The 51,580-nt window shown below is 40.1% G+C and overlaps 2 protein-coding genes across 2 annotated transcripts; one reads left to right on the top strand and one right to left on the bottom strand.

The window, feature by feature from the left end:
• Window positions 1-6,084: 6,084 nt before the first annotated feature.
• On the top strand, window positions 6,085-8,323 carry LOC137269883 (transcription intermediary factor 1-beta-like). The gene is made up of 2 exons (XM_067803716.1): window positions 6,085-6,239; window positions 7,060-8,323. Exons 1-2 carry the CDS (start codon window positions 6,126-6,128, stop codon window positions 8,086-8,088), a joined length of 1,143 nt encoding a protein of 380 aa, XP_067659817.1. The 5' UTR covers window positions 6,085-6,125; the 3' UTR covers window positions 8,089-8,323.
• A 4,861-nt stretch (window positions 8,324-13,184) lies between these two features.
• LOC137269804 (amine oxidase [flavin-containing] B-like) lies at window positions 13,185-37,604 on the bottom strand. The gene is made up of 14 exons (XM_067803641.1): window positions 37,526-37,604; window positions 34,262-34,341; window positions 33,042-33,136; window positions 30,264-30,401; window positions 29,823-29,927; window positions 29,379-29,470; window positions 28,817-28,958; window positions 24,882-25,031; window positions 24,434-24,593; window positions 23,080-23,224; window positions 18,305-18,362; window positions 18,028-18,125; window positions 17,196-17,307; window positions 13,185-16,165 (listed from the first exon to the last, which is right to left on the bottom strand). Exons 2-14 carry the CDS (start codon window positions 34,308-34,310, stop codon window positions 15,968-15,970), a joined length of 1,542 nt encoding a protein of 513 aa, XP_067659742.1. The 5' UTR covers window positions 34,311-34,341; window positions 37,526-37,604; the 3' UTR covers window positions 13,185-15,967.
• Window positions 37,605-51,580: the final 13,976 nt, after the last annotated feature.

Here is a 51,580-nt window from a genome sequence, read left to right as displayed (position 1 = left end):
GATTACGTATAGTTATACACTTTAATCACTCCATCATAGAGAAGAAAGATCAAAATATGGAAGATGAACACTTGCGATTTGATAAAAGACCACATCTAGAAGTTATGAAGGCAATGAATTAATTTGGAAGTGTAATACTGTTTATGTAAAACATTTGCATGCATTCATGATATTTCATGTGTATATTCTTTGGTTTCAGGAGACTATACCGTTGGCACACAATGCCAGTTGACACGAGACAGGGAGATGGGTGTCTCCCATGTCACGTGTGCCAGAGTCTGCTCCCACTCCTGGACAGGATCAACAGCCAACTGAGAGAACTTGAGTCCCAGGAACCTACGCCTTATGAAGAAGAAGGCTTGCGAAATGATATGGACAGGGTCTTTGAGTCGCTGTATGCAGCCATCGACCAGCGAGAAGAACAACTGCTGGCAGCTGTTGATGACAATTCCCCACATTCTGGAAAGGGTGACGTGGACCTCGGTTCTTTACTGGCTCATCTTGAGAACACAAAGTCTTACTGTGACAAGACGTTGGTCTACACAACGAAACCCGAGCTGCTAAGTTTGACAGGGATGATTCACACACGAGCAGATGAGCTGTTAAGTCAAGAGATTGCTGATCCAGCTCCTCCGAGTAATGTCATGTTTCGGGATGATGGCCTAACTGACCTTATTGAAGAAATCGACAAATTCGGAAAAATATTCAATGAAAAGGATGTTGATGCAGCAGTAAAGGAGAAAACATTTCCAAAAGAGCATGAACTGTCCGAGAATGATATCATTTTGGAGCAGCGGCGATCGTCTCTCCAGTCCATGCCTCCAGTGCGTAGAGCATCAATGCCTCCAGATAATGCCGGAAGGGACTACAGTTCCATGCCTCCTAATGCACTGTCAAACCGAAATGTCCAGCCTGTTTCAGCTGCCCCTAGGCGAGGTAGCAGAGATGTTGGCTGTAATGGCTATCCAGTGGGAAATAGTTCTGAAGGATTTCCTCCCCCTGATCTGTACAGTAGAGACCGTCTATCAGGTCCAGACAGACGAAGCCAGGAAGTGTACCCATACCAACGAAATGATTCCACTCAAAGTCCAGATGACAGACGTCAAAGATCGAATGCATATGACCCACGGACTGGAGACACCAGCCCCATTTACCAGACTCCAGCTGACAGAAAGTATGACCCTGTAGAAAACCGGTATGACCCAAGAACCAGACACGGCGACCCCATGTACGAGAATCAGGATGACAGAAGATATGATACCAGAGGACAACCTCATGATGCACAAAGCAGACGGATTCCGGATGACGGAGGACACGACGCAAGGAGAAACTCACATGACCCACAAAGCAGACAAGCAGACCCCCTGTACCGAACTCCAGATGACGGAAGACACGACGCAAGGAGAAACTCACATGACCCACAAAGCAGACAAGCAGACCCCCTGTACCGAACTCCAGATGACGGAAGACACGACGCAAGGGGAAACTCACATGACCCACAAAGCAGACAAGCAGATCCCCTGCACCGAACTCCGGATGACGGAGGACACGACGCAAGGAGAAACTCACATGACCCACAAAGCAGACAAGCAGACCCCCTGTACCGAACTCCGGATGACGGAAGACACGACGCAAGGGGAAACTCACATGACTCACAAACCAGAGATACACCTAATGCTAGTACAGTAACCTATCCACAAGGGAACACGCCTCAAAGTGGATATACAAATAAAGGAAATGAACCAGTTGGCAAGCCACTAAGCAGGGATGAAATCATACCAGATCAAGCCCCGCAACAACGATCCGCACCAAATCAATATGGTGCAACTCCACGACAGGATCTGCCAGCAGACCATCTGGCACCCAATGAAGCTGACACGTTTCCTGGATCGTCCGCACTTGCCGTTTATGTTCACGCCCACCAGCAGAAACTGAGGGAGAACGATGATGGACCTGCCACCAAAGATGCTATGATATTCAGCATTACCCCAGAGCCAGGTAAAATATGGAACGGATTATTTTCAGCATGTTTATGGGCATCATCTTTCCTTTATTTGTTTTGAAATATGCAGGATCTGGGTAACTGTTGGTTGACAATGTGTCTTAGCAGTATGTAACATTTACTGGTCACTTTTAGTCCTAAAATGCATGCTATGTTTTTATTTGTTTTGTTTTATCTGATATGCTGTACCATTATAGATATCATTATGTAGAGGGTTGTGATTCTGATGGGTAAACTCTAACTGAATAATGCCTGTCGTAGTATCTCAATTACATTCATGTTTTTCAATTTCAGATTCTGATCGTGATGCTATACTCTCAGTTTCTCCAGGGCTGTTCCGACATGAACACTTAATCAAGTGTAAGTCACGTTGATCTTGCTTTGTGATGGCAATTTGTGAAATCATTATGCGGGTATGAACTACACTGGCGAAATGATTAACTGAATATGATAAGCTTATTTGAATCATGCTTGTCCCTCCTCGGGAGGTTACAGGTTAGAATGTGTGACCAGAACCCTTCTGGTATTAAGAGGAATGTCCTGTCTTGTTGCTGTATTTGTATGAGTATGACGTGTATTCCTTGGCCTTGAGTTGGGAACGTCCTGCTCATTCCAGGCATCACCCGAATAATATCAGGCAGCTCCTGCCTTGGAATATTGGTCACTGTACGTGAAATAAATACAGTAGCATAAAGTTTCTACCCACACATTATATACTCTTCCGAAAACGCAGGGGAACTGTACTTTCAATGTACGATTGTCGAAATTGGGAGATACATGGGATTGAATCAATGTTGATACAATCTTAATGGATGTTTAGAGAATGCATCACCACATGGATTTCATTCAAAGCAAAGCTGTTCCTTCAGTTATCCCCCTTGTTAGGTGACTGGAGTATGACATGAAAGGTTTTACCGTCAGTAGTGTGTGATTTGACCCTGAAAACCCTGACCATGCACAGATGCGAGAAAATTATCGAAAAAATGGTCTACAGTGATTTATCGACCAGCCTGAAAAAACGTCAAGATGCCCGTGGAGGAGGCTCCCGCGTTGTGCACGTGCTTCTCATGCATTGTGTTAGCGTGTGGTGATAACGGGAAATGATGCTGCATACACAAGATGAATGTCATTGTAACGTTCTTCAATGGGTTTTCTTTCTACCAGACTTCAAAGTTCAGGTTCCTACTTTTTTGAAGAGTATATAAATACATGCCTAAATATGTATTACCTAAAAACACGAGTGTTTACTCAGTAGCTTAATGTGACATGTTCATAGCAATGCCTCATGACCATGCACCAACCCATTGCTGGTGAGTTTGATTCTCTGGTTAACTGTGATTCGATCCTTTTATCATATTGGGCAAATGGAAAAGTCCTTGTGCCCTATCAAACTGACACATCGTCACATGAAGAAATGAAAATCAGTTTTAATTAGAATGAATTTGCATATCGTGATCCTAAGTTGTAACTGTACGTTTTCAGGCGTGTACATGGAGTTTGACAAGGGGACCGTATACGAGGATAATCACGTCACTCAAGATGGAAAACTGGTGAATGATCCTCCGTACATGCCATCACCAAGCACCAGCTGGAGATTCAAGAACTACAAAGGAGCTTTGTCTACTCGTCCTCTGGACGGCACAGGGATGTCCTACCTGGAGTTCTGGACTGACATCGAAATCAAGCAGGTCCACGAAGGAAGAAGCCTTATCTTTGAAGCAGCTGTTGCAGATAGAGACGTCATAGATCTACACCACAAGGCCGAGGACCAGATCCATGCTTGGGGAGTCTCACTGTCTAAATGTCCAGAACATGACGGCCTGTGCCGCAGAACCTGGGGAGCAGGACAGGAACTCACACACTACCCACACACCCTGCCCAACCAGCCCGACTCAAAGGCTCGACTCCGGTTCGGGTTCCTGATCATGCAGAAGCAGAAGAGGCTTCTGGTGATCGACTGTATGGAGGAGAAGGTTCTTCTCACTGCTGAGAACATCAAGATCTCTCGCCCTCTCTGGCCTGTGTTTGGCGTCTACAACACTGATCTGTCCCATGTGGAGACATCGTTTGTGAGCGGCACAAATTTGAAGATGGACAGGAATATCGCCTGGCTCATTCTGCAGAATATGTAGATAGTGGGACTGTGTGTTGATTTTGCATTTTTAGACATATTTCTGTAACATTTGCTATACCATAGGGTTTGTTGGTTGCAGCTGGGCTCTTTACATCTCAAGTCATGTTTCTGGTCTAGTATGTATGTAACATAGATATGAGGTAGTTCTAAGTAATGCTGCATCATATTCTGCAATCGTGATTTTATTATAATTTCGATATAAGTATTGATTTGGATAGCGATATATTTCTACTGTGCCTCTAGATATCGTCACAGGGCTGGTTGATAAACTGAAGTGAGTCTTTTTCGTTGTTATTTCGATGTATTGCATAAGCCACGACAAATCAAGTTGAATTTAAGATGTGATACAACACACAACCATGTTGTGTTGTAAATCACATCTTGATACGGGAAATATATTCTCTCATTGAGGAGGCGTTTGCAGATTGGAGCGCTATAATACAACTTCATGGATCAGTGATAGCAGCTTGTAAACAAATACAAAAATTGGAAAGATGTTAAGCCTAAATACAATTTCAACAGTTGTATGATGTTTCGAAGACGTTGTAATTCCATAAAACACATGACTTGTTTCTGGCGCACTCCTTTTGAGAACTATTGGTTGTGACGATATTTATAACCTGGCCACTCCGATGGATCAGTTCCAGCCATGAACTTCTGTGATATTGTTAGTGCTTTACGGTGAATAAAGGGAAAAAGAGGCTACCCTGGTGTTATGTTATAGTATGCTGCATGCAATGAAAGACACACGTCCATAGGATTCTAGGTAAGCATACGTTACCTAGCAACCACGGGCTGTCCTGGAAGGCGCCCAGAAGGAATGGTGGTGAGATAGGTCATGCTCAGATCCCAGGAAACCAAAGTGGAACTGATCTTGTCATACTAATACATCTATTCAAATGGGAATATCCCTTTTATTCGCAGAGTCATATGTCTTGGCTAGCGGTCGACATTAGGACCAAAATTAACGACAAATTCAGATTAATAAACCGAAACTGGAATTGAGCATTTTCCAATTTATGCTGTTATTAGTACAACTATGTTTAGGCTTTATAAGGGTGATTGTCAATGAGAAATAATCAAGGAATTTGCTATAGAGTGTATCCACATTCAAAGCCATGCTCAAAGCTCTTTGAAGTAGGTAAGCCAGAGTTTTAGAGGTATGAGATATTGTCACATGATTTCAGTGACAAATAGAAAAATCTAAATGGATAGGCAGATCCAGGAAGTTTGAGGTGAGTGGAGTAGGAGGGTGGGGTAGGGTGGGGTGGGGTGGGGTGAGGTGGGATGGGGTAGGGTGGGTGATGTCTTCAGAAAAAGTCTTCAATTTGGAGCCGCCAATACACAGTTAGCCCAGTGGTGTGCATGCACACAGTTCACTGCCAATCGTTCATCCCGTGAGTGAGTGAGTGAGTGAGTGAGTGAGTGAGTTTAGTTTTACGTCGCACTCAGCATCATTCCAGCTATATGGTCTGCAGTCTGTAAATAATCGTGTCTGTACCGGCCATTCCAGTGAACAACTGTCTGAACATCGTCTACGCAATGGGGATGCGGTGACATCCCTGCAAACAATACGTGGTAAGATAAAATTTCCTGAAGCATTCATTTTACGATATATATGCACCTGGACACTTAGCTGAAGGTATGTATAGTTTGCACGAGGACCCAATAAAAGATTCGTACAATTATCGGTTGCAATATAACGGTCTCACTGATCGACACATCGACAGCATCAATTCACGCTGACGTTGGACAATGCAAATCATTGATCTGTCATTGCACGTGTTGTCAAGCTATTGTGACAATAACCATAAATTTTACTTATGCCAATATTCAAAACGCTGACATTTACCTCACTCCCATTGGACCACACAGGTAAATCAGGATCAAGTGTATCGGAATTTACAGCAGAGCATAAAACAAGTCGTAATGCAAGCTGGTTCTGGCCAGAGATGGCGTGACTGTCTTCAAACGCTGATCGGTCAACTGATGAGAGGGAGCGTTGCCAAGAAAGAGATATCAACGATTGTTCGAGTTTTTGAAGAGCTGGTAGCCAGTTACATGTATAGGACACTAAATTTTATTCCCTCCATTCATTCTGAGGTAAGCTGCTTTTAGTCCCACTCCTACAAGAAAACTATTGCAATTGCATAATGTTGCAAGGATCGATCAATTGTTCAGTTGTTGAATATGGGAAACTATTGATTGTCTGCATTCATGTAGTTATTCATGGATATATTACCTGGTATTTTCATGCAAATAAGAAAACATTCATTCTGAGTGGTGGGTTATCGTGATAAGTACGTGCATCGTGATGATACATTAGAAGATAATGTATTTTTCAAAAGAACGCAATGAATTCGTTCTTTGAAAATGATACGCTGGGAACAGTTAGCGTTTTTCATGAGAAGCTGTGTAGTGTTACATAGAAATAGCCAAGTGAATAGGGAAGTTTCGCTGAATTTACATGGATGTAATATATAGTGATGAAAATTGACGCTTCACAAACTCAGCGAGTGCGTTGAACAGCAACTACACGGATATAACAACTAGGGCCCAGCGTGACGTCACTACACCCTCGCAAACGATTTGTGCCTAGTCGTCTTCAACAACAAAAAAACACGTATGGCGTGCGTAATAAATCATCTTTAAATATGGAAAGAATCATGGCGTTGCACAGTATATCTGTAACCTAACATACACTATGGGTATATAACCATTTGGCCTAGCGGCTAAAGCTTGCGCTCACCACACAAAAGCGCGGTCTCGATTTCCAACATGAATTGGATGTGTTCAGCCCATTTGTGGTGTCCCCTCTATAAAAAATCCCAGTTAAGCAAAGGTTCCTCAGTTCATATTGTTAACATGTGACATACTCTCCCAGTACGTGGGATTTTTAAACATGCACCTTCTGTCATTACAGCTTCACAGAATGAACCACGACGACCTGCTCGGCTGTTCCTTTTGCCAAAAAAAGTACGCCGTGAAACGTCGTGACCCCCGTCTACTGCGCTGCCTGCACGCCATCTGTGAACCCTGTTTGGAACAACACGGAGACCTCCGCGACACTGCCTGCAAGACCTGTTCCACTGAACAGATCGGCCGGGAGGGAGTTCCCGTGGATTACGTCCACCGCAATGAGCTCATCCTCTACATTGCCAAGCACGCCCCCGAGAGGTTGCAATGCACCAACAAGCTGGATGGCAACAGAGGAAAGGTCTACTGCTTTGAATGCAACCACTTCCTTTGTGACCAGTGTGAGAGTTACCACTCCCAGTTGGAGTCAACCAAGAACCATGTTTCCGTGACCCTACCAGACCTCACCTCTCACCCACTTGCAGAATGGGAGACAAAACAGAAGTGTTCTTCACACCCGGACTACCCTGTTGTATTCTACTGCCGCCAGACATCATGCCGGAAGCTTATCTGCCTGTACTGCTACACGAAAGAACATACCGGGCATGACACTGAGGACCTTGACGATGCATATGACGAAGAGAAAGAGCGTCTGAAGAGCACCTCCAACCGCCTTGATTCCAAGATCACATCCGTTAAAGCAGTGGAACCGACTTCAAGAAAAGCCATCGAGCAGAGGCAGAGGATTCGGGACACCTTCGAGAAACTCCGAACGGCTGTCAGCGATCGTCAACGACATCAACAGCAACTTCTGAACTACCACTACGGCGCATTCCGTCAGACATCTAACGAGGACGTGATGCTTCTGAGAGAGCAGATAACACGGATCATGGAATACTACTATGAGTCCATGTCCTTTTACCATGATCCAGAGTATGAGGCCTTGGAGGCTGTAACTCCAGTGGAGACAGGACCGGCTGAAGCCAAGTCTCCAGACTCTGACTTGGTGTTTGTGCAGGTAGGGCTGGCAAACCTTCTGCAAGATATCGGAACATTTGGAAAGGTGAATAAACTTCCTCAGGAATCAAACTGTTAAGGTGGACATAAAATAACCCTACTTCTCAGTTTAAAGAATCTCCTGTTACTTGATCAATCTCATCTCTCCTCTTGATCAGATACACTTATTTAGCCGGTTTGCGGATTGGGACACTCCTGAACTTGAACTGTTCAAGGTTTAGGTCTTATGATAAAGGAGAATGTTCGTGTTGATAAGAATATTTTCATACTACGAGATTGTGTACATACAGTAATAAAGTAGTTGTCTGCTTCAAGCAGTTGCATTTTTGTTGCGGTGAATGGTGCAGTGCTCAGCTGCAGGTCACAAGCAGTTGAAGATATGCATTGGGTGTGGATAGTCCTTGGATGAGTGACCGTGTTTGGCAGCTTCAGTCCTGAAAGAGTCTATGACTTCAGCCCTGTCTCGCATCGGAGCACTATCAATGTGGTCTCAGCTTAGCCAGATGAGTTCAAGATTGCCCCTGTCCACCAAGGAGTAAACTGGGGACATAGTTTCATACGATGGTTATCTGAATTTAAAACTTGAGCATCTAACGGACGACCGGTTGAATTCTCCACAGGGAGTGCCCTGTACTCGTTGACCATGGACAAATGAGCAACACATACAACAAACAAAAAAATGCGGGAACACCTTAAATGTGACAGGCTTACGTAAAGCTTAATCGTGGTGAGGTAATGTATACTGTAAGAGAAATGCAACTATTTTGTGCTTAATGGGCAATTTAAATGACATGTCAGAACATACAGTGATGCAACTAATTCAATATTCGTTGGGCTTGAGTGAAATGAAACACCAAAACCAAAACTGCGCTGGTGTTTCAACACCCTTGTTTTTCGCTATTAGTATTACATGCAGACGTCTACGCATTCAGCAAAATGATCTGGTAATATCTAGGTGGTACTGACATTGTCATACCAATAGACTTTTGTCTCAGATTCGACCCGTGAAGGTCCCGAAGTAGAATAGGCATTCAGCAACCTTTGCTTGCCATAAACGGCGACTATGTTTGTCGTAAGAGGCGAGTAACGGGATCGGGTGGTCAGACTAGCTGACTTGGTTGACATGTCATCTGTTCCAATTGTGCAGATCGATGTTCATGTTGTTGATCCAGACTCGATTATTTACAGACCGTCGCCACATAACTTGAATATTGCCGAGTGCGGCGTAAAACTCAACTCACTCACTAACCTCACAAGCACCCAACGTACGCTCCATTTACCGACGTATGGAAAAAGAAAACAACAAACGAGCAACAAAATCAGGTTATCATATTGTGCTCATGATGAGAAGGGACCCATACATGCGAAATGACATCACACGGTGGTGTGTGGTCTGTGATGGGTCTATCCTCCCAACCAGCCACATACACAGACAGCAAAATTGTTACGGTTCAACACAGATTTGAAATCACAGGTTCCCATTTCAACCATTTTATTGGGTAAGAATTAAAAACATGTTATGTCAAAAGTCAACAATAACAAATTATAACCATCTGCATCATACGAGGACAACATATAAAATATATTATTAGCAATATACTAGTAGATATATATAAGTAACACCTCTGAATAAAAAGGTCTTCGTGATAAACAAAAAACAATGGCACATTTGATTTTAAAGGCAAATGGCAATCATTTTCCCCAATAGGATAACGACATGTAGTTAATGTATATGAGTATTGCGCATTAACGTCTGATGGCGTTGTCTACAAGAGTGAGTGAGTGAGTTTTGGATGAAAACTAAATCAGTATCATTATTCTTGTACCATTGCTTGAGGGGTGTTCCCCATGTGACAGCTGTTCCTCGGCAACCCATGTATTTTGGTAAAAGGTTCACTCACATAGTCAAAAGCACTCATGATGTCAGTCACCGGAATACCACCGAGGGTCCTATCAAGCAATAACCTTTAAGGGGGAGCTGACAGTGTAATTGAGTATACTCTCTATTAACACATTATGCATAGAAACGATATATTTATACATACACATGTACACGTACTGGAAAGAAATGTATATGTATTGTGTACACGTACTGGAAAGAAATGTATATGTATTGTGAAACAGTAATATATATATATATATATATATATATATATATATATATATATATATATCAGTTACCACCACCACCCTCGAATGGGTCACGAATGTTGTATTTCTGTGACTGCTGTTATTTCCCTTACATTTATCGAAAGAGTCCGGCAGCTATGTATGCATCTTATGTTCATCGACGGTTTGGTTTCAGGATGCAGACTTTCGTTTTCTGAAACCAGGGATACTCTATAACAGGGATTGGTCACTCGCTTGCTTTCCTTACCATTTGTACTAATTAACGTGTGCCTCGTCATGCTCCACTGCACACGTCGACTTGGTTTGTTCTCAGCGCAAATCGGCTGCGCTTAACAGTATTTCAACCAGTTTATTGTCGGAAACTATCGGCATCTCCCGGAGTAATACTCGGTAAATTGGAGTAGGCTCCCCTGAATGTTGTCACAACAAGCTGGTTACACTTCCTGTCGCCGAATGATGCATGTGTGGATTAATGAGAGGACTTGAGAATGTGTTTACACATTGCCTTGTTCAAAGACTCTCTGTTTATGTGACAATTTTGATACAGCGTTCGAAACGATCGCCAGCCCAGAGGCCCAGCGTCGGTTGTTAATGTATCAGGCCAACAGTTTCAGTTATCTGCAGGCCTTTGTGGTCTTCTGTCAATTAGATCTCATTTCTTTTCAACTAGCATCTTGCCCATAATTTGTATTAATGTTCAGGAATTATCCCTGATCCTTCATGTTAGGATAACTTCCAGCTTCACTTCATAGTATTATATATTCAGTGCCGCATAGGAATGTCAGCAGTCTATAACTAATGTAAACTTCTCTGTGCACCATACACTTCACTAATGGATTTTGTAGGGACTGTGAAACTCTCTACAATGAAGACTATTTTGTTTTTATTGGTTTGATTTCAACAAAATGGCTATGCAGACTTTAAAGACTGCAAGTGGCAGCAAGCCCTGATGGCCAAATGGCAAACTAAAGAACAGCAAACACTGTTATTATATGTATTTGAAATGATCTGTTACACAATTAAAATGCCTCATTATGTTTCAGTGGTTTTCTGTTTGTGTGGAATGCTTAGGCTGCATAAAAATATGTTTCTCAGGCACATTCTTTTCAAAAGTGACGAGTAAGACTTTGATTTTTAATTTTTGATAGAACAAATGTGACAAGGGAGGAACACATTTTTATTTCTTTTTCCTTCAGGAATACAGTTTGGAAAGTTAAGCACATGTTAATGAGTTGTAGATTCAGTCAGTCTCATTCTTACAGACACTCAGTCTATAATGGACAAATGGACGGTCGTGGCAAGAGGGCAGTTAATGAAGATGACCAGATGTCTTCCTGCATGTGCGCAATTGCATGGATACTGACAGAATGTCAACTGACACAGTCACTCCCACCTAAAAAAAACAGAAAGTTTAAAACCATCACAAAGCGTTAAAACGTCCTTTGCAGTTTTGTCAAATATCAACAATAGTTTCAGAACTAAAACATTTTAGCATCAAAGGCATCCATGGCAGATTAGAGCAGATCAGATATGTCATACCTCACACTTTCACCAGATAGAATATTCCCCTCAATACTTAGAGGTGTATTTGAAAGAAATGAATTTTAGGACGACTAAACACATTCAAACATTGGCTTGTAGTAATGAGTGATCAGATCAGATCAACGATATGTCATATTTTTCACACACATGAAATACTTGTGAATGTATACACCCTTCCAATTATTTTTTTAATTCATAAAATCATCACTATTACTTCCAAACACCTCTCACCAGATGGAACTTTTTTCCCTAACAGAAATTAAAGGTGTGTGTGAAAGAAGTTTTTTGAGCAATAACTAGAAACACTCAAAAAAATGCTGTGTAGTATTTCAATGGCGGATCAGAACAGATCAGCGAGATGACACGTTTTTCACACACCTCAAATACATCCTAACAATATGTTTAGATTTTCAAATTATAAATATTACCTGCAAACACCTTTTGGGTCATAGTATATTCCCCTCATAGATATTTAAGGTGCATGTGAAAGAGGTTTTGGAGCAATAACTAGAAACACTCAAAGTTATACTATTTCAATGGCGGATCAGAAAAGAACCGCGAGATGGCACATTTTTCAACACCTCAAAAACACCCTACCGATTTTTTTAAATGATAAAATTAGCACTATTACCTCCAAACACCTTTCACTAGATGGTATGTTCCCCTAAAGGAAATTAAAGGTGTATGTGAATGAAGTTTTTGAAGCTGAAACAAAAACACTCAAACAACGCCGTGGAATATTTCAATGGCGGATCGGATCAGATCGGTGAGATGGCACATGTTTCACACACCTCAAGTACGTCCTAACAATTTATTTTAGATTATGAAACTATCACTATTACCTGCAAACACCTTTCGCCTGATGGTAAATTCCCCTCATAAAAATTAAAGGTGTATGTGAAAGACGGTGTTGAGCAATATCTAGACACACTTCAAACAACGGCGTGTAGTATTTCAATGGCGCATCAGATCAGATCGGCGATCTGCCACATTTTTCACACACCCCAATTAAACCCCAACATGTTTTTAAGTCACAAAACTATCACTATTGCTTGCAGACACCTCTCAACTAAAGGTATATTTCCCTGCTAAAACATAAAGGAATGTATGAAACAAGCTTTTATTGACGAAACTCAGGCTATCTTCGCTGTGTACCGATAATTGAAGCCAGAGAGTTACAAGATGCCGACTTGAAACTTTACTACAAACATATTTTCTTATACTGACACTAATTACAAATATGTGACTAGAACTGAAGTAACGGAACAGGTGACTTACCTTCTACGTGTAGGTTCCGAGTTGTCACAACACTCAGCGAATGTAATCAGCTGTTGAAAATGAACCGAGCTCAATCTTAAATACTAAGCTGCCGCCATATTGTCTCCACTGGTCACGTGACAAAGCGAGACATACGTTCAGCGGTTTTTCGAGGAGTTTCACCTCCCCTCTCTATATAGGCTCCCTGCTGAAACAAACTATCCAAGAAACTTAAACAACTATTACTTTTTGTTGTTTTTTGTGACTTACTTACTCAACTAAGCCGTCTAAGGTTTGATTATGTAAAGATGATATTTGGAAGACGCACACGAATTCATACAAGGTTCCATGTACTTCCCTGCATATATACTCAAAGGCAAATGGTGGTTTATGGTTTGTTGCATATATATTTTGTATATATTATTGTGAAATGTTCTTGAAAATTTTGGACTATAGGGTTTCAAACACAGGGTCTCTAATTATACTGAATAAATAGCTGATTGCAACACACTGACTCACACTGCCACTAAATACTCGGATAATGGCTGGTGTTAAGATAAAGTTGTCACAGATAAGTTAGTGACGTGTTTGACAGTCATTATCGAGACAACACCGGGTGTTCATATCAATGAAAAACTTGCTAAAACACTACTGCATAGCATAGCTATGCGTTAGTTATTACACAATATTCAAAGTTAACTACATGTATATTCATTATCACACAATATCAAAGTTAACCTATCATGACAGAAAAAGTACAATACAATATATGTGCATGCTATTATAATGCTAGGAGTGTGTCAACTAAGAACATTAAGCAAGTGTGATATTGATCTTATTACAAACATCCTACTTTTACTAAATGCCATAACAACAAGTCTATGATCTCATGCCAGTCATGAGAATTTGAAAACCATGTATTGGATGGCATCTGTAAGAATCAGATCAAACTGACGGCCTTAGTATTTTCACTAAGATGAGTTGGACCCCCAGAATGACAGTTCACTTTGTTTTATAACTGGATGTGTTATGCAAAAAAAATTGAAAATACTGTTATGTGCAGATGGAAAAAAAAGGCTTTTAGTAACTTTATGTATTGCCCCAAATATTGCAGTGTACTACAATAAACTCTCCTGCACTGCTACACGTATTGCATTCTGAAATAACCACTAGCCCAGCAGCCTGATGCTAGGTAAAGCTTCTCCTGGTTGCGAGGTAGCTGGACTGCACTGTTTGAAAAGTTATGAACCTGGAAGTTGTGGTGAGTCATCTGGTCCTTACAATTTGTAACATTGATGTGTAAGTTTGTACTTTATGAAAGAAATAATAAGTAACTACTTTTGAGAGTTTTGTATCTTTAGTTACTTTGCTTTGTAAATTTTCATTTGGGCTAGGAACTTTTAAAACTTCCTATCCTGGTTTACTAGTTATCCAGAAAAATGATTTCATACACTGATTGAATTATATTGTGAAAGAAATGAAATTTGTAATGTTCGTTTCTTTCAAACTGAATCACAGTACATGTGAGTAATCACTGTGCTTTTTATAGCTTCTATCAAAGTATAAATGGAAAAAAACATCCATATTTACAAATAAATTTTAATTTACAGTACAATTAGTTCATTTTTTCATACTTGATTATTGTTTAAATATTTAATACCATGGATCAAGACACTGGGTAAGCTCTCAAAATTCAGGGGAACCCACAATATTGCATCTGGTAGCTTTAATTTGACAATAAATCTGGCTACCTTTTCATTTTACAGCTTAGCTTTTTGTGAGTTCAGAGCACCAGATACTGCAGGGGTCATCAAGTTTCAACATAAACATACTAAAAAACAATGCCTAAAATGTGGGAAGGGGAAAGGGGTTGGGGGGAGTCATTGACTTTGTACATACATTTTTGAAGGGTTGGGGTGTGGGTGTCATTCACATTGTACATGCTTCTCCATAAAACTCATTATGATGGGTATATACACATAGTTATTTTAACATCGCATAAACGTAAACATTAACTGTTTTGGACTGGCATTTATTTTTTGTGAGTATATATTTCAACTTTTCCATCGCATATTTTATGCAAACTCACAGCTTATCTTTAGCACTGGAGTTATTTGGATACATTTTGCAGCTTCTGAAAACATAAGATATTGAAGGTTGTGACAATGCATGAATAAGCAGTGTTGTTTTTTTCTGCAGAGACTGCTTTCTGGCTTTTGTCAGATGAGAAAGCATTGCCAAAAGATGTCTTCACATGTGCACTGACGAATTGCTTGTTCCCCCTGCATCCTTCACACTGACATTACATCCCGGATTTTCTTCCACTTTTCCATTCAATTTCCCCTTTGCTAAATCCGAAATGACGCCACACACTGGCCGTAGCACATTAGCTTCAGACAAATTGGATTTCTGTATGTTCCCCATCCACCATTTCCAAGCAAATCAAGGGAGGTAACAATCTAACCTACGTGCATTACACTGAGGGTCTGTTCATACAGATATGTCATAAGTTAGCTTTGGCAAAAGAAAAAACATGATCAATTTTATGAAAACTTAACCAAACAATCTTTACCAGTATACTAGTATATTGTAAATATATCCATACTTATCGTACTGCAGTTTACTGGTAAATCCGTTACACCATGCAGCCCTAGTTTTAACTGCTATCAGGCCATGAATAGGTAATCAATGAATGGATGAAAACACATAGATGTGGTACACATGGAACAATTAATAACATATCTCCTGTTACTCATAACATATTTTCTCATTTGGTGTTTTCGAAGGTGATTGGGTAGCATAATCCATTACATGCAGTTTAATAACCTGCCAACACTGATACTTGTCCAAGCCCTATCACACCCTCTTCGATATGGTAGCCAAATCCTCCCTTAAGGCAATGATGCACTAAAGTGACCTTTAGCAAACCTGTCACTGTATTCAAAATCCAGTTAATGTCACAATGTCAATTCCCTGATTGTCTGTGACTGTCACATAGCTGGAATATTTCCTCAGCCTGGTATTAAACATTAAAAGCTCAGCATCTTGAGAATGGCTGCCACAACCCCAACACAGCCGACCAGCACTGCGCTGACAACCACGGCAGTCACAGATGGCATGTTCTGTTCTACCCATGATCTTGTGAGGGGCCTGGCAGGGTAGTCCTCTGATTCTGGCTCATCTTGCATAATCTCTGATTCTTTAATCTTTCCCTCAGCAAATAACACCTGCAAATAACAAACTGTTTCTTCAAGTAATCACTCAAAAAATGTAGATGTACTATTAGCATCCCTAAAAGCTTGTATTTAACCTTGACATTACACAAGTAACTAATGCCTCTATAATTGATCCACTATACAGAGATCACTGATGTCTATGCTTTTTGAGCCCCCACTTCCTATCAACACCTGTGGTCCCCACTCCATGTTAACACCTAGGACCCCTCTCCATGTCAACATCTGTGATCACCCCTCTATGTCTACACCTGGAACCCACTGTAGGACTTGCCACCTCCACATATCAACACCTGGAACCCCCTCTCCATGTATACTCTTAGGACCCCCTCTCCATGTCTACACCTGTGACCCTTATCACTATATCTACACCTGGAACCACCTCTCCATGTCAACGCTTGGGATCCCTCTCAATGTCAACAGCTGGGACCACGTCTCCATGTCAACACCTGTGATCCATCCTCCATGTCAATACATGGAACCCTCTCTCCATGACTACACCTCGGACCTCCTCTCAATATCTACACTTTGGAGCCCTCCCCAAGTCCAGATCTACACCAGTGGCAACCACATCTACACCAGTGTCAACAATATCTACACCAGTGACCCCCATCTCTACATCAGTGACCCTGTCTACACAGTAACCCTCATGTCTACACCAGTGACCCCCAGGTCTACATCATTGACCCCCATGTCTACACTGTAACACATATGTACACCAGTGGTCACCATCTCTACACCTGTGACCCCCATGTCTACACCAGTGACTCCTAAGTCTTCACCAGTGTCACCTGTTTACACAAGTGACCTGCATGTCTGCACCAGTGACCCCCATGTCTACACCAGTGGTCAACATCTCTACATCAGTGTCACCCCAAATCTACACCAGTGACACCCATGTCTACACCTGTGTAACCCATGTCTACACCAGTAGCTCCCATGTCCTCACAAGTGTCACCCGTGTCAACGCAGGTGTCACCCATTTCTACACCAGTGTCACTCCATATCAAAATGTGTCACCCACCTCTCTGGCTGCCCTCTCCCCAGCCTGGATTGCTCCATCCATGTATCCCATCCATTCTGTAGCTGTTTCTGTTCCAGCAAAATACACACGGTGGTGTGGCTTCCTGATCTCCCTGAAGAAAACATTTCTTCATATGCATAACATATGTCTCCAATGATATAACAATAATGACTCTGACAATCATCTTTAGTTGGCATGACAAAGCAATGTACACTCGCATGATCAGACTCAACAGCCAATGGGTTTATATGAGAGCAAGGCATGATGGCAAGTACCTAACGTCAAGTTGTAGAATACATTCTATACAAGCACTCAAGGGAAGCGCAAAAACAAAGCTCCCTATTCACTATTAAGCTCCACATTATGCTATGTGTCCACCCCCTTCGGAGGGGCAATGACGTAATCGCTTTGTGAAGGAAGCACTTCTGTGGTAGCTGAAACAGCATTATCTCACAAGGAATACAATCCATACTTCTAACCGTCCGTAGCATCAACGACAAAACACTGAAACAGTGTTACGAGTCTAATTCACTTCCTTCCACATTGTGCAAGAGGATGGAGTAATATGTTATCAAGTGTAATGTCATTTCACTTCCCTCCCACACTGTGTTAGTACTCTGAGGGGAGGTGTGACTACGTCATTCCTTCACCAGAATTCATGAACTAGTGTAATGTGGTACAGCTTACCTTCCATACACTGTCAGTACTCCAGTGGAAGTGTGACTGGATAGCATCCCCCTTTTTAACAAACTATTGTAATGTCATAAAGCTCACCTTCCATACTGTGTAGCACTCCGAGAATACTGAACCAGTGCAATGTGGTACAGCTTACCTTCCATACTCTGTCAGTACTCCAGGGGGAGGTGTGACTGAGTAGCACCCCCGAGAGTATTCATCCTCCATCCAGTTCTTCTCCACATATCCCACAGGCTGAAGAAGTATTGTTTTGAGTAGTAAGAAAAGTCTAAAAATGATTGATGTCAAATTGCATGAGCCAAATATGTTCTCCTCTTTATTAGAATGTACCCATGAAACATTAAAGAGCATGAATGACAAGACTAGAAATTGCATATTTCTCTAAAACTATTCACAAACATCAAACTCATTACCTCCAAAAACTTCTTGCATCTGAATACATCTGCAAATTGCTCGCACAGTTTCTGCTTTCTGAAACGAAGTATAGCATCTGTATCATATCATAATAAAATACACTGAAATACTATTCTCGCAACAACAAGGGTGAGTGTTACAGAAAGGAAACCATTACATCCACTGTACGGTTGTTACTGCCATAATATACAATGATATAGTGTCAGTATTGGACCAATACGTGTTTTCCGTAAGGCAAATTTTTACTGGGTCACATATGCGTGGTTACCATAAATACTGCACCACAATACTATAGGTATTAGTATTTGCCCAGTACTGGTAGTTCCCTTTCTGTCTGGTGAATTGCGGGAGATCATCTCAGGACCATGCCGTTTGCTTCAGTGAGGTGGCTACAAGGTAGAATTTTCCACATTTCTGACTTTAAATTGAAACTAAAAAGCAACCATATTTGTTGTGAATCACTTATAGGGACTACTTTTTCAAGTACGGTTAAGAGCTGAGCTAAATTTTGGACAATAACATGCAGTATGAATTTTGCTGGGACAAGGGCAACCTGAAACACTCAGGATGTATGTCATGTTAGATGTTACATGTTCCTGTTAGATGACAGAAAGACTGTTGAAATACATCGTTAACATAAATTCAATACATGGTCGAGATTTATAGCATTGTCATACTAGACTGAACATCAAAAGATAGAATCAAAAGAAAAAGTGTAAACATGAAAATACTCGAAGTTCAAAAAGACATATAGCAGATGAATTGAATTTTGAAACATCTGTTGGGCTAGCTCATCCAGAACAAATCAGAGTTGTTATTTACATATGTTGGGGATTCATGTAAAAAAAAAATACTGAACTAGACGACAAAGTGCATCAGTGCAAAATGGCATCACTGAAATTTCAGAATCTGTTCCTCTCCTCAGTGTCTAAAAGTTATGCTCGAGGCTGAGGAAAATGAACTCTGAATGAATGAAAGAATGATGCATCATGTTTACATCTAGCTTCATAAAATTTGCAACCATTATGGCTGTTTACTGGGCAATACTTCTTTGCCTGTTCTAGGCCAGTGAACGTCAGTGGGGAAAATAGTACAGGACCGATTCTGGAAGCCTTACACGGGCCAGATTTTCTGACTTTAGGGGGCCAATATTGGCCAAGTTACGTGATGTTAGCTTCACAGTTCACCACAACATCACTGAACTGGTTTGCCATACCAGTCTGAGATATTAGATCTCCTCATGTCAGTGAAAGTCTTGACTTACAGAGGTAAACTTAAACGTTGTCCATTACAATGGTCTTGGTGACCGTTTCTGCAAGTCAACTATTCCATGGAAGTCATTCCCAGAACCATTTCATCACTCTCTACAACTCTCTACAACCCTCTCCACTCGACTCTTTCGACTCATCATCTGTTGGTTGACACATCCCACAAGGGCTGGGGAGCACACTTCCTCGACCATTAAGCAGTTGGGTTGTTGTGTTTAGAACAGGCCCTTCACATCAACAAACTTGAGTTCAATGCCATGATATTAGCTGTCAAGCATTGGGCTAAGGAACTTCAGTCATCCAGTATACTCATCCAGTCAGACAATTTGATGGAAGTTTGGTACCTGACCCATGTGGGATCTATGGGACTGGCGAATCTGCTTCAATGGGCAGTGAGATTCTTTCGGCGCTGTCATTGTCGCCCAAGCAAGACACATTCCAGAAGCCAAGAATGTGATAGCCCCATCTTGCTTCAGCTGTCACCGAATGAGTGAAAATAATACAGCCTCAGAAATTCCACACAGTGATCTACCCATTAATATCACCCCCAGTAGACTTGTTCGCCACTCCATTCAAGCACCAGCTCCCAAAGTATTTGTATCTGATTCTGAACACCAAAGCATGCAACCTTGATGCGCTGGCAACGTCATGGGAATGGCTAAACATGTATATGTGTTCTCCCCTACAGCTCTGCTACCCAAAGTAGCACTACAAAATTTGGCCACCACCAAGAACATACTTCTATTTTTGACCAACCCCAGAAGTACTCAGTGAGAATATAAGTTGGTTTAACTTGTTTGAGTGGCATTTTAGAAGTTGAGGTGTACAAATAGGACAAATTGTATGGATATCAACTTCTTTATTGCGTGATTGCGACATTTCGGTGCAGATTCTTGTACCGTTGTCAAGCAGGAATGACAACGGTACATGAATCTGCACCGAAACGTCGCAATCACGCAATAAAGAAGTTGATATCCATACAATTTGTCCTAAAAGTTGGTTTGTTGATGGGTCAGAAGTCTGACAGAACCAAACCCAGATGACCTACTTCTTCATCCTCACTCAGATCTTCACCATGGGTTCCCCCGGACTCTATCTCTTCATGCCTGGCACAACTGGAGAAATCTCTTATAGCCAGGGGTAGAGGAGTCACAGCTAATACAGTTGCTCATTGGACAATAATCATGCGATGACAAATGTAAGAGATTTGAAGGTTATTGCAAGGCTTGAGTCTCCTACTCCCGCCTCTGCTCAGGTCATCGCTGACTTTCTACATCTGCTGCAAAAAACCTCAAAGGTACCATATTACCAACATACTTGGCTGCCATTAGTTCTGTTTTGACTTCCACTGCAGGGACAAAGTTATCCACTGTTCCCGAATTACAGTATTTACTATGTTCATACAAGCTCACTCATCAGTCCAGGAAATTTCAGGCTCCGGCCTAGGATCTTTCAGTATTCTTTCGTCACCTGGATTTTGGAGAGTTCTGCATGTGATTGTTCACCATTTAAGTTCGAATTTTGATTTTGATTTGTATTGTATTATATGCACAAATTAAAATTTAACGTGTATATTTGACTCATATACAGAGCTGGAAATAGCTGTGTACACATCCCCCGTGATCTACTGGTGATTTTCGAGAAGAATTCTGATGCAGCAATTGGAAACGTATGATACCAGAAATTGTTTTATCATCAAGAGCAATAGAATCTAGTATTGGGTAATTCTAATTGGAGGTTCATGATAGTTATTATTGGGTCATATTTCACATTACGCTAAGCTGAATATGAGTCCCTCAGAACTGTTACAAGTCCCTAACAAAAATTAATGCCACAAATATTAATCAAAGTGCTTTAGTGTTACTACAGGATGCACAGATTAGTCAGATCGGTTTGTTTTCCCTGGACAGACCGTGTAGTATCTAAATTGTAACAAACTGAGACTCTTCAATTTGAACATGTAATTCATATCCAATCACATCAGACACAGATGTTAAAAGATCATTGGAAGTGGTTGGAGTTCTTGAGAATTTCAATGTCTTCCGTTTCAAATTCACATGAAAGGTCAAGAAAACTTTAAAACTTTGTCAGAACAGATTTCATCGAGGCGACAGCTGCTTTGTCTTTTTCATACATACTGTTGCAACCTGGAAATCATCAAAGAGTTTGGGAGAATGAACAGACAGCTGATTATCTTTATGATTGATATGTATGGTCAAAGTACTATTCTTAAATTTTCCATTTAGCATCTTGTTACCATTTTCAGTACATAGTATACAAAACATTAAATCACCTTCCCTGTCATAATTTAGCCATAACCGATGAGTATTCAAACAACCTGACTGAAATGTCCTGACGGTGTGTTTTCAGACACTATTGCCCTCTTCCTGGCACAGTATTCACTCAATACCCTTATTTCAGTTTTGCAAACTAAACAGCCTTAGTATATATCTGGGCAGCATGTCGACTACTGTATTATAAAAACAACAGCACCGCTCTACTGACATTCTTTTAATTCAGAGGACCTTTGACAAGCAAATATTTTCTTTTACTAGAAAAATTAAAAAAGGTATTAGCCAGATCCATGTAATTTCAATCTAATATTTTGTGAATAAGTTCAACTATTCCAACCAAAGTTTTGTCTTGTTTCTTCATTTTGTTCAGTGACTCAAAAACAAATTACATCAAAAGAAATATGCCAACTGCAAGCCACTTACACATGTATGAACACAAATAGTAACTGATTGACGTACTTGAACTATTGACATTGAACATATTATTTCATACATGCCATCATAATGATCACTGAAATAATTTATTTATCTGATTACTTTTCCAGGAATTGAGATTCTGAACCTTAAACAATAGAATGATATTCTATTTCAGCAAAACTTTCACCATGTCTAATGTCGCTTTCACTTTCAAATTAAATGGAGATAGATTTATCAGTTGTTAAGCTACTGATTAAGGCTTCCGGCTTTTCTCTAGCTGGTTTTGAGAGCTAGATTTTATCTCCACACTGTGGATTTACAGTTACATTGTTCATTGACCAATCAGTTTGTCTGGGGAAACCTCATTTGCATATCGCTTATCTTCGATAATCTTACTACTCGGATTACGCAGAAAGTGAAAATGATAAGGCTGCAATGGTCACATGGGTAACGAGATGGGGAGCATGCTGCATGCCCCGTATGGACTGCGGTAAGTTGTCCTTTAGTGAGCGCAGCACAGTATACACTCAGTGTAGAAGCAACAGAGGGAGATGTAAGCAGTGAGATAAGGTAAGAGTATTAAATGTACAATTTATAGTTAAAATTTCCAATATTAGTACATGTGGGAATTCAAGAAGAGAATATGTTTCTAGTACTATGCACATATTGTACAATTTGATATGGCACACTGATGGCCAACATGCTGATCATGTTATCAACTGGGGGTTCTCTTGGACCAGACCCTTCTATTTGCAGGCTGTTTTGAAAGAGATGACCGACATAACATTGACCCACCTTTCGTCCTTTGTAAGTTGACCGTAGCTGCGACACTTGTCAGCCAGGATGAAGGCCATGATCGAAGGATGGGAGCCGTCTGGTTTTGTGTCATCAAAACATACCGCAGATGGCCCTGTATCACTCAGAGCTATTCCTGTCAGATCTGTAATGTCATAAGTCACTTGTGATGAAATAGCTATTCCACTTAGATCTTTAACATTATGCATCCTTAGAAATGTAGCATTGCTTTGTCATTTAGATTTGTAACATTAGACATCACACAGCTGTGTCACTTAGATCTGTAACATTATGGATGACTAGTGATGAAACACAGCTGTTCCACTCAGATATGTAACAATATACATCACTATTGATGAAACAGCTGGGTAACATCACATATACATCACTAGTGATGTAACACTAGTGTGCCACATAGATTTGTTAAGTTGGCAAAAACAGCAGTAAAATATCTCTTACAGTTTCATGTATTGCATCAAGTACTCTCTGTGAACTTTATTGTGATTGTTCCTTCGGTTCCATGTATCAAGTGAAGTTTAAACTCATTATCCCCTTCACTTCCATGTATTGTGTCCTAAGTTCTCTGGGAGAACTCATGTTCCCCTTCACTTCCATCTATTGTGTCAAGTTGTGTGGGAGAACTCATTTTCCCCTTCACTTCCATCTACTGTGTCAAGTGCTCTGTGAGAACTCATTTTCGCCTTCACTTCCATGTATTGTGTCCTAAGTGCTCTGGGAGAACTCATTTTCCCCTTCACTTCCATGTATTGTGTCCTAAGTGCTCTGGGAGAACTCATTTTCCCCTTCACTTCCATGTATTGTGTCAAGTTGTCTGGGAGAACTCATTTCCCTTTCACTTCCATGTATTGTGTCCTAAGTGCTCTGGGAGAACTCATTTTCCCCTTCACTTCCATGTATTGTGTCCTAAGTGCTCTGGGAGAACTCATTTTCCCCTTCACTTCCATGTATTGTGTCCTAAGTGCTCTGGGAGAACTCATTTTCCCCTTCACTTCCATGTATTGTGTCAAGTTGTGTGGGAGAACTCATTATCCATGGATCGAGGCAAGTGCTCTGGGAGAACTTATTTGACCTTTGTTGCCTGTTTTGAGTCAGGTAGTGTGTAAACCTGTTACTACCTCCATTCCATATATTGTATGAGGTCATCTGCTGATTAAATCTATACTCCCCCAAAGTCGCATGTATATTGTCATGCGCTTTGTGTGGACTATTTATTACCTCAGATCCATATATTGAATAAAGTTCCCTGTGTGAAGCTGTTATTTCCTATATTTCATTTATTGTATAATAGGTGTAAACCTATTATCCCTTTCAGTTCCATGTGTTAAATGCTCACCTAGCTCTCTCCAGAATGGGGTGCTGTAGAACATGTTTGCCTTGATGACGGAGCCCATGGGGACTCGCTGAATCAACTGGGCCTTGAGACCAGGTAGCGGAGGTGTGAAGCGCACTGTGGATAGCAGCGGCAGTGGCATGGCGCTGATCACATATTTACACTGAGGGGAAGAGAATACACTCTCTAGGTCACCCAAACAAGTATGGTATGTTATAATTATTTCAGTTTTGATAGGTTTTGTATCACTGTCAGGGATATGTGGCTACAGTGGCATTTTAAAAGTTTTGCCAATTTCCATGTCATTGTACGTTTATCAACATTTGTCAAGCAGTTTATGTGAGTGTTTTTGAGGCATTCTATATCAATAGTCAAGTTTGTAAAGCTATATATTTCTTGAATCATTGATTCAGGGAACATGACGCAGAAAGTTATCGTGTGAATGACTGACCTTGACGACTTTTCCATCAGCGGTGTAAACGATTGCTCCTGCATCATCCTGTGTGACACTGGTGACTGGGGACTTGAGATGAACATCAGCACCGAGCCAGTCACTCATCCTCTCAGACATCTGCTGGGTCCCACCAATAACCTTCTTCTCCTTGGAAAATACATGAATACAGCTAAGGACCACAGATCTTGGATACATTAGAACATTGTGAAGCAACACTTATATGATTATATGTGGAAATTAATCCTCAGTGGGACTAAACTTGCATCCACATTTTCAGAAACTCACAGAGGCATGCTATGTTTCCTTTCAAATTCTTTTCAGTACCTATGCACATGGGATAAACTGGTTTTAATGATAGTTTAATCTCTACAGCTTGCAATAAATTTGGTTCAGATGTATTCATTTTAGTTCAGGCACCTGTAACAAATTCTGATATTGTCTCTATGTTAACAAGGGAATAATTACCTGCGTTAGTGTGTTACCTGTATTAGTGTGTTACCTGTATTAGTGTGTTAGCTTTCAGTTTGACTTGTATAAAAAATGGAGTTCACAGACAAGTTTTGAAACTTTTGAAACAAATAAAGCGACCTTGAATCTGACAAACCCTGAGCAGTACATCCATCATCTAAAGTTGTAAGTGCCAGAAACAACCAGTCTATCACATAAAAAGCATGTCATACCATGGTTACCAAGATATGAATCTTGATGCCTGCCATCGTGTCATGTACTACCAGTTCAGCAAACAACAGACTAAGTGTGTGAATGAGTGAGTTCAGTAATATGGTGGGGGTGGTTGGGGGAGGGGGAAAGGAGACTACACAAATAGGTTTCACACATTGTACCCATGTTCTGAAATCAAACCCATGGCCAAGATTTTTTAAGCTCTCTGAGCACCAGTCGTAGTTAATGTTACTGTATGTCATTTATGACTATCTTAGCGCTAAAGTCTAGGCTTCGAAAATCTTGGCCCAGGTCTTTGGCTTGACAAGCAAATGCTTTTATCACTATGCTAAACCACGGTCCCCACAAAGAGTTGAGTCTTATGACACTGTTCCATCTGCTAACTGATCAGATCAGAATTATACTGTCAGTGTTATGGTTGTCATATTCATGATCGACCTGTGAAGGTCCCAGGGTAGAATAGGCCTTCAGCTACCCATGCCTGCCATAAAAGGCGACTATGCTTGTCGTAAGAGGCGACTAACAGGATCGGGTGGTCAGACTCGCTTACTTGGTTGACACGTCATCGGTTCCCAGTTGTGCAGATCGATGCTCATGTTGTTGATCACTGGATTGTCTGGTCCAGACTCGATTATTTATAGACCGCTGCCATACAGCTGGAATATTGCCGAGTGCGGCGTACAACTAAACTCACTCACTCACTCATATTCATGATCACAAATGCCCATGTAGGGATTGGCTAAATTAACGTATGCACTGTCTACTCTTGTCGTCCACATAGCTACTTAAATTCATACAAGTTTTCACTCAAAGCTATGATTACTTGGAGAGAAAATGTAGCTATTAAATTTCACAATGACAAAGTTTTTTTTTGTTGCTATTTATCACTTCTATAAATCAGCCTCTAAACATTAAGGCTGTTACTACATACTTGCATATTCGGTGAACTGAACTGTAGCCCTTCATGAATTCAAGTCGTTATTTGTTCACCAGAGCTGAATATGTACATTTTTTTAATGGACCATGTCTTTTATTCAAAGTGAGATATGCAAGAATGGAATATGTCCCAGCCTTGAAGTTGTGCAAGTAATGTTAGTTTGCAAAGGCTGCACATGGTACTGTGGACTACAGCTGCTAGTCTATTACATACCAAATTTGAGTGTCATGTCAGATCACTAGTTATTACTACGACAAATTAACAGTAAACATGGGGCTCCGTATTGTGCATCAATCACTTAACTACAATGTTGTTTTTGTGAATAATAATTTGTATTTGTTATCCATTATTCGTGATAGATATCATATTTGCCACATACTGTATTCACTGCAACTCCACTGAACATAATACCATGATATTCTTTCATAATTACGTCATCATAATAATGTCATGAAATCAGGGCAAGTGGAAAATTAGTCAGGACAAGTTACTTCCTTTAGGGCAAGTGGCCTTTTAAATATAAATTGAACCCCATCACTTATCATTGAACAGGTCAAAAAAATGTACAGCAGACGCTGACAAACGAATAATGAGAGATGCAAAGTTTAATATCTGGATTCATCTACTGTATGAAATGAAGCATAAATCACTAATATTCATTTCATTTAACACAACAGACTCCATCTATAATGAATGGACAGACATGCTGCGTACACAACCATTATTGCCATATTAAACTATGTAATATGCTCTGACCAATAAATGAAATATACACTTGGACTGATATATTGCAACAGCTGGCTGACCTATCAACAGCCAGTCTCTCTACATTCCTTCAGCCGTGTACTGAGGAAGTAGAGTTATATCTCCCCACTTTTTCATATCTGTTATTATTTTTTTCTCAAATTAATAAAAAATATTCAGAACTTAAATTTATGGGAATGTAAAAGTAATGTGTCCTACAAGCATTGTGCTATTACCTCAGGAGTCTTTGACTAATGTTTAATGTGTGCTACATCTTGTTGACATTAGGGTCACAGTGTCATCCATCAACAACTTTCTTATATTGTGACTACTGTGGGTGGAGGGGAGACTAAGTTACGCTCTACTGGTGCTCCATCAGTGATGAGAGAGTGTGGCAGTGAGATCTCTTGTATACACTGAGGTCACTGACAGTGGAGGGCAGACTGAGACAAAAATCAGTCTGTGCTCTATCAGTGAATAGTGAGTGAGTGAGTAAGCTTTTCAAATGTGTTATGAGTGTGTATTTTCTGTATATTTTGTTATTGATTAAGTAATAATTATGATGGATCACATTTCGTATAATAGATGGTCAGCATTTTTAAGATTTTGGCAGCTGCCTCTCTGGAAACTATTTGCCCTTAGCTTTCTATTTGTTTACTTCCAGGAGATTATTCTAGAGCTCTCCACGCTAGTAGCGACAGTCGTATGTGCTCGAACATTCGAGAAATGACTGAACATATATATATATATATATATATGAATGTGTGTGTCCCTCCAACATGGCAACTAGCCTTTTTATATATATATATAAAAAGGCTAGTTGCCATGTTGGAGGGACACACACATTCATATTCTCTGGTGTATACATCATTGCCAATGCATGAATCTGCCTGAATCTACATTAACCGCTGCCAGACCGCTAGCTGTGTTACATTCTGCATAAGTGTTTCCCCTCAACCTCGCACTAAGCCTTTGATGTGTTTGCTATATTATATTTGGTGACCCACTGCCATAGATTTTGTCTCATTTGTATTATTTTTGAAATCATTATTGTGAAACTGACTTGTGACTTTGTATAACTTGCTCTCTTTGCTAAATAATACAACATTATTTGTTGTATTAGACTGTCTGTTTTAGGCTTGTCTTTGTTTTATTTTGCTGGTTCACAGGGGGTTTCTTACTTTGTTTGTCACGGCAAATTCTTAACCGTAACAAATGCTTATAGCAATATTCCAGCAACATCACAGAAGAGGACCCCAGGAATGGGTTTCATATATTGTACCCTTGTGGGAGAATAGAACCCCAGTCTTCAGCATGATGAGTGAACGCTTTAACCATTAGGCTACCCCACCGCCCCCTCCATCAGTGATGGAAGACACCTTGTTGACACTGAGGTCTGTGGATGGTGTTCAGACTGAGATTTATCAGTGATTATAGACATCCTGTTGGCCACTGTGTGAGGAGGGGAGACAAAGACTGACACTGTACTAGTGATCCATCACTGATTAGAGGCAACCTGTTAACATCGAGGTCACTGAGGGTGGAGATAAGACTGAAATTAACATTGTACCTGTGCTCCATCAGCGATGGTCGACACCCTGTTGAAAGTCTGACCACTGTGGATATATTGAAGGAAGTACAGAAGGGACAATTCATGTGCCTCACATGAAAATAAAGCTTCGACGAATATCTTCATTTGTTGTTTCACTTCCCTGAAATATACCAAAAAGGAGAAAAAAACATGCCAAATTACATGTACCTTGAAAGTGCAAGACCCCAAAAAGAGCGAACATTATTCTTAAAAACAGTCACTCTCTAGTTCAAAAACTGTTTTGTACTGTTTAAATCGCTTGATAAAGCACCATCAAGATGAAAGATAATATATTTTATCATAACAGGAACCTGATTGTAATGATTTCCGACTGATGGAAATTTTAGTTATGTTGAAGTTTATTGCAGTTATCGTGCTACTGTAATTTACCTGTAAGCACACAGTGTAACCATTCGAGTCAGCATCCAAAGAAAGTATCAGCTCTTGGAACAAGAAGCCATGCAAAAATATAAAAAATTCCTAAACATTGTTGACTGATAAATTTCCGAATGGCCTTTACAAAAACATATAATTCCTTTACCCGATCCAGCAAATAGAGTCGATGAACTCCTGTACAGTGATTGAGTCCCACTCCTTCGCCTTGGCTGCCTTCCAGGGTGCACGTATGGGCACCTGCAACCAGCACACTACTATGTTCATTCCATGTCACTGAAAAGTTCTATTCTCACGCTCACAGATCTCAAAATGATTACAGCAAGTTACTTACGGTCTTGAGAAAACTGGGAATAATACTTCTACTTCTAACCTGCTTTAATCATTATTTGAAATTCAAAATAGGTTATTCTTGAGAAGACCAGTGCTGCGTACAGACTGCATAATTGCACGTTTCATGCTAAATGTACTTACCTTGGCACTTTATTTAGAAATGTACATGCCAACAATGGTACAAGCAGCAGCTCTGGAAGACAACTGTCCAAATCAGAAAATGTTGGGTAAACAAACAAGCCATTGTTATGCACTGTACCTGTTCGGCCATCTTGTCAATGGTCCTGATTAGATGATTGATATCCAAATAGCTAAAGGGATTTTTCATAGGTGGTGTGGTTCCCCTAAAGGCTGACCAGGAGCCCTGAAAATATTCACACATGACATGACACAAGCATGGAGGTAATATCTTTGTCATATGTCCAGTTAAGCAGTTCCATACAGTGTTTATGACTAATTCAAGCAAACTCAAAATTCCCATTTGGTCCATAACGAAGGTGAGGATGAAATATCTTGTTACTCTCATACATACATGAAGTCCAACAAATCTTGAAATTGTGTTATCTTAATAATCATGGTCATTTTGACAAACTGCTGCCTCAGTCAGTTTCATCATGTAAGACACCCATCATTAAATTTGTTTATAAATAGTGTTAGTCACAATTAATGCCAGCAAATGTATTTATGATATGACACTAACATTAATATACAGGACGCTCCTGTACTGTTCATTGATCTTGTAGACTTGTAGTCCTAGTTCCTTGATGAGTCGGAACACTCTGTTCTGGGTGGGTCCAATGTAGGCGCCGCCCACATCTACCCAGCCATGAGTTGGGTGCTACAAGTAAACAAAGCATTGATCACTGGTACAAAATATGTTTGTTATTACAACTTAATCATGAATTTCACCTATAATGAGAAGTCAGTTTTCGACACTCAGGCAGTGATCTACACAGCTGATATGTTGGGGTGGGGTGGGGGCTTGGGATGTATATATTGTTTGCAAAATTGTGAATGTGTCCTGAATGTGGGAAGAATCAATCTCTCTCTCTCTCTCTCTCTGTCTGTCTCTCTCTCTCTCTCTCTCTCTGTCTCTCTCTAATAAAAGTTGCTTCTTGCTGTTCATGTACTGTAAATCATTAAAATTTTGCGAGCATGATATTTTTGCGAAAATTGCGCATGACTTAAGCTCGCAAAAATATCATGACGCAATTTGCTGGTAGAATGCAATGAATAATCAGCAAACAACCTGTCCTATCTTCACTTTATTATTCACCAGTTCATATAATTAACAATAGATCAAGACAATACATATATTAAGCAATGACAACGTGAGGAATGACTAATTACTAGCATTACTCGTACTCACGTGTCACATGTCAAACAATGGATACCTGAACAAAAGCCACTAAATCAGTACGTCCGATACTCCAGACAGGCGCCAAGCACACAACACACATTTCTTGGAGACTGTTTGAAAGGCCGAGACCATCCAGCGGGCGTGGATAGCTTTCATGACACTTATCTTGAGATCAACAGCTTCACCAACACTGACTAAACTGGTCCTTCATCAATGCCAATTTATTAGAGCCATTCCATTTAATCCCTTTGAACTGTTTTAAGCTTATATGGCCTATGCAGCAAGCGTTGTCTTTTAGGAAAACATCACTGATTGCATACATGCGGAAGTACTCCACTAAATGGTGTTCAAGATTAGCGGCAAACTTTAATATGTGATTGGATTTACTTCAGATAAAACTTTCAGATGCAAGTAGGCTTTGAAACTGTCAAACTAAACTACGTTTCAAAAATTAAACAAGTCGCAAATATATCGTGACGCAAAAATGTCTGTTGGTCGCCACTCGCAAAAATATCATGACGCAAAAATTTCGTGATTTACAGTAATTATAACAATCTGTAAAAACATCAACATTGTAATCCTTGCAAACAAGAAGGTGATAAATTCAGCAACATCTAGACAGGGCCTCATTAATGACCTAATTCTTGTTTTGGTATTATGTACAATATAAGCTGTTCAGTGGTCGCGAGGGGGCCATGGGCTCGTGTACCCTCAAGGTGTGTTTATGTTCCCCAAGCCCATGGCCCCTGAGGGACAAAAGAACAACGTATTTATCTTACTGAACACCTGCATTTTAATTTTGAACTGTTTGAAGCACTTCTGTTGAATGCAAGGTGAATCACCATTCACGACACAAGGTAAACAGATTTAGAGTTATCTCCCTTCCACTGATTTTCAATCAAAACACATCGGTGATTTCTGTGCTTCATGCGTGGTTCAAAGGTATTCGAGGCAAAGAAGTACTACCATGAAGCACCAGAAGTGTTCGGAATTCCCAGCAGTGTACATAGAAAATAATACATCGCCTGTAAGCAGGGTACATTGAAAATAATAGAATAACTCTTAGCCAATCAGAAACCGACATTCATGTGAGAGGTAAGATAAGATATAATGTCAAGTCCCTGCGGGGCCCTAGGGCATTGCATGCAATATGTAAAGCCTGATATGGTAGCCCGCACAGGTAATGAATTGGTCCAAATGATATTACACATAACAGTTTTATAGGATATATCCTCATTGCTTGTTCAATCCATTACCCTTCCATATAAAACAGGACACAATTACAAGAAACATTACCACTACCTTGGCACCACTGCATGTCCAATGACTATACCAAAAACCACAATACCTTACATGTGAAATTGTGCATGCTTCACAATAAATGCAAAACAAATTTCATAATGATATATGGTTTAGATAGTCAGTTTACTTGAGAAAACATGACCAATGTCAGATTGTACATCTGTGAGAATATTTTACAGACGCCATAGATCATCAATGCAAAAAATTAGCTTCACAGTCCTCATTACGTCAGCAAGGTGACAAATTATAATAGCAGTTATAGAAATTAACACTCTTCTCCATGCATGTGGCAATTAGAAGTTTGTCTGGACGACTCAGAACCATGTTATTGGTCGGCTGCTGGCTGAGATGAAGGTACGTGTCATTGCTGATTACAAAGATGGAAAGACCTCCATCCATATCCCCTATTCTGATAACTGATAAAAAGGCCTAACCATGTTTGCCTCGTTACATTTGGCTAATACAAAGTTAGTGTTTAACTACATCAATCTCTTTCACTGGGCTAGTAGAAAACAGCTTGGACCAGGAAGATTCTATGTCTACTGGCCCAGACGGCCGAACTGAAAATAAAGTCAATTTCTAACACTGTGATAGCATTCATGTTCACAAAGACCTACAACAAAAGCTCAGTTGTTCTGTTCTTTTGTCAGCATGTTGAGTGAAAATGATTTTGATATGATGAATATAGCTTGTGATTTGATCCGAGTTGAAGAATAATACATAGAAGGATGAAGACAATTATATATAAGCTGACATGCTTTTTAAAAGAGAGCTAACGCAACAAGACAAGGTAGAGTGGTAGACCAATGCTTGTACCCTGACTGTGAAGGTCCGCCCTCCGACACGATCCTGGGCTTCAAGGACAGCAACACTCAGTCCACTCTTCTTGAGTAAACAGGCAGCACTCAGTCCTTTAAGAAAGATAATCAGAGTTCACATAAGCAGGTAAACTGTCTTATTTTGTATAATTACGGAGATGGATAAAATCCAAACCATACAAATCCCTTTGAACAAAATTTCTTTGGACAAAATTTCCAATCGAAATTACCAATATTAGGACAAAATACCTTTTTTTTTTGTTATTCTTTCCCTATTTCACAAAAAGCCCATTGATATAAGTAAATTATCACATTTTCATGACAGAGGTCAGTCAGACAAGTTGCTTAAATCATGTTTTGATCATCATGTTTTCACAATGGAAATCAGTGAGATAAGGTGATAAGCATGTTTCTGTAACAGAGACCATAGATAAATTGTGATAAATTGTGATAAATGTGATAAATTGTGTGTGTCTGTGAGGATGACTTTTCCAAATGGCACTGGCAACAACATCAGATTGTGTTGATTCATCTTATGTACTTGCATTGAATCATGATCTTCCAATGCTTATTTCATGAAGAAAAATGAAATATCTAATTCCAAATCAATTGTCAGCTTTCACACTGGTGTCTTTTTTTTCTGCATTGTGCCAAAATTTTGTTCTGTGGAGTTTTGACAGGTGGAGATTTTGTTCGGGTGGGTTTTGTTCAGTAAATTTGTGAGTAAATATGAAAGACTCATGCTAACAATATTAAAATGCCTTGAACTTGCATAAGCTGTTGGTCTAACTGTTGGGAATTTATAGAGCATAAATCTTGTAAATTTGCTCCTGTCGCTATAAATATGGTAATCAATTTCAACACAACTGAATACATTAATCACGAATGTGCATATTGCCAAAGAAAATGAATACTGATTTACACTAAAGAATTAAATTCTTAAATATATAAATATGGTAATCAATTTCAACACAACTGAATACATTAATCACGAATGTGCATATTTCCAAAGAAAATGAATACTGATTTACACTAAAGAATTAAATTCTTACTGTGGTCCAGTAAATGATAGATAGTGAGAACAACCAGCTTATGTAACCATCCATATTGCTGACAGTTTGAAAATATGGTTTCAGTCGAGACATGAATCAATGCATTTAGAATACTTATATGGCAGAGAATTTGATACTTTAGTAAGTGAAGTTAAGTTGTCCTCACCACTGATACCAGCGCCAATAACTGCAACATCCACACGAATGCCATCCATCTTCAGGTGCAGGTTGCACTAACAGAACACACTAGAGATAGGAAATGAAAATTCAAAATATTGTCAGCGCTGTGTAATATATTAATCAGCCATTATAACAGAATTGCTCACAGAAGTTCAACATCATGTGTGTGTTTTGCATTTGGTTGAATATTTAACACATCATTCAGCATTTTCTTCAGCTCAGCATGATGCCGTTCCGTAAATAATCAATTTTGGACCAGACAATCCTGTGACTGATATCATGAGCATCAATCTACATTGCTGGGATATGATGACATGCATCTACCAACCGACTGTCTGACCACCTGACCCCACTTGTCACTTCCTTCAACAAACGGGGGTTGCTTGAAACCAATCCTATTCCAGATCTTCAAGAGTTTTGACATGATTTGATTATGTTACAATTGGTATTAATTTACTCCTGCAGACATGAGTCCTGACTAAGGGATTGTCCATAATCTATGGTTAGAGGGGTGATGATCATTTTTATGGAGAAGCATGTAATGTAAAGACACCCCCCACCTTCTTAAATATATGCACAAAGTATGTGACCCCCAGCAGATCATGTATAAGATTTAATGTTATACCTGTGTATGAAATAGCGTCTGCCCGGCAGCCCACTGCTTACTAGTTTCATGGCAGGCTGTCAACTTTATAGTTGTGGGCCAATACATTTTCCAAGATTATATATATTTGACCATGTCACTGACTACAGACATATTTCGAAAACAATTTACAATCATAGTAGCTACATTATGTCTATACAGTTCATTATCAATCAAACTGTAAATTCCTCAGATCAACCTACCCATTTATCTAACACTAAATGTGACATGTCTAGAGAATGCTTTGAGCCAGTGAATAAGGTCGTTCTCTTCTGCTTTTCTGATTCAGATGGCAGTGACGCTAAACGAATCAACAGTGACCACAAAGTTATGATTTTATTAAATTTGCTTTTGCACATGTTTACCTCACTACAAGTAATTCATTAATTACTTTATTTTAAAACCATATCTCAATTTCCTATTTTTAATACAGGACTGGTTACATCTTAAAAGGGCCAGCAACATTTTCTAGATATCAGGCCTGTGGGCTTCCTGGCTTTTTTAGGAGTTTCATACACTGCTTATACTTATAGTGAATTTGTAACATGACTGTAATATCTAGATATTTTATTATGTTTACAGATGAATGCCAGAGTGAATCATGTTTCACATACACACAGCCTAAGTGTGACCTAGTGTATGTTGTCTGTCTCATAACACTTAACCGCGAAAATAATGATTCTGTTAAATGCTAGAACAAATGAATAAAAGCAAAATTCAAATATCTAAATTAAACCAGACTAAAGTTGTAGCAACAGTAGCATGCTACTACCTTGCAATTGTTCAAGGAATGTATCCATCAATATCCACATAAAGGAATGATTTGCCATTCATCTGCAGCCTACAAAGAATTCTGTTTCATGTCCTGTGTCATTTTACACACTATATGTAATCTATTTGTGACATCAGACCATAATTTATAACTTCTTTGTGTGGCATTATTTAGAAGTTAGAGAAGAATATATGGACAAGCTTTATGGACATAACATATTCTATAACACTACCCAATACCTCACCCAAGTGCTCACCCCATTTGGTAAATCAACTAAATCATTCATTTTGGGCTCTAGTGACTTTTGCAAGAAACTCGATCAAATATCTGACCCTGACCCCATTATCAGCTATGATCTTGCAGACCTGTTCATGAATGCATTACGAGAAGAAGCCCTCCTTGCCCTGTGACAACGGCTCAACAGCCTTGAACAACCCCTTGATACCAGCCTACCACTGACTGTATAACCAGGATAACGTCCACCTGCAAAGATTCTATCTGCTTCACCTCTCTACACCCTCACTGGCCTCCACATGTAAGCCCCTTGTCATCACATCTTACTGTACATCTCAATAATGTCATTTTTGTGTTTTATTTAAGTATGTTCTGTGCATATATACCACTCTGACTAGCTATTCTTGAAACATTTGTAGCCCTACAAACTCCTTAAGCCCATCCTTAACACACTGACTATGATCAAAGGTAAGAATTCTGAGGGCTAAGAACATTTCGAGAATAAGGGCTCTGTTCTCCACCTTCCTCATATTAGCTTGACAATGATACAAGAAGCTGTATCGAAATGCATAAGCTGAATAATGAAGTTGTTCATCCATAAAGCTTGTCCATATAACATAATTTATAACGTTGAGTACTTACGACTAGTCTGTCGTACAGACCCTGAGGTATACATATCCCAGAAAGCTCACACAAGTCTAGAAAATGTGGCAAGTCCTTTAGCTTCAGGAATTAAGAAAGTCTCTGGGCTCCAATTCATTATATTATTTTTTTTCACTATGAACGTTGTTTCAGTAAAATATTTTCATTTCAGAGACTAGCTGTTAGTCTAACTCCACACATGAGAAACGTGTAGGTTTATGCCACTAAACATGAGTAGCAGCAAAAGAGTAGTAACTGCTGTATTGCATGATAAATTGCCTGACAAACTCACAGGAAGACACTGTTTTTGACAATACAAATCAAACTTCATGGTTGCATTAGAAATGCATGTAAGCATTTGCAGTACACTTTACTTAAAAACTGTATATAACTAGCTATTATTTATACTAAGTAAATTTCAGATTTTTCTTTCAATGGCAAAGCGGTATTGTTTAGTTTACAGATTAAAAGAAACATGAGTTTTTCATCAGATATGTAACTGACATCACGTTTTCACATCACACTATTACATATTGAGGTAAGAAACACAGTTCTAACCAGGATCAGTCACAATGGATCAGTCACTATAACATCCATGCAGGCATAAGAAAATAGGAAAAACCTATATTGCTATGATACTTTATAACATTTAAGCAAGAACTACCAGTTATAGTTGTAAAAATGCCACATAAATGAGCATGCATTCCCCCTTTCCTAATGCCCTGCTGTCTGGGTTGAAGCAATGCAATATATCCCAATCACGTGTCCGTCACGGTCGAGGGAGCAAGTACTGAACAGCTTGCAGCTAGGTTTCCTAACTTGACTGCTGGAGGGAAACATTAATCGATCAGTTTCACATTAATATCATCAACACTCCTCAGCCATAAATGATATATGGTCACTATTGCGCAAAATGGTCGCTAAACTTGCCACATCTACAAATAAGTAGACATACGTACCTATCGCTCTGCGTCCACAAACTGACATGCACCGGACCGTAACACTTGTACGCAATCTTGTCTAATCATATAATATATGCGCTCTACTTAACAGCTATTGGTTTCTCTCGAAACGCGACTTATCTCCCTTCTATTTATTTACGTACGTCACTGAAACAGGCTACATACGCGGATGCACTAACAGTTAACGAATCTCTGGAATGAAGCTGTGGAAATCAAGATTTGCCACATTTTCTAGACTTGTGTCGGTTTTCATGGATATACTTTTTGGGTCTGTCATGGCAGACTGCTGTCCGGGGTTATGTTTGCAAACAATCACGAATTCATAATCGGAAGAGTCGTCTGTGTGGGTGTCTCGACTCTCAGGTCTGGGTATTAAACTTTCACGTTGAATCATCACATAGGGGATGGGGGAGTAAGGCAATTGGACGTAGTATCATCACATAGGGGGTGGGGGAGTAAGGCAATTGGACGTAGGACCAACCTTGATTGTCATATATTGTAAAAGCTTACGCCCGTGCCGACGGGGTAACCGGGAACACAGGACAATGCCACGGATCTTGCATGCATTGCCATCTTTAGGGGCAAGTGTGTACGGAGTGTGTGCATTGGCTGTGTTTGGGTTTCTGTGGTCACATGACCTCGGATGCTGGCAAAATATAAGCCTACCCAAGGAAAAGCGTCGATCGTTACTTTCGCGCGTGCAATCAATGCCATGTTCACAGTTTCCAATTCATATAAGGTTTATTTTGGCAGAATACATTAAATTAGTGATGGTTTGCTGGAGGGGAAATAGGTATAGGAACGGCCCGGTAGGTTGATGGTATTTAATTTGGGGAGACAGTTAAACGGGGGAAGAATTATATCTGGGGTTGTTTTTTTTTTTGCACTGTCGGTTTTCCTGTACATGTTTGCCCATTTATTTATGTGTTTGCACCAGCTTAAATTCTTTAACATTAATAACCGGAAACAACATTTTTTGAAAGGCAGTGAGATATATTTGTACATTACTCTACCGTCTTACATCCACACGCGTATGGACCCAATCATTAACGCAAAGTTTTAATGATCTCTTTTCTCTCGGTCGCCTAGCAACGCATTAACAGACGCCGTTGTTGCCATGCACCTCAAGGAAGTTGAAGCACACTACTACCTTGAGTTTTTTGCGTCACATCTTACACAGTCCATTCACTGTTTCTTTGCTCTTTCATTCTAGAGTGTAAAAAGTCAAATAAACATCTCCGACAGAATATGATTTGGTTTCACAGTGAAAATGTCCTCAAACGTATATCACTGTTTTAATTTGCATTGCTATATTTTTTTTGTTTACATAAGTTGTGCATCTCCAAATGCATGCTGTCATCGAAGTCGACGGATAGCAAACGATGTAAGCACTTTTACACATAAACATGTATTGTTATCAGACTTACTGTCGCGGTTGCAGAAGCATATCGAAGTAGCAACGTAAACTATTACAAAGTTCGCTCCGAAAAGCTTGCACTATTCCATGTCTCTTCTTATTTTTTACCCCGTCACACTGAGGCAGAATGAGCCGAAATGATCCCGAAATGAATATTTCTGGAGATTCCTTGAAATTCGAACTGAATTGTAAAACCTCTTACTTTATTGTGAATGCATTGCAACTTTTCGGGGAAATTCTTGTTACATTCTCAAAACTTTCGAAAATACGCGTTGACCAGCACATGCACACAACAGCTGTCGCCATGGAGAGATAAATGCCATTTAGAGTGGAAGGTTTAAGATTTCAGAGGTGCAATCTGACCTTGCGTTCACTGTACATACCTCTCAACCCGTTAAGATTCGAATTACAGTTGATCTTCAGTAAAACTCATACTTCTCGATAAAGGTGACTAACGCGATCGGGTGGTCAGGCTCGCTGACTAGGTTGCCAAATGTCATATCCCAAATTGGGCAGATCGATGTTCATGCTGTTGATCATGGGACTGTCTTTTCCAGACACGATTAATTAAAGACCGCCTCGATAAAGCTTGACTATTACTGAGTGTGGAGTAATGCTAAACTCGAGCACTGAATCCCCCATCACCCTACGACATCGTCGATGTCTCTCAAACAAGAGGCCGACAAATGAATCTCTCAAATCTGTACTTCACTAAATCGATTTCAAACTATAGGGATGCGTTGGTTAGTCTCCGTGGCTGGGGCAGATAGGACCATGACGCAAAGGAGCATCCCGGAATTGATTTTCAGATAACCGCAGACTGCGACAGTTTCGAGTAGTGCCACTCAGTCGTGACATGATGATTGTTGTATGTATGTGTAAATAGTCCAAAATATGTGACCATGATGTTCTCCAAGGTTATTGACTTCCGCGAAATGAGGTCACGCAGGTGGTTGATGACGTCATTTTTAGACTATTTTCACCCAACTGTTTTCTAAGGTCATGGTGAGGTCACAGTTTTTGGACTATTTATATATACATAGAACAGATGATTTCTTCTTTTGGAGGCAAACGAATGCAAAATTAATCACAGCGCTTTCCTTTTTTTAATTGTGATCAACGGACCATGCCGTTCCCCTTACATGCACGCGCATTTTGCTTTACAAGATTTCTTGGTGGCGTTCTTGCGGATACTTCTTCAAAGGCTTCCAAAACAAGAGACAAAGCTGAAATTTCCTTGATTTGACGCTGAAATTGTTTACAGTAGTATATTTGTCTTTTTTTTGTTTTTGAGTCCACTATCCTCAAAATCCCCTATGCGTATGTGTTCTTGAAGAGTGTATGCTCACTCTTACACAATATTTTCATTCCACTGGAAATTAAATTTGATATGACGTCGAATACATGTCGCGAGCTTAAGCAGTTCATCTGGATTGGCTGATTGATGGATTGATTGATTGCGGTTCATCTCAGCCGACGGATAAAACCTTCCTCGGTGTATAGGAAGATAAGCCCATTTCTCTTGGTTCGAATTTCGGTTGTTCGATTCTTGTGCGCATCATACCGAAGCATTACTAGATGGTACTTGTTGTTTCCCTGCCTGATGCTCGTCATTAAGGGGAACAAAACAACACAGGGAACTTGTCAGCTGGGAGTCATTATCCCATGCGTGAGTATGGTATCTCAGCTGTGTAGATAATAAACTGGCATCAGTTCTGACTACTACACACACCTAAACGTGTGTGACGGTGGGCATACACTTAGTTGTGTAGGATCAGTATTTGTGAGCATGACATACGAAATGACAGACTCAACACCATTGTGTGTGGTCTATGCTAGGGTATTTTATCCAAGCCAGTCACAGAAACAGAAAATTTGTTAAGCTTCAACGTAGATGTGAAAACACAGGGCCCCATTTTCACCCATTCAATATGAAGTACATGTAGAGAAAAGCAACTACACAGCGGGGTTTGACTGTATATATGTTCAAAATGGACAACACATTCACCTTATGCGTCATTCGAGAACAAAACTGATAATTTATTGAAAAATAGTACCTCTGACAAAAAAATTTTTTCAGTAAAAAACAATGGGCAAAGGCACTTATAGTTCCCAGAGTTGTTACCGTTAGATATGTCGACCGAATTCTGAGCCAGAGTAAGCTGGGCTCCGTCTCTCAAGGTGACGCGTGCGTATGTAAGGTGGAACCAGCTTAACATCAGAGCTGTATGAAACTGGTCGTCTTTTTGCTGAGTGAGTGAATTAATATTCAACGACATACTGGCAACATTTCAGCCATATCGTTACGAGAACTTTTTTGACGTAGAAATGAAACATGTGGATATTACATAAACCTGTCGTCAGAGGCAAGTAAAACAAGTAGAATATCACAATTTGAATTAAAACTAGCACTGAAAGTTAAAACTAATAGTACTATTTGGACAAAACAACATAAAAACAAGCAATGTAGGCAACAACTGATGATAGATCACCATACCAGAGACCATGGGGACTTACAGTATATTTGATATATGTATGATTATCCCTTCAGCTGCTGGCGATTGTATGTAATATCAAGAATACTACGTTTGAAAATCATGACAAGTTTAAACTGACTTTGAAGGTTCTGGGACTTGCGTGTCCTCCCAGGAGGACAACAAATTTACTTTAATCCCCTTTGAGGATACTGCAAACAACAATCTGAGTTACTAATTTTATCTTACAATCATAGAGTATAATGTTTTATCATTTTACAAATCATTTAACAAATCTAATTCTATTAAAAATGCAATAATTTTATCAAACTTATTTTATTAAAAAGATTCTTCATAGTCCGTGATTTGAAATAGTTATCCCTTGTGATGAAACATTCAATGCAGTTAAGCAAGACATGCTTGACCGTGGTTCTTTCATCATAATGGATTCGAAACGGGGATCCTCACCTTTAAGCAAATATTCGTGTGTATATCTTGTGTGGCCAATGGGACATCGTCGCATGATAACCTCCTCAAATCTAGTGTTTTACAGCATGTAATGTATTTATACCTGCGTGAGTGTCCCACTTCTGCATCAGATCACGGATATAAGATCTAATTGTATCTTTATAATATGAGAAAGGAATAAGAAGTGGTGTGAGAGATTTGTTGAGTGTTTTGTTAGCAGAAATGCCAACGTGGATGGGTAACCAACTAATGACAATGTCGAATTGGCCAGTGACAAGATCATCATATAATTCAATAATTTCTATGAAATGCTGATATTTACAAGACAAGTTTTTGATAGCCCGAAGACAAGAAAGAGGGTCAGCAAAATGATATATTGGTTATGTTCAGGATGTTTTTGCATATATGCAGTTACGGTTGAGAGCTGTTACGATCACGTTTGCTTCAACTATAAACATAGAGCTTAAATTGTATCTGGTTATTTAGAGGAAATTGTTCTGGATCCAACGACAGTTGAACAAGCTACTGCGTCACCGCCCTTGGACCCATCCGTAAATAAGGATTTGTAGTTGCTATATTTACATGTTAATTGATCATATTATTGTTTGTATTGTAATTCATTAGTTTCTGGGATTTTTTGAATGTAGTTAATGTAAGTTCAACTTGTAGCCAAAGCACATGCCAAGGAGGAGAAGAAAGAAGTCGGGAAGAAACCAGCAGCAACAATAAATGGCTTAATTCTGGGTTCAGTCTCTTGTTGTACAGATCATCGTCGAGGGTATTGAAGACCAAGTTAATGCAGGATTTGACCCATTGGAATATAAACTGAAAGCCATAAGAAATGTAACACCTCTTCATATGTAAATAATTTCCCTCCCACGTCAAGCTGAAGAATCGATTTGTGTGTGTTATATAGATTGTTCATTTCACAAGAAGGGTAAGTAATGCTGTCTTTTTGTATGACGCTCATGGACAGTGTTAAACCCATTTGTTTAAGAGTGGTATCAATCGTTCAGTTTGCGATCAATCACAGAAAACACAAGACACATTGAAAAAGGCAGAATTCAATGAAATAATCTTAGATTAGTACCTGGTGTGTCCTCCAATGGCATTCAAACATGCCTGAACTCGCTGTCTCACAGAATACATCAAACGTCGGATGAAAGCAGCTGGAATCTGTCTCCACTCGTCCATCAGAGCAGCACTAAGTTGTTGACGTGTATGTGGCTGTTGCTGACGTAACCGGATCCGATGATCAAGGTAATCCCAGAGGTGTTCGATGGGGTTCATATCCGGTGATCTCGCAGGCCATAGCAAAACGTGAACGTTGTTGACGTTGAGGATTTATAACGCCTGTCTGGCTACATGGGGTCGAGCATTATCCTGTTGGAAGAGGGTGTTAGGATTCTGCTGGGTGAACGGAAGGACCTCTGGCTGTAGAACCTGGTTGATGTACCTCTGTGTGATGAGATTGCCGTCGATCACAACGAGGTTTGCTTTCCTGTCGCCACGTATTCCACTCCAGACCATAACGCTGTCTCCTCCAAAAGGTACAACTTCCTGTACGCAACATCGTGCCTCTCTTTCACCCTGGCGGCGATAAACTCGTCTTCTCCCGTCCGCTCGGTGTAGCTGGAACCGGCTTTCATCAGAAAAAAATCCTCTGCCAATTTCTGTTCTGTCAACGTCTGACATTCCTGCCCCATGCAACCCTGTTTTGACGATGTTGTCGTGTAAGACGTACTCCTTGCAGCGGTGGTATGGTCTCAGTCCGTATTGTCGGCGTTATGTTTGTTCATAAGAAAACAGAAAAATGCAATTGTTTTTGCATCAAAGGGAAAATTAAGGTTTTTTTCGTTTGAGGAGTCTTCCTGAAACTTTCGAAAGTCATGCTAATCCAAAATTTGAACCTAACATCGTTTCTAAAGAGAAACAAATCCAATTTCAACATTTACTCCCTTTTTACGATAAATAGCCATTTTTCCATATCCGTAACCCAACTTTACCATTCTTTTTGAGTTACGTATGCATTACCATCACAAACAATATCATTTGGACTTATTTGAAACTTTATTTTACTCCTTCACTGTGGATTTTTACTTGATCGAAAATAGGACAATGGGCCCCTCTGAAAACAGATGGCCATATCCAAATTATCATTGACTACTTTGGTCGCATGTTTTCACTCAAAAGAGTTACATAACTGATTGCCAAAGCAACACCAAAATCTTTTCTCATAATGTTTTTCTAGGATATATTTATGATAAGAGGTGTAACATTTCTTTTGGCTTTCAGTTTAGTTACATTATGCACTGTAGAGTTCATTTTATACGGCGTTGGTCAAGAGATGGCTCATCAGCCTCGTCGCAGTGTCTGCCAACAGGTGAAGCACTAAAGGAGCCAAAACAAAGTCTTAGACCTTGGTGGTGGAAAGAATTTTAAAGTTTTTGGTTGTTTTGCAGGCTCCACATATGCAGTGGAGCCATAATCAAATTTAGGTCGTACCAATGATCTGTGTAAGTGAAGGAAGGAGGATAGTCTGATCCCCTCCCCACTTTGAATTTGAAACAACCCTGTAACAAATCTAGTGCCTCCAGACATTTAGTTTTGAGGGATTTAATGTGTGCGTGTGTGTGTGGCAAGAAGGTTAAAGGTCACATGCAACAAAAAAATCAAACATAATTAAAACACATTTATCACTTATTCATGACATATAATATACATTGCTGCTTTTAAAAAAACAAATAAACAAAATTATAAGCGTACAATCGCGATTCAAAAGTGCAATATTTTGTACTTGGGCTTACTTCCCCCGAAACGAAGCCCTCGGGAGACCGAACCCAGTCATAGCGGGTGGATATGCACTCAAGTGTAACGACGGATTCCGATTGGCTGTTTCATTTGCTGATCTGCTGAGGGTTCATTGTGTGTACAGAAAGATGATCTGTATAATGGGCATGTTAGAAGTATAGCCAGTCACAAGAAAGTAAGATTCTTTATGGATAACAACTTCTTTTTGTGTACTTGATGCGTCGTTTCAGTATGGATTCATATACTGTTGTCAAACAAAATCAGATACACTAAAAGAAGTCGTTATCCATGAAGAATGTATATAGAGATGTTGGGTTTGGAAAATACATGTTCTCTGAATTTTCGTTCAATCCAATCCAAAATTATCTCAGTAGAATACAAAGCAGGACTTGAAGCCGACAGAAGTTTGCACCAGTATCCGTCAGATCCAGTCATCCTAAAAAATGAATGTAGTTTGTTTGCAACCCACAGACATAAAAACATGTCATGTGTATCACACGTGCCTAATTACATAATGTGGCAGAGACGGGACTCGGGTACACGAGTCATAAATCATCTTATTTTCTTTATGTCGTATAGTCTGATAGGTGTTAAGTTCAAATTGCACGTGGTCAATGATTGAAGCTGTGTATTGCATGTTGTCTTTAGCAGACAGGCAGGCAGACATATAGGTGTGAATAAACCAGACACTGAGGTTTCTCTGTGACAGAGACTGCTTACCACAATCAACAAGGTTTCTTACGTAACGAGTAGATTATGTACTTGTTTGTGTATACAACCAAGATTAGACTACTGCTCACGAACTCAGACGCTGGGCATGCATACTGTTTCAAGCTCCGCGAACCTATTCACTGCGCATGCGTTATGGACGCAGCGCAGCACAGCTGTTGAAACCAGTTTTTCCCCCAGCGCTGGGGGGAATTTAGTGAAACGTTTGAACTCCGATTTCGCGGGCTTTTTTTCATCGCGTTTTTTTTCAACTTTATAGGTTGAATTGGCATTTTTTATGATTTGTTTCGGTAAGTGCATACCGAAAGGTACCAGAATCTGCAAAGTTGTGTTTTACGTTGCATGTGACCTTTAAATGAGAGTCCCGAGAACCTGGCCTTTTTTATAACGGCAGTGGGTGTGCCATTTAAAGTTAGTTCAGGGTCCTTATGAGGCTTATCTCTTTCTACAAAAAAGTAGCCAATTAGTTTTTCACTTAGAGAATTTGAAGTCGTTTTCAAGACACCATTTTGCTATTTTACTTAAACAATTGCTGTTCAACAGTATGTATATTTTTGCCACGACAGGGAATATTTAAATCATCTACAAAAAGTGATCTAACAATTGAATCAGTTAAAACCTTGGATGCAACCTTACTACTAAATAAATTAACAGACAAATACTGCCTTGGGGGAACTCTGATCCTGACTGTAATGATCAGACGGGATTCAACGCGGACTTGAAACTGCATGTGTTTTACAAACTGCAAAATAATAAGAGGTAGGCGGCCTTTCAAACCTAAATAATGTAGATCCTTCAAAATGTCATGCTTCCAGGTCGAATCATGAACTTTCTCGAGATCAAACAAGAATGGTTCAACGTGTTGTATATTTGTATATATACTACAGCATTTTAACAAAGGATTGTACACGTACCAACTGATCAATGGTACTACGATTTTACCCGAAATCACATTGAATAGTTGTTATAATTTATTACTTTGAAGATACCAAGTTAATCTATTATTCACCACACGCACCATTATTTTACAGACGCAGCTAGTTGGAGATTCGAAGGATCTACATGATACCTGCCAGGTTTTGGAACAGGGACAACACTACGCTACGAAGGAGGAAATTCTCCAGATGGCCTCATTTGGTCAAATTATATGTAAAAGTGTCATCAGACATGGTTCAGGGAAGTGTTTCAGTAGACGATAATGTATCTTATCATCACCCGTCGCAGTGTCATCAGACATGGTTCATGGAAGTGTTTCAGTAGACGATAATGTATCTTATCATCACCCGTCGCAGTGTCATCAGACATGGTTCAGGGAAGTGTTTCAGTAGACGATAATGTATCTTATCATCACCCGTCGCAGTGTCATCAGACATGGTTCAGGGAAGTGTTTCAGTAGACGATAATGTATCTTATCATCACCCGTCGCAGTGTCATCAGACATGGTTCAGGGAAGTGTTTCAGTAGACGATAATGTATCTTATCATCACCCGTCGCAATGTCATCAGACATGGTTCAGGGAAGTGTTTCAGTAGACGATAATGTATCTTATCATCACCCGTCGCAGTGTCATCAGACATGGTTCAGGGAAGTGTTTCAGTAGACGATAATGTATCTTATCATCACCCGTCGCAGTGTCATCAGACATGGTTCAGGGAAGTGTTTCAGTAGACGATAATGTATCTTATCATCACCCGTCGCAGTGTCATCAGACATGGTTCAGGGAAGTGTTTCAGTAGACGATAATGTATCTTATCATCACCCGTCGCAGTGTCATCAGACATGGTTCAGGGAAGTGTTTCAGTAGACGATAATGTATCTTATCATCACCCGTCGCAGTGTCATCAGACATGGTTCAGGGAAGTGTTTCAGTAGACGATAATGTATCTTATCATCACCCGTCGCAATGTCATCAGACATGGTTCAGGGAAGTGTTTCAGTAGACGATAATGTATCTTATCATCACCCGTCGCAGTGTCATCAGACATGGTTCAGGGAAGTGTTTCAGTAGACGATAATGTATCTTATCATCACCCGTCGCAGTGTCATCAGACATGGTTCAGGGAAGTGTTTCAGTAAATGATAATGTACCTTATCATCACCCGTCGCAATGTCATCAGATTGCTCAAGAACAGTTTGAAACTCGTGTATTGAAAACACTTCATTTGTAATCTTCACCGAATTACAATCCGACTGCAATCAGATCAGTCGGATGTCGCCTATGAACATGGCCGACAGACATAGGATCGCTACCAGTCTTTCATCCCATTAACCAGATCAGTGTTGGATCTCTATCGCATTTTACCGAAAAAGAGGACACCCCCCAACTCATGAATTTTTTGCAGAACTTGTGAAGACATGGTCAGTTGAATGGGGGCAGACTTCGGAGGAGTTGGAGATGGGAATTAGAACAGCAATGTATTTGTTTGGATTGTTTCATTGGTTCTGTGGGTTGTGAATTTTTTAAACATATGCTCCTCCCTGGTCTTTTCATCTCGGTACCAATATCCAGTTCTGACATATTAGCCAACAGTCGACCTCTGTCTCTGATTATATGCCCTTATCATCTCAGACATCAGGATAGTTGATTGCTGTTTTACTACATTCAACCAACAGAGAGTCTAAACGGAAGCTTTTAATGTTTGTTACCTCATCTGTGAGGTATGTCATGTATACCTTTGGAAATTGCAAAAGTGTTCACCTTCAGTAGTGTCTTGCCTGTAGGCTCGATTACTAAAAACCGTGGCCATTATTCGACTGAGTTGAAAGGTCGTCGGTAATCATCACCAGTGTCCTGTTGACCTTTGTTCTGTTTTGGGGGTTTGGTATTCCATAGAGAGAGTATAAGTTCATCATCCGAGCTCTCCATCCACCACGGCATATCACAAGGACAATGCTGAAGCGTGTCTCCGACTTGCGGCAGCAAACATACTCCGATGATGTACTCCAGCAGAAAAAAACACCCAAAACCAACAAAAATACCCTAAAATATTAATTCTTCCACGACGTTGGCCCATGAACCAGCACCTCTAGGACAAAAACTAAATGTTGCTACATGAACAAAAGGTGGCAAGACATCAGCAGAAAAAATTCCAAATGAAGGTATTGTGCAATTGCATATTAGAGTAAATGCACATTACTTTGCTTGACCAGCCGATCGATAGAACCGGGTGCATTCTACCACTTGTTCTTGTTCCGCCCGGCCTGTCTCGTGCAGTCAAAAGCCATTTAAACATCACACGTGTATCTTGAATTGTGTCCATGTCCAATTGATGTCTATTACATCCATAGATTAGCATTATATATCTGCCTAAATATCACTTTCTGGTACAACAAAAGGTCACATGTAAAGATAACTGGCTCGTGAAAGTGAGGCCCTTTTCCCTCTCCATTTCCGACATAGCCTTAGTCAAAAGTGCTCAGTCTCTGTTTGGCCCGACGTGGCCCGACGTGGCCCGGCATGGTAAAAGCAACTAAAACCTTACACATGTTTCAGTTAAGAATGTTTAGTCAGTAATCGGCCTGACGTGGCACGTGCTGTTAAAAGCAGCCTAAACCCCACACATGTATCTTAATTTGTGTATATATCCATGACCTAGTAGTATATCTACCTACATACCACTTCATAGAGTCTCAAAGCATAGTATTTGAAGCGAAACTTTCGCTCAAAGTGATATCCTTTTTTACCATAATTCTCAACAAAGGCATTGTATCACAAGAGTTCGGCCCGCCTTGACCCGGGCTTTCATAAACAACCTAAACGCCTAACATGAATTCTGATTTGTGTTTGAAACCATATAATAGTATCATATGTACCTAAATATCACTTTGTGATGCTAAAGAATGCAACATGTAAAGATAACTGGTCCGTTAGAGCGAAGCCTTTCTCTCTCTCCATTCCCAAACATAGCCTCAGTGAAAGTGTTTAGTCCAATTTGGCCCGACTTGATCTGTGCTGTTACAAACAATAAAAACCTTTCACAAGTTTCTTGAAATGTGTCTAAATAACTACATTAGTATTATATCTAACTACATATCACTTCACAAAGTCTAAAAGTGTAGTATTTGAAGCAAAAACGTTGCTCAAAGTAAGGCCCTCCTTTCCATTCATACTCAACAAAGACACCGTCTCGCAAGAGTTCGTCCCGGGCTCTCAAAAATACCTTAAACGCTTAACATGTATCCACATTTGTGTTTAAATCCATATATAAGTATTATATTTACCAACATATCACACTGCAGTCTCACACATGTAGCTTGTCTTAATCATGATTTGAATTGTGTTAACTTTATATCCCGTTACCACTGCCTTGCCGGGAAGAGGCTGGGTTGTCGTAGTCACTGTCATTGTCATCACCTCTGAGTCTAGCAGGCTTTCTCCAAGGTTGAAGCTGTTGGCCGGACCCTGCTGATCGTGTATGTTATCCTCAGCCAGTGCAGTCTGCACTAACCGTGGCGGTAGTCAGTGACTCACTACTCGTGTCTGAATAGGTTTCAGTTTGAGTGAGCTTATATGAGGCAGTCTCTCTTCTTCTGTGAGAGGGACTCGTGAAGGTCCCGGGGGTAAAATAGGCCTTCAGCAACCCATACCTGCCATAAAAGGCGACTATGCTTGTCGTAAGAGGCGACTAACGGGATTGGGTGGTCAGGCTCGCTGACTTGGTTGACACGTCATCGGTTCCCAGTTGCGCAGATCGATGTTCATGTTGCTGATCACTGGATTGTCTGGTCCACACGCGATTATTTACAGACCGCCGCCAAATAGCTGGAATATTGCTGGGTGCGGCGTAAAACTAAACTCACTCACTCACTTCAGTCAGAGGACTATTGGGAGGTGGGGAGGAGGAAGTGTAGCAGGGTGTCTGCCTCGAGGGGGAGGATGTCTTGATTCTGACCCCGGATCCATATTGCTATCAACCATCTCTATTGTAGATATGATGTACTTTCAACACACACACCCTATTCATCAAAACAGGTCACACGGTCATGCGAACGCGCTCTGTTTGATTCTAGAGAGTGAGTCAATGTTTAACGCCACATCGGCAATATTTCATCCATATCGTGCCGAGAACCATTAATGTTATACATAATAGTGAGTGGTAAAAACCTGTCAACGAAGGTTTGTAAAAGAACTAGATTATCACAGATAAATAATTAAATCTAGCAACTAATTCTAGAACAGTTAACTACAGAGGACGATACAAAATAACGGGCTGTAGACCACCAACAACTGAAGGTAGATCACCATACCAGGGTCTATGGGGATCTATTTGATTGTAGGGTCACATGAGCTGTCAAACGTGCACAAATTAAACTGGGCTGGCAGGTAAGGTCTGTTTATTTAGGGCCGCACCCTACACATAGCACTATTCATTACACTTTGGTTGTGTTTGCACTGCACCTTTAACCAGGGATACTCTATAACTCTCTATATAGGCTCCCTGCTTTAACCGACCTTTCCTGACTTTTGACGTCCCGTATATGTTAACATAGTGATCTCGTGAAAGCATTCTCGGGTCAACCATAAGGGGTTCATAGTACTCTTTTATTAAATCTACAGTGTCGCTAGTCTTCTCCAAATGCATCTCAATAAAACTGTCCGACCTGGGTATAAGGAACCGATTTCCAAGGTATCTGATTTGAAAATGTCTGTATTACGTGTTGGCGACTCGTTGTTGAAGCATGTTGGACATTATACGTACAAAGAAGGCGTCGAGACTAAACACCTTTGATTGAGGTATATTAGGAATGGAGAGAGAAAAGGGCTTCACTTTAACGGGCCGTTTATCTTTACTTGCGGCATTTTATATCATCACAATGTCGGTGATTCATTTTGCTCTTCATGACCATGAGTCAATATGACTCGTCACAGCTTGAAACACTGAGTCAAATTTCATCAAAGTGAGTCAGTATAGTTTGCTTTGCTTTAGGGGGGGGAAAAAGCAGTTTCACGTTTTCATGAATTTATTCCTATGGGGTGATGGTGATTTTTATGGAGTTGAATGCCTCCCTCTTAAAGTTAACGTACAAAGTAAGTGACCCCCCTGCTTATCATGTACAACATCAGTGACACCCCCCAGAAACGTGATTCCCCTACCTCCCGGAACAAAATTATCATCCCCAGCCATAGATTTTGAACGTTCCCTTAAAAAATAA

Source organism: Haliotis asinina, unplaced genomic scaffold (assembly GCF_037392515.1).
Source record: "Haliotis asinina isolate JCU_RB_2024 unplaced genomic scaffold, JCU_Hal_asi_v2 scaffold_17, whole genome shotgun sequence".
In the NCBI taxonomy this organism is placed as follows: Eukaryota; Metazoa; Mollusca; class Gastropoda; order Lepetellida; family Haliotidae; genus Haliotis; species Haliotis asinina.
This window is presented reverse-complemented; position numbering and strand designations above follow the sequence as displayed.

Excerpts from the sequence above, each read along its gene's own strand:
- LOC137269883 (XM_067803716.1), top strand. The coding sequence starts at position 6,126 with ATGAGAGGGAGCGTTGCCAAGAAAGAGATATCAACGATTGTTCGAGTT. Across the intron at positions 6,240-7,059 it reads TTCCCTCCATTCATTCTGAG|CTTCACAGAATGAACCACGA; the intron begins GTAAGCTGCTTT and ends CTGTCATTACAG.
- LOC137269804 (XM_067803641.1), bottom strand. The coding sequence starts at position 34,310 with ATGGATGGCATTCGTGTGGATGTTGCAGTTATTGGCGCTGGTATCAGT. Across the intron at positions 23,225-24,433 it reads CCCATTCTGGAGAGAGCTAG|ATCTGACAGGAATAGCTCTG; the intron begins GTGAGCATTTAA and ends ATGACATTACAG. Across the intron at positions 18,363-23,079 it reads CAACTTACAAAGGACGAAAG|AAAGCAGAAACTGTGCGAGC; the intron begins GTGGGTCAATGT and ends ACTTCGTTTCAG.